This window comes from Anopheles stephensi, chromosome 3 (genome assembly GCF_013141755.1).
Source record: "Anopheles stephensi strain Indian chromosome 3, UCI_ANSTEP_V1.0, whole genome shotgun sequence".
Taxonomy (NCBI): Eukaryota; Metazoa; Arthropoda; class Insecta; order Diptera; family Culicidae; genus Anopheles; species Anopheles stephensi.
The window spans coordinates 14,616,502-14,686,932 of NC_050203.1; the positions used below are offsets into that span (position 1 = coordinate 14,616,502).

Consider the following 70,431-nt stretch of genomic DNA (forward strand, 5'->3'; position numbering starts at 1 on the left):
AGAGAGCTTTGCGAAGGGTCGAACGAACCTAAAAAAAAAGCCATTCAAACATCCAGTGAGGAAGGTAAAGTTTTCCCATTGACACCCGAGCTTTTGTGGTGGGTTTTTTTTCTCTATCCTTATCGTTCACCTGTCCCAAGGTAAGAATAATATTTTTTCGAAACGCTGCCAAAGAAAATAGGATTGTCATTCGATTTGTTTCCCGTCTGCATGGCATCAGCAACATGCATGTCTCGAGTAAGTCGTGTTGTTTTACACTTGCAGCTAAATATTTCATTCTTCTACGGGAAATTGCCCTACTTCGTGGTTGAGAGACGAGCGCTCGAACAAGGGCAGGGGAAAAAACTGGAGATGAAAAATGAATGGTGAATCGATCACTGGCAATGGATATTCGATCCGATCGGATGGAAAATTTTCTCACAGCAGCAAAATTACGGGAAGGGTATGTAATTTTGCATGCATGTGGCATGCAGCAAGCTTGGAAGCTGCTAGCTAGCTTTTCTCTATTCATATTTTCATACAGTACAGTAGCTCCATGCTCGTTGATCGATATCCAATCTTGTGAATTCTTCGAGGGAAATGTATTGTTCGATTTTTCGGTTCGTTTTTTTACGTGGAAAATGGAAGAATGTGTCTTGGTTTTATTTCACATCTTGTAGAATAATAGCTCTGGGCGAGTATTGAGCCGAGTGTTTACTCAGATGGGAATTTACATCTCGCACCTGACTTATCATTTATGGAGCTAATGCTGCACACGGTATTAAACAGTTGTGGTGAACTGGTGCAAAGTGTGACTGAGTAATGTTGGTTCGACGGAGGATTTTTTGATAAAGAATAAACCCTTCGTTAACTACCAAGGTGTTCAAAATATTCAATAAAAAATCTTCATACATAATATGTGTTCAAAATTTTAACTAAAAACTTAAGATAATCAATAGACTTTGGATTAAGTTACACAAACGTCTGTGAGTCTTCAAAAAACCTAATGAAAGACGTATTGTCTGTAAAAAAAAGTCGTTTAAAAGCCATTAGGTACGCCATCGTATACGCCTAAATATAGGCAATCTGCACGACGAACAATAAATGACTCAAATTCAAAATAAAAAGGCCTGAAATAAGCAATAAAAATTAAAAATAAATACTTATTTGTGATTTCAACTAAAAGATAAAGTAAATAAACTTTTCAAATAGGTATATTATATAAGAACTAACAAAATAATCGCCACCAAGCCCTATTCTGATGTTGTTTCTTCGGCATTAACTTTTAACCTACATTAGCTAATTATGCCCAAACAAGACCTATCGGTTGAGAAGAACCATTCACTTTGTGGTAATAATCAACCTCAGCCAAGCAAAGCTATGGGAGAATCAAAAGCACCATCATGATATCATCCGTATTGCCCCACCCATTGCCACCAATGAGCCGGATTAGAAAGTTTTCTCCCTCAGAAATTGCAACGCATTAATACCACCCGCTGCATTATCCAGGTACGCAGGTAGGTAGCGAGTAGATAGGGAGCAAAAGATAAAGTGTGCACAGTGAGTATGGTTTGCAATTTGAATGCAACGAATCGTTCAACGGAATCGTGATGTCTGCTGCCGTCCCAACGATCACGACGGTACGCGTGGCTTTCGATTGCCACAACCGTTTCTCGTTCCCGCCAAGCCGACTGGATCGGTACGATAGTTCGAGATAAAATAACTATAATTTGCATTTTTAATCGTTTATGCAAATACCATCAATGATTCAGTGCAGTTGCTGCACTTCACTTGTAAGAAGAGGAAAACAAAAACGGACGGTGGATGGTTGATAGCGAACTGTACAGCAAACCACAAACTGTGGAGTGGAAATGGAAACTTTCCCGACCTTCGAGGCGGCCAGTCACGGAACCCGCACCTTTCAATGGAACAGATAAATGTATTTTATTCATGATTAGTTGCGAACGCCCTGCCGTGCACCGTTTGGCTCATTATTTTACCGACCGACCACCGGCGTGTTCGATGGTCGGGTGAAATCTTTCCATGAAGCTCCTGCTCGATTTATCGTCTATCGTTCGGGAGAGATCGCAGGAGATAGAGAGAGAGAGATTGGACGAGCGTGCTAATCCTTAGAAAATCCTTGTGGTGGAAGAGCGTAGTAAAGAGGGACTCATCTGGAGGTGGAGGAGGATAAGGAAGTTTTCCTGAGTACGCCAAACTTTTATATTGCTTTCTTTGGTAAAGTGGAGATTTTTCGATTCCATTTCAATCTTGGTTTGAGTACAGTGAGTGTCATAGCATTTTGCCTATGCTTTGTTACTTGGTCGAGTAACCGCCTGAAAGTATGCAAAATTTTAGTTTTATTCTTCACCAGAGCTTCTTGGTGGAAAAAATTGAGGAAAAGAGACTGTAATATATTATTTTTAAACGTAAATTTTCAAATCACTAGTCAAACTTAATCTAAGAAAAATATTATAAAAGCAATAAAACATTATCCTCGCTTAAGCCGCCTATATGACAATCACTGTAAATGCATTATCAAGTACAAGAAAACTTACAGGCAAAAAGAAACCAATTCTCGTTTCGCTATCCTCTCCCATTCCTCCACCATCCTCCCGATAATGATTCCATTAAAGTACAAGCAGCGATACCTCCATGAGCTGTGAGCCCTGAGCCTTCGTAACTGTAGCAGCAAAAATCGACAGGCGAAGAAACAAGAAAAAACGGAAAATCTACAACTTTTCCTTGCCACCAGCACCACGGAAAGTTGCGTCCACCATCACATCCCACCGCACCAAATGCTGCGGTAGCCCGAAACGAAATGTAAAATGAAATCTTTTCCATCACGGCGCTGGCTAACACGCAGCACCGGCAAGATCCTTCCGTCCAGACGTTCGCATTGAACGGATTCCGTTTGTTTAATCAATATTTCATCGTAAATACTTTTATCCTGTTTGCCAATTGCGGGTTTTGCGGGTGAACGCTGTTGCCGATGATGATGATGATGATGAAGTTTTTCACCTCCCTGCGGACCACTTGAACCGGTCTCGAGTGGGCCTATATTTGACTGCGGGACGAAGCAATGTCGAGTCGGTAGAGGGAATACGAAATTTACTGAGCCAGCAAATTTTGTGGCCCAAAGTTCGACAACTATTGCAGATAGATTAGGGCTGAAACAATCGCATCGCAATGATTGATTCTCAATCCCCCCCCCCCCCCCCCCCCCCCGATTTGAAATCGATTTGAATTGTGTTTGTCTTACTAATCGATCGATTTGAAGTGATTGATTTTATGAAGGTGCAGCTCGATTGGGGTTTGAGTGGAAGCAGTATAGCTGAAACAATTTAACCACATTACGGTTGGTGCTGGAATTGGAATGCTAACGTCTTGTCCGAAAGTCACGAAAGACCCTCCTGATGGCTGACCAATTTAGCTTAGATCTTTACCAAAAATACCACCGGTAGATTACAACTTAAGCTAAACTGCAACTCGTGTTAACCTGCAGCAACTGCAACATGCTCACCGTGGGATGACGCTAGGAACCCGGAACTGGTACGGCTCGGGAAGTGTGTCTTATTTGCCCTGCAAACATAGCCTCAAACGCACTGACCCTACGTGTTTCGCTTCGCTTCTCACAGAACCTCCCTTAACTCGTCATATCGCTCGCCGGTACTGCCAGCATCACTAAGCCCTCGCCAGCAATTGGGTTGTACTTTCTGTTCTTGTTTTGCAGCTCGGTTTGAACAAAACCGCACAAAACTTCACCTCCCTCCCCCCCCTCCCTCTCCGAACCCCTTTAATTGCCCGTAAAGATTAACCCTAAACATTTTAATGCTAGAAAACCTGTACAAAATATTTATACGTATGTCTGCTGCTGACCGATACCCGGCGCCGGCCCTCTGTTCGGATGCGCCCGACCGGGAGACCGTTTTTAAACTACATCGAACAATTTAATACTTTTGCTGAAGATAGTCTTAACGAAGTGTAGAAGAACGGTTAGTATACAGTGCGGTGCGGACCGGCCGGGACGTGTGGCGACGTGGTAAGGCTCGTGCCGTCGTCGTTTGTGGCCCGTCGCCGGTCGGGATGGGCTGCTCGGTGACGCTACCGACCAACATGTCAGGCTCGTGATGAGACTGATCGTGGCAGGAAGCAAACTCGCCAGCAGCAGACCGTACGTGCTGGCCCCCGGACCGTGCACCGTTGGCCGTAACCAACCGCACCGATATGCGGTCAGTGACGTTGCGCTGGCACCGGACGTTGCCGTCGGGCTCTTGTTTGGATGTTGCATTGCGGCTGGCTTTTCACCTGCAAAACACACAAAACAAACAGAGAGAGAGAGAGAGAAAGGGAAAAGCGATTAGCAAGAAACCAAAATGGAAAATATTTGGAATAAAACAATGCAGATGGATTAGGGTGAAAAAAAAAATCTGAGCACAGTAGCATGTCGAGAGTTACTCGCGGTCACTTGAAATAGTTTTGTTACCCCAACACACACATACATAAACGTGGACAGCAGCAAAACCCTAAACTGCTGACGTTTGATGGAGCGTGCTCTAGTCGGACACACAAACTCAACCCCGAACGCTGTTGATGACGATGATGATGGTTGGTAGAAATCGTCAAAAAATTTGACAACACAGTTACCGGCACCCTGTGACAGACGGTCATTTCCGGTGTGATTTATTGTTCCTGGGGAATGGCGTTCATTCACTCTACCCGCGCAGGCACGACCCGCACGGTAGAATGGAGAATGAACCGGAATGCAACAATGAAAATGTTTGGTTTCCGATGAAAACCACAAACTAGAATGGATGTGGAGCGGTGGGATAAGAAAAAAGTGCCCAGTGCTTTGGCCATAGCCAGAAATCCAGCCAGGCAAGGCACCTTTGGGGGCGTGAGTTAAAACGAGTTTTGGGATTTGTGATGAACCGATGACAGGCAGGGCTTATTGCGTTTCGTTGCGTTTAAGCGCATAGAATACGTTTAGTTTGGGGTGCTTTAGGTGAAGTGATGCATCAAGTGTGCAGCCAGTGGGCCGGTTCAGATCGGACGATGATGACATTCGATTTGCAGTAAACAAGAATTGGATGGTTGGTGGTTTGATGCCGTGTTGTGGTATCTGGTAATTCTGATGACTTATCGACATACCGAACAGGTGGTGTAGGTATGAGTGTTTTAAAGTTTTCTATACATTTTACAGCTTTTCAATGAATTTATATAATTCACTCTTAACGCATGTGCTTCGACTTTGTTGGGAGCTTCCCAATTGTTACCTGTAATGAGTATACATTTAGGCGTAACATAAACAGTAAATAGATATATGTTCTATAATGCAGTATAATTAAAAATATTATTTTTAAAGAAAAAATAATGTTTCAGCATTTAATGCAAGGAAAAACACAGGTCCACCCTACAATTGAATTACGATATGATGTGACGGATAACGCCCTTGATATCGAAATAGCATACATTTAGGCATCATTGCTGCATCACATAAGTTATTGATATGAATTAATTCAATTTTTGTTATTGTTTTGATAAATTCCATGTAGCATTAATAAAAATCGAAATACACATGACTCCAGCCACAGAAAAGGATAGTTATCTAGCGCATGGTGGTCAAAGTTTTCCAAATTGCATACTTTTAGGCGTCAAACATGCAATAGGCATTTTTTTGTTAAATTCGATGCAGCATTGAATATATATTTTGTTATACATTTTTCAAGTCTTACAGACTTTAACTATCCAATCATAACTTACACATAAAAGCTTCAAATTTCAAAAGCAATTTTTTTCTTCTGATTTTATTTTAACAATCTTTTTCAATAAATTAGAATCTTTTCCAACAGTCTCTCAGTTTCAATAAGTCACTTGAGGCAATATGTATCGAAAACGATTTGTCTCGTCACCATCAGCACCGTCAGCGCACACAGCGTCCCCGCCCGTGTTCCGTAGCTTGTTGGATAAGTTCAACAAACCGTGAACCCTTTTCCATCATTCATCATCATCCCCTCTCTCCCCAAAAAAAAACATCCTAAAACCCACAAACCCACAACAGGGACAGGGTGTTAAATCGTTCAGGTCACGGCACACTCTGTTCACCTGTCAATAACAACGGCGACCGTAAGATATGGCCGGCAAGATGTGAAAAAGTTCGAAACATTCATCAATTTTAAATCAGGCGCGCTAGTTATTCTTGTCGCTCGGATCTTGTTGACCAAACAAAAAAAAAACAAGAGGCGACTTTTTGCACAAACAAAACCAAGGCCACCAAATGTCCCCACGCTGGTTCGAAAAGGCGTGAAAATGTATCCGTCGACTGCTAAACGACTTTGATGAAGATTGATTTCATTGCTTTTGTTTTGTGTGTGTATTTTTCCTTTCGCTTTCATTACTAAGTGAGCTGATGTTTCTTAGCTTATTTTCGGTACGAACCACACAACACGACTGTGGCACGCTTGACCATAACGTGTAGCAGCTTTCCCGTCCCTTTAGATTTAGCCACACAAAGCACAACTCAATCGTGTGTAAAGATATGATGCAAGCAATCAACGACTCGAGCTTTGCTTCCCTCGAGACGGATAAAGTGTCAAAGGTGTTTGGGTGTTGTTGCGGCGTTCACCAAACGGCGGCGACCGGTGCCAAGAAAATTGATTGAATTTTAAGGTGTAAGTTCCCCGAAGGGTGCGTGTAGTAAACATGTCAACGTCCGATGGCCCGCCCGGCGTATCGGGGACAAACTTTTGCACTTGTTTTGTTGCTCACAGGTGACTCACGTGCTCTAAGGGTGTGGCTTCTTGCTACATGGCACAACGTCTTCGTTGGACGACAATGCGTGTGTGTGTGTTCGTTACAGGGAATGTTTATGTGTAGCACACAAAGGAGAATCGATGGTGAGTGAAAGTGGTAAAAGTGGCGAAAAAATAGAATCCTTCCTTGGGGAATTTGATTTTTCATCCGAGGTTAGCTTTTTTTCTCACATACATACATATAATTTAGAAAAATTTTACCCACAAGCGCCCCAGGTCGAGAAAATACGCTTTGATGCGGGTTTTCCGGAGGGTACATTCAACACTCACGCAGCATGAGCATAACTTGACCAGAATGATAAGCAGGACAACAAAAAACGGGGGTTTTGCGTACAGCCCCCAAAGGAACCCTAGAGAGAGAGCGAGAGAGAGAAGGAAAAGCTATCCATATATTCTTTAACTTTCCTACCCCACAGCAAGTAATACAAGTCGCAACCGTAGGTAGAGGAAAAATTTACATAAAAGGGTTAACCTTTCCATGGGCACCCACCTCACCGTAACTGGGGGAATGTGGGAGATTTAAACCTTTCACTTTAGCACGTTTACACGTTTCGTCCAGGTTCGTCCTGGGTGGGTGGGATGGAACGCGTGCAGGAACTTTTCCGCGACCAGCAAGGCGGGGGTTTCGGTTATACTTTCACCAAGGTGTAAGATAAAAGGCGTAGAAAGGCAATAGAAAGCAGGTGAAACTTTCTTCCTCGTGCAGAAAGTGATGCTTTTTTTTCAATTCGGAAAGTTTAGGGTGCAAGTGAGTGGAGGAGGAAAGTGAGTGGAGGTGATTATGGTCGAGCTTGACTGCATCGGGACAAAAGTATGTCAATGTTACGGATCGCAACGACGTTTGGGTGAAGGAAGAAGGCTGTTGGAGCATAAAAATGCAACTTTTGCTAGGAAAAACAGGCTAGAAGGACATGATTTGATAAAGCAGAACGATGAAATTGCATAGCTTATGGCGTTTTAATGTTTCACGCCGAAAAGTATGCAATTTGCATTACGGTGTGTAGAAGTTCATTTTCAAGCAGTTGCCTGCGAATAAATTTGGTAGTAAATTTATATTTAACAAATCAAAATGATGCTTCAGAGTATAGGAAGCTTCCAGAAGTTTAAGATGGTAATTGTGAATGAATCCTATAAAAACCACAATAGAAGTGTGTATGAAGTGAGCCATAACCTATTATTAGCCCATAACATGAAGTTTGTTTCTTCGGAGGTTTTCTAAATTATAAAAGGAAAGGAATCTTCCAAGAAGAGTTTCAAGCGTTTTATACACAATCGTTTCCGATTTTCAGAGAATCGGAAGCTTCCCATAACAAAAAGTTTACTTCTTTGGAGGTCTTCTAAATCATAAACGGAATGGAATCACCCAAGAAGAGTTTCAAGCGTTTTATGCTATTTTTAGACTATTTTTATCGATCATTTCATGCCTGTTAAGAAGCAACAATTTTCACTCAATATTTTTTTCTGCCCATTCGCTGATTTTTTTTTGTTCATGCCACCCTGAAACAATACGTTATGGAGCGGTGAAAGTTTTTCCCTAAAAATCCGATCTCAATTTTTAAACATTTGTTCTTATTTTCATCGAGCATGCAACTCATGCACCCTTCTTATGTTCACTTCTACTCTTGTAGATCGCCCCTTTTTTCTCTTGATTTCCATGAAGTGTGTAAATGTTTGAAAACCATGCGTGTTGATGAAGTTTTATTCCTCCATATGAACGCGTCCTGAGTGCTGCTGCTTCCATTGCTGCAGGCTGCAACAAAATTTTATGCAACTCAATCTACTACCATCAAGTGCAGCGGTCTAAACAAAGCAAAATGAGAAGAATGATTGGAGGCAACAGCAAAAATAAAAAAAAGCATTCCGTGTGAAATGTTTTATTCACATAAAGTGTTTGTTGCTTTATTTTCTTTCTCTCACACACGCACGCACTTATGCACTATCGTCTACTGCATACACATCTAGCGCGCCCGTGTAACAACCGGTGGATATGGTTTTAAAAGTAATTAAATAAACTTTTACCAGCATCGGAATCCTCCTCCGGAAGGGAAAGTAAATCAATTACAGCAAACTATGCGCATACAGACAGAGCGGGAGTCATGTTTGTTTCCACACACACACACACATGCACTCACGCATATTGGCCCAAATACACGGAACCATCCCTCGGAATGAACTGGGTAATCTACTTTACAAAACCGGATCGTACGCGAAAGTCGGCGGAGGGAAAACCAGCGTCAGCACAAATTAAACCGTAAAGCGGAAACTTTTTCTCTCCTGCACACTTTGACACACGGTGAACGAAAAAAAACACACACACACACACACCTCAGAACTCGAAGACGTTAAACTTTTGGTAAAATATGAGATCCCTCTTCCCGCTGGTTCTTCTCGGCTAGTGGAAACGTCGCACCACCACGAACTGTCGGCGGTAGTGTCTGCCGGGAATGTTACACAATAGTTTCCCGGAGCACGTTTCGCAAAATTTTTGGACAAGACACTACCGAGAGATAATTCCAAATGCGCTCCGGAAGTGTGTGTGTGTGTGTCGTTACCGGTTCTTTCGCGGTTGAAAGACGTGTACGTGGTCACACTCATTGTATTCCGGGAACGTCCCCAACAGTTCCCAACGGTACAGGTTCCAAAGCTGGCTCTGGTGACCGCTAGTGATTCGTGCACGTTTCATCGACGTGACTTTTTACTCGCCCGTTACTGGAATGGGTTACACTGCATTACATGCCCTCAAAGGTTAGCAATCGTTGTAACGGCTACGGGAAGCATCCGTGCTGGACGCCCGATTTTCCTCACGAGCGCACAATTTATGGTGGCTAGAGCGTTACGAGCGTTTAGCTTCCGCTGATAAAAGTTCTGACCACTGGCCCTTTGCTGGGCTCTGCATACATGCGCGATGGCTATTAAAACTTATTACTAATTGGTATTGTGAATATAATTAAATGTGCACGTGAACCTCTCGTGATGCTGATTAGATTTAAATTAAAAAAATAATAAACAAAATTATTCCCTAGAACTGTTCCATAAATGAGCACTGGTTGCAATAAGAAAGGCTGAAATTATTGTAAAAAATGCTCTTAATTGTTTACAACCTCACAGAGTGTTCGTTTGGGTAGAAAAAGTAATCAGATTCGATTAATTCAGTAAATAGCCCATATCAAAGGCGTGAAACTTCTACTCGTTTGTTAAGCGCCTAAAGTATGCAATAAATTGTTTTTTTTTAACGATTCTTTTAAATTGACTTTCAAAAATGCTTAAAACTTTTTAATGATTCTCAATCAGGAATAAAATAAAAAAAATTATTATTTATGCACAATTCGGCATAACTTCGTATTTTTCAAACATTTCTAGCATTTGTTTACGTGTTTACGTGTCCTCTTATTTCTTAATTGATATAACATTAAAAACAATCTCTGATCCCTTGTCGGCTGTCGAATAAATCGACATTAAAAACATTTATTCAAAAACTTTTGCCACTAGAAAATAATTGAACCAATTTTAATCTCTTGATAAAGAGAAAATAGTTCCGGAGCAAGGCTTCCGTTCAACCTGTAAACGCCTAAAGGTATGCAATACTGTGAAACATGTTTTTAAGTTTCTTCATATTGCTTACTTCAAGGCAGCCTCGCTCATTTTCCTATATCGTACTTTATTTAAATTTACAATCGCCAAAGTATAATGTATTTTTTACGAACTACTCCAACTTTACACCAGTTAAAGAAAGTAAATGGTCTCCATATATTTGTCATTAGTATTTTCTTGCCAGTTTTTACCAACTTCCAAAAGTCGTAACAAACAAAGACGTGTTAAATGGCGAGCAATATTATCCCGCATCATAAACACACTTTAAATACGGTTTGTGGGAAACGCAGTAAAAAGTAAGCATTCGGCCTCATATATTTACTGGCCCAACAAAAAAAAAAACAGAAAAGAATCTGGCCCTCGAAAAAGCGCAGCGTTTATACGCTGTCAAACGCTGAATCGTAGAAAAAGCTCGTTCGCTTGTAAAGCATAAAGGAAAAAAAAAACATCTCCCATCCGCAAAACTATCCCATTGTCAATGAACGAAAAGCCAAGTGGCAGTGAGGAATAAAATGGCCAAAACCCATTCCATTCACTCCACCCAGTGGCCGGGTGCCTTTTGCACGGCATTGGAAAATTGCTTGAACTTAACTAAAATATCATAAACATCAAATGAAACGGGGTAGGAAAACATCATTCCCTTTCCCCGCCCCATCCGTTCCACCTACCACACCGCATCAAGGCCACATTCGACAGTGCTCTTGGGCTGTACATCGTACGGTCTTAATTTTACATAATTCAACAAATGAAAATTTATTGCATACGCACCCCAACATCCCCCCGACTCGCTCCAAGGATTGGCCTCGGAGTTGTGGTTTTGCCTATTGGTCGTGTTTGGTACGCTGTTGTGGCGCACGGTTCCGCCCGCACAAACCGTTTGCCGCGTTTGTTCTTCACATTTGCGAAGGAAGCATTCGGAAGCAACAAACTGTTCGACCGAAGGGGAAAGATGGAAAAGTGAAAAGATAATACAGAGTGAATGGAAATCGGAAACTCAGCCAAAGCGTGCTGGAAGGAGCAAAGGACTCGTTTCATTCCCAGCCTTAGGAAAAACCATCCATTCAATCTGTACGGAGTGTGTATTGTACCAGGCGAGCTTACATTGCTTCCACTGCAGATGTTGCATGCCCTTAACAGTCCTGTTTTTCATTCCCTTTTTTTTGCTAGCAAGGAGTTTTTCTTGCTCGGAGGTCGTGTAATATGATTACGACGTTCATCGAACTTATGGTTTTGCCGATCATGAAACGGAATGGATTGGTCGATATGAAGGTTATCGCAGTGCAGATTGACGAATTACGCTAACAGCAGGCAGATGGTTTCGGGGGCTTCAAACAGATTTTCCGGATAGAATGAATGTTGTTTTTTTTAATGTGATTATAAATTCCAAATAAAACAAATTGTTAGAGGTTAAAAAAATTGTTAAATGCCAATGTAACTGAAGGTCCATCATCAACCGAAAGTTTACGCTTTAAGGTGACAAGCTTTTCCATCCGGTCGGTATTAAAAGTGGCTCATTTTCCCCGAACTTCCCAACAACCCAACTTCCACTTAAAATGATATAAATGATGTAAAAGTGGATAAAACGAAACAACGAACACGAGAAGCTGTTACCGCTTTTTTCCAGCAATACATTATTAAACAACCATAAGCATAAGCAGCAGACAAAAAGAATATGGTCACGACTGTTCGACGTCCAGTCAATGGCCGTTTAATGGTTCGTCCATTTTCCCACGGGTTCGAACTGTCAGGGCAAACGCGATTGATGGAAGAAACAAAATTGTACCCCAAAAAAAATAAAGGACAATAAATGCAACCCGCTTTACCGCATTCAGCTGGAAGAGATTAATTTTCTCTCGCTGCATAAAAATATGCGAATGGCAAATGAATGCTTAATGCATTTCCACCGTTCGGTCCGGCACCGGGCGTTGACGTGGTTGGAAATAAAGTGCACACACTGAAGATGACACCCGTGCAACGAACCGATACGGGTGGACCGGGACACACACACACACACTTATCACTTTGGTGGGGAATTCGTTTCGCAGGTTGTTCAACGCTTTCCCTCGTTCAGTTTTTACGTACAGCTCTTCAAATGAGGTTAAATCACTCACGGGTCCTGTGCACGGTTCGGTGCTTCCGTTCCGGAGGCGGCCAGGTTGTGGTTTACTCTTCGTCAGAGAGGAGCGGGACAAGTGGAGAAGGGAGAGGGGGGGGGGGGGTGATGATTGGCAATGGAAAAGGTCCTTGAGCTTAATTTATGCCACGTGGTGTGAAAATAGTTTTTGCTTTGATGTGTGCAAGTGTTGCGTTTTCTTTTTTGTTCTCTCTCTCTCTTGTTAGCATCCGTTCTTATCTCTTGCAGTTCATGGTCATGGTGAGAATGGAACACACACACACACACACACACACATTCGTCATCTCATGTGATGCAAAATGTCAATGAAACGTGTCAAGATGGGATAGTTCTTGTGTCTTTGAACCTTATCTATTTGTGGGAAAAAAGGTTACTTGAGAGTAGCTAGTGATGGTGTTCGATGAGGGATAAGTAATGTATGCGGAACTTATGTTTAGAGAGATGAGAAATAGTATCCCACACTTAAAAAGACAATTTTTTAAAATAAAAAAATATTAAAAATTGAATACGGATAACAAATTTACGCAAATTCGTGATAATTTAGATCAAAATTTAAGGAATTGAAAGTTTTAGAAACATTTTCTAACTTCTTTTTCTATTCTTCAAATTTCTCGCCATTCTTTGTTTAGACTCGCCAGGCTCCGGTGAGCTGGTCACGTCCTGGCCGTAAAGTCCTTTTAGGGCGTCCACACGGTCAGAGGAGGCGTGGTAGGCCTCATTTGAGATGGAGTGTTGGCGTTGATGCGTCCGTCAGACCGGTCGGGATAACGGATTGGCAGACGATGGCGCTAAACCGTGGGCGGTATCGAGGATTGTTCCAGCAAAACGTTAAGACTGCAAAGTGGTTGTAGAGCCTCATAAGTAAGAAGGTAAAACGGAAAATGATAACAAATAAATTAATTTAGCCGTTTTGTAAACGTTTCCAAAACATTAAACCAACGTCAACAGCTTCCCAACAAAGCTCAAATGTCGTTTTCGAGTCATTCCGTGACATCAATCTTAAGCAACTTAATTTTTACTAAATTGTCTCGGGTTTGATATTTGAGCAAATACTTTGAGCGTTTTCAAAAGTCCAAAAAAGTGTCTCAATTTGCTTGCCTAACGTTTGAAGCCATTCCAAAACTTTTTTAGAAGCTTTTTTTTTCCTTAGATTTTTTTCCATGAGTCCTTGCTTGTATTACGACACTATCAATATTGTGAGAGCCTGTGAGAATTCTATCGGATTTCCTTTCAATAAGACATCCCATGATTTTCTCCTAGCGCAAATATTTATCTAAATTTCCCGAAAATTCTAGATTGTATAAATCCACTCAACAATCTTTCTCAGAACGCACAGTAAATTTGCGTCCATTATGAAGCTATGTTATTCAAGTTACTTTGCACAATTCAAACAACCCGTTTAGAATGCAGTGTGAGAGTGGTAAAAAATTTAAACCAGACAAAAATGCTAGAAATATTTTATTTCATCCACCTTAACTACACACTGAACTTCCATTGCTGGCCATTTTCGGTGAAGCGGCACCATTAAAAAAACTCCGTTCGTGCAGTACACCAACGTTCTACACATCGCTTCGCCAGCAGAGCAAAATACAAAAACGATCAAACATTTATATCAATTTCTAGTGCACTCTTTGCAACCCCTTCTTCTCGCCAAACTGCAAGTGCTTGCAGTTTACTCTCAATCAGGCAAACCGCCCCAAACGGAAGCGGTGCATCGATCTCCATCACCCTTTTCACGCCAGCGATGCTCTGCCTCATTGCACCGCCATAAATGCATTAATGAAATTCATTTTCTCACATCCTGCTGGAACGAGTAGCAGCAGTCGGTTGGTGTGTAACAATTTCCTGAGCCTTTCAGTTGGGCCAACAAAAAATAAACCACTCCTTCTCGCCGGAATTCATCCCGGCCAAACGGGTGAACTTTTGACAGTGTTGGCCCACAGGAACCCATCGTTCCTTTTTTCTATCCGGAGTTTCCAATCATTCCCCGCTGGAAGCTGTACCGACAGGGGTGTGCAGGGGTGTTGGGCTTGTTACTGAAAATGGAGCCCATCCGTTTGCCATGATTCAACACCAACACACCCGAGCCGGAAAAAAGGACGTATCGAGCGCAGCCACCACGGTCGAAGGAAATAACAAACGAATCATAAAATAAAACCGAGCCCGAAACCGAACCAGGAAGTAATGTGCCGGAAAAAGCGGCATCGGCCGAAACGTGGGATGGGACGGTGTAAAATAACTTTGGCAACAATTTCATTCTCGCTGGTGGCCTTTTGTATCCTGTTCGCCACACACACACACAGATAGACGCACAAAAATCGGTGGAAAAAAGAGGGGCAAGCACAGATCGGGAGTTGTATTAAAAAGTTTTACCACTCCCGAAAACAGCAAACGGATCCGAATGGGGACAGACTTTGGCTACTCTCTCGCAACGTCCTCTTTTGGCGGCCCAATTTACAGTCGGAAGTCGGAATATTAAAGTTATCGTTTTCGCTTCACACGCACGAGCACGAACCACGGCCTTCTCTCTGTGGTGGGTGTCATTTTCTGTTCCCTTCTTCCCGATTGCTGTAAGCCAAGTTCAAGTGCGACGAACGAGATTCCGGGGAAACAAAGTTTAATGCACGGACAGCACCCATTAGGGAGTGGAAGAATTAAGTTTGGCGTGCGGTTTCGCTGGCAAGTAGGTTGATCGGTATCGAAGAAGAAGGCCTACGCCTTGTGTGAATGTGTTTATCCATTTCCCTCCCAGCCCAGGACAAATTTCCATTACTGAATGGTGAAAAGTTTTTGTCGCTCCCTCGCACATTTCAAGTGAATACAGATTCGGTCGGGAATGGTCGGGAGCAGAAGGGCAGACTGAGCAGGAAAGTTAAATCAAACGCACTTATTTGTAGCAGTGTCAAGTTTGCTACTTAGCTGGGCTCGATTCAAAAACCGATCTTGGTCGGTTGGTACGAGTGTCGAAACAGACAGTTCATAAATAAAAGTTTTGTCCCGGCTTTTGCTGCTTTGCGCTTTTCCCCGGCGCCGGAAATCAAAAGCGTACCAGCGTTCGGATGAAATCCAATGCAAAAAGTGAGGAGCTGTCTGTGTGTGTGAGAGAGGGAGAGAAAGAGAGGGGAGAGAATGTAATGAAAAATCGAATTGCTTTTACAGCATTAATCTGGTTCGATTATGGTAGAATGAAATGATCCCGTAAGTAACGGTGGCACAGTGGGCAGGTTGGTGGTCAAAATAATAATCGCGTAGTGTTAATTATGATAATTTATTTTTTTAAAGAATGGATTTTTAGGGTCAAATTAAGAGGTTTTTGGTTTAAAAGTTGCTAACAAAAACAACTTTCAGAAAATCAATTTTAAATACAATATTCTCGATTTATTATTGGCAACTGCATGACAGAAAGTTGTAAAAAATTTGACCTTTTACTCATACTGTTAAGTTCATTTGTGTTCTTTCTTATGGCATATTGGTCTTTATCTTCCCTGGTACTTCATCTTCGAAAGGTGCGTACGGGGAGACGTTCTGGATTTGAATCTCCTCCTGGCAGGTGAAGACCGGTGCCACTGTCGCACAAGGCCTGATGGTTTTTTTAATTCTTTTTGTAGCTTGATTAAAAACAGCAAGATTCTCATAAATTCATTATTTAAGTCATTTATTAAAATTTTCTAAATTATAGCCGAATGTCTTATGCGAAGCACATGTCTTAAAAAAATTATGGAAATTACTGAAAATCTATTATTAAGTGCCTTTTTTGAAATGCGCTTGTCTACATCAAAACAGGCTTATTTTAGTTTAACCTAAGGTCATACTTTATTCGCGTAAAATTTTGAGCATTGGTTCTACTAGCAAGACATCAGTTAAACCAATAAACAACACTGATAACACTGATCGATAAAATGTTAATGTTTATCGATGTTAATGTTTATCGATCTAGTATGTTACCGGAATGTCATGTTGCGATTTTATCAGTTTTCGGTATGACATTTTAAAATAAACAGTATTGAACACAACCGGTTGTTTTTTTATTGTATCTATTAAAATTTGGATAAACAAACAGCCTAACTTTTTTGCCATAAATTGATAATCGTTCCCTTGTCAACACGAAATTATGACCACCATCGCAGCCACAGCATGGGTGTTATTTCAACCAAAAACCACCGAAAAAAGAGATTGGGAAATTTGCACCATGTCACGGTGAAATATAAAATCACCCCGTACACAAACAAACAAACAAGAAACATTGTTCGGTTGCCAACAGTTTCGCACAACGGTACCAGCTAACCAGCTCGGCACAAATGCTGCCATCCCATGCTGCGAAACCAAACACGCCGATTCCAGATTCCATACGTGTGTGTGTCTTGTTTTTATTTCTGCCCAATGCCTATCCTGTTCACCTTTTTTCCATTTTCGATGGCCTCTTTCTTTTGCTTCTTCTTCTTCTTCTACTACCACTTTCTGGTCGCTTTAGGGTGACGGAAGTGGAAGGAAATTAAATTTCTTCCGCATGACCGACTTTTCTCGCCATCCTTACCGCCCTTGACATGCGACTGTACATTCCCCCCACACCCAATTTAATGCAATCCATTATACACTGCTGTGTCGTTGCAAGGAGCGAAAACAAGGAGTCGCACACACACACACACACATGACTCGGCGGAGCACATGTGAACAGGAAAATTGTATATTTATTTCCACCTTCCCGTTACTCGTGCCCGATGTGAATTTTTTCTTCAAGTTTGTTTGGGTGGTGCCCTTTTCGCCAACCGTTCGTTTTCGGTGAGCTTTCCGAAGGCTGTGGAAAACATTGCTTCACGATATAAAACAACCTTAAACAAACTCCTTTTCTAACACACACATACTTCGGCGAGTGCCTCAACGTGCCAGGTTTTTCGGAGTAGAGCCCGTACGTTTTTATTCGCTCGACTTTCACCATGCAAGCGCTCGGCATGCTCCTTGGCTTCCTTTCATGCGCCCGCCCCCCTCTCCTATTCTCCTCCCCCTCTTTTACGTCATCAATCTTTTGCCCTGTTTCGCCCTCCGGCTCTCACGGACCAAAGCGAACATATGTTATTGCACTGCTCATATTTCACAAAGTGTCCGATAATGATGCATTGCAGTAGTCCCAAGGCAATTTCTTCGAGCGAGCGTTTCGAAGAAATTCACACGGAAACACGGTGGGTAGCACCGTGCCAGCACGATACAGCCGGTGCCGAACGCTAGCGTACTAAGGCAAGGCTTGGTGTTTGCTCCAAGCACACGGGCAAACCTTCGCTGAGTCTGTGCCTTTAGCTGTCGGACAGTTTTTGGCACAGTGGTGGAATTTGGAGAAAAATTAGCGTATTGGTTTATTTTAAATTATCATAAGACTTTACTCAAAGTTATTGATTGAAAATGGCAGTTTAAAGGGCAGAATAGATTAATTAAAATGATGGAAGATAGGCTTTGTGCAAAACAGAGCACGTAATTGCATACTTTTAGGCGTAGCTTTTTCCCTTTTACGCATACAGAGCTTTGGAGTGTTTAGCTTAAATCGCAGTTTATCAACTTATTCTTTAACACAAAATCTTTTACTTTTATTCTCCTCAGTTTAAGAAAAACTATAAATATTTCACATAAAACCTAAAATTTTAATATTTATACTTAATCCCTCAAAATTTCCCACAGTGCGCACGCCTTATCCGTACGCTGTCGGTAGTTAGTCTGGATGGTGGAATTTATGAATTTGCTTTTTCCAATTCTGTAGCTCCCCATTTCCCCATCGAACAAGTGGAGGCAAGTGGAAAGCACTCCAGTACAATTTCTATTTTCCTAATCGACCAAAGCATTGAAGCAGCTATTCCCAGCCCCACGTCGCTCCACTTCCACGACAACGAAGACAGCGTTATGGAACTGTAGCAAAGCATGCATTTGGTCTGTTCGGTCTATTCCTGTTTTCCACTGGATGTTGCATTCCGCGGTTGACCGAGCGCGACCCGCTTTCTGCACTGACGTCCCGAAGCAAGATCGATGCCCTATGCAAACACCCGTTTTTCTTATGCAAAAGCCCACCGAACAAAAAAGAAAACATTTTCCCAACCCAGGGAAAGCGAAATATTTCCACTTACCTTTCAGCACGTGCACATAAACACTCGATTGGCGCGCGTTCGCCGGAGCGCAGGTGTAGTTACCACCGTGCCGGGCCGTCGCATTCCGCACCGTGAGGATGCTGGAGGTGAGCTTATTGTTCGACACGGACACACCGTCCTCCTGATCGTAGTTCACCATCCGATCCTCGTGATACCTGTGGGAGGGATAGCAAGGAACGAAGAATAGCTCTATCAGTAGGGTGAAAAAGAGAGTGTAAGAAGAAGAAGGGAAGAAAGTACACCAAACAGCAAGCAGGCAAAATGTCACGGCATCCCGCTGTGTCCTCAGCACAGTAACCACCGTCATCGCCGTCACCATCGTAGGACTTGTCGACGTTGTCAGCGCTTGCGAGGTATTTGTTTATTTCCAGCATTCTTTTTGTTTTTGTTTCTGCACCTGCTTTAGACTTCCAGCCTTTTTTTTTCTACCCACCGCTACCCTTCGTTCAGCTACGCTCAGCATAATAAATGAAGTGGAAGAGATTGAAATTTGATACGCGCTCATAAATCGTCCCGCCAGCACATGCTGCTGGTGCTGACAAAACACCGGCACATATCGCACCAGGTATGGGGTACTTGCTGGGGTAAGACGGAGGTGGCAAGACGGTCGATTTAGGCCCGGAGTCAAGCCCGGAGGATTGTGAAGAAAGTAAACCCAACCAGCGTATCCTGCTTTTGATTTTTTGCTCTTCGTTTCTCTTGGGCGTGTTTTTGCTTTTCAAGCTTTAAAGGGACGCTTAAATGGTGAAAATTACTTCATCAGCAGTGTAGGGGGCCGCCTTTAATCCAAGCGTGAGGGAACGAAAACAAAAAAAAAAGCGAACGAGCGATAAAATGTGTTAAATTCCGGTTCATAAAACCCGGTGCTTACTGGCAGCAGGTGAGCGGGATAAAGAGTTTTTGGTTGCTATTAAATCTTTTCTTTTTTGGCTTAATAAGGAGCGGTCCTTGTGACACTATTCGCTGAGGTGAGGGTTGTTGTGTGTTATAATTTATCTCAATATGAGGATTTTTATGGGAATCATTAAATAAACTTTTCACATGCTTTAATTTGCAGCAGTTTGTTTCCCGTTTGAACCTTTACGGATATTTTATGGCAATAAATATGGGCAATGAATTTTCAATAACCAGGGATGGAAATAGTGCTTATTTAGGATTTCCAGTTTCTGAAACGTGAAATCCTAGCCGACGTGAAAATGGGGTTTAAAAACGAAAACCTCTGCCTCAGTCGATTACATACTTCCAGACATGGCATATGAGAAAAAGGACCTTCACAGACTGGGTAGTCAGGTATCATTCTCATGACGTATATAGCTAGTCTGGAGGGCAACTTTTAAGACATCCGCTAATTGAAGTGCGAAGGAAATATAGCCAATGGACTTCATTTTCACCTTATTTTGTTCAATAAATCTTGTAGAGTCTCTCTTTTTAAGCCAAGACTACTGGATTTCATCTCATTTTAGACATAAAGATCTCATTTAAGAAACATCATTCTTGATAAACAAAGCTCCTGGATTTGTTCCAGCTTCTCTCCAGAAAATTATAATGATCGCATAAGAACGCTTCTGCAACGTAGTCTTCTCAGACCCATGTCCTAGTCAGATTAGAACAGGTCTGCATACATAAACATATCAGTAAAGTAGTAATACTTATTAAGCACAAAAAGTTTATAGAGAGTATTGCTTCTCGTTTAACTTTATATTGCTTTTAATACCAATGCCTGCCAAATACATTATTTGTCCTTGCACGGCTAGAATCCTTCTTTCACAACCTTGTCGCCCTACCACACCAGAGCCAGGATATTTTTTCAATGTTGCCATCTCGTTCACAACACGAATCAATCGATCCACCAGGAACGCTCTCAATGAAATCGCTTCCTCCTCTCGCCATCCCTTGCAACACTCCCCCACGCAAGCAGATTCAAATTCTTTCCCTGTGCCCAGCTTGAATCAAACCCGTGAGTCGGCACGTGATCGAAGGATTGCTGTTTGCATTCCACGTCGCTTACAATAACTCTGACCAACGTGCCCTCCCAAACGGTTCCCAATAAAAAAGCAAACAACGCAAAAGAATCTGCTTCGGAGCACCCAAGACGACAGACAACTTTGGCACGGCAACCACAGCAAAGAGCGCGCTCCGAGTACGCCGGGCGGAATGAAACAGGGCGGAACGGGATGGTTCTCAATTTTACGATTACGACGCATTCCATCACGCCAATGTGTCCCGGAGTGAAAGGTGATTCTGCCCGATGAAAAGAAAACATCGCTGCACTCCTCCACCCACCCCCCCCCCCCCCCCCCCCCCCACAAACACCTTACCCATTTCTGATCTCGCGGGAATCGTAGACCCGGCACCAAATTGGAAGCCGTTTCATCTTTGCTCTGCCCACATCAAAAACCCGAACTCGGGGACTCGATTTCGCCATAAATCGTACCAACCGAGTTCTTCCGCTTTGTGTTGTGGATCGAAACCCGCGAGACACGGAGCGGACAACGCAGCCGGCGACGACGACGACGACGACGATGGGTATGGCTGCCACTTGACGGATATTTATTTATTTCATTTCATCGCCCTCATCTCCCGATCTCCCTCTCTTGAGGGGTCTTGATCGTGGAGGTTGTCTATACACCTCTGCACCGGGGCACACCGATGTGCACCGATATATTTTCCGTCATAAATCTTTCATAACCGATCAACCGAAACTCCGGACCGCACCAAATACTTACCAAAAGACGTAAAGCGGACTTTCGGTGGCACGTTTCAGTTTGCATTCCAGTCGCAGCGTCGATCCTTCGTCTATATGCAAATCGGGCGCCTCGAGAATTTCTGCGACCGCCTCTGTTTTTTTGTGGAGCGATGGGAAAAAGAGACGGAAAAAGATGCAGTTAATGCTGTGCTTGGGAAAAATGCGGTTCCTTTTGCTATATGCGGCAATGACTCGCGTTGTATTAGAAAAACAGATAAAAGTCCCAACCATGTTTGATGTGTGCCTTGTAGCCCAAAATAAAAATTATGAATCGTCATTTGACAGGGTGGATAGAAACGAAAAATAAATCTTGAGAACTCAGAAAATGCCCCAAAAATAGTCTCAGCTTTCTTCTATCTCTTGAACTCAACTGACCAACTCAGAAGGATGCTCTCCAATTTCTCTCTGTTGCGCGACCGAAAAAATCGCCCAGAACCGGTTCCCAGGTGACTAATAATTCATCAGGCAAATTTCCATATAAATTACATTTTCTTCTGCACACCGAATCAGGTACGCAACCGAATCGATTAAGAAATTTCTGGGCACATCCACACACAAAAAAAACAACCCTTGGAAAAATAATGGGCAGAAAAATCGAAGCTCCAAACATCGTCATCATCGTCTTTCCCCGGCAGCACTTACCGACGATCCTAAGCTCGATGAATATCGACTGGGGTGGATGGGTGGAAATTTGGCACTCGTACAGTCCTTCGTCCTCCTTGCGGGCGTTCTTTATCCGCAGCGCCCAGTTGCCGAGGTGGCGCGTATGCTCGACCAGGAACCGATCGTCGCTGCTGTACGTCGAAAGGCCGACCGTCAGCAGCTGGTAGTCTTTCCGCCGGAACCAGGACACCTGTGCGGGGAAAAAGGGGTGGGAGAAAGAGGGGAAAAAATGCCGCATGGATGGAACTAAGATCAAGTATATGGTGGGGCGGGAGTGGGGGCATTTGTCGTGTATCTGCTCCGCCATAATGTCCGCATGCAGCAGAAGCAACTAAGGCACACACAAAAAAACGACTAATGAAAGCACTTTTGACCATTTGGCAACGACGCAACCGGCATGGAAGTGAGTGAAAATTTAATTTGAAACAATATTCCCGTACCAACTGAAGCGACCTGCCCGTTTCAGAAAGACAAAACACGGCACCAAAAGGGTGTCTGTCTGTTTGTCGTTGAAACCGATGGCTCTTGACCGTACTTGTCGAACTTTACAAGCCTTGTCGACCCGCTTTTCCCGCACATTACCGTACACGGTACGGCGGGTTGCACTTTGACCAGCAGCACCCAGAAAGGGGATGCCTGTCGAATGTGTGGCTGCTGTGCAATAAGACCGGGCAGCGAGACTGCGGAGAATATTCAACCCCGGGTTTACCATCCACTCAAGCAGGCTGGCACCAGGCAGGGTCGGATAAAATTTCAATTAGCAATAAATTCCTAAATTTTCACTTGTTGTAATTGCTCGGCAGATGGTTTTCGGTGCGCTTCGCCACCGATCGTGAGACATGGCCACTGCAATGGGTACGCCGCTTGCACTGGTACCTGCTTAGTGGCAGAAGGTGGAAAACTTTGAACGGTAAAATTCATCTGCTATCGATTTAACCTTGCCGCATTACGTGTTGGAGGCATTTGGGAAGCCCAAGGACCGGGAGCGCGGTTGGTGGAACGTAGGCTGACATGCTGTAGCAATTTCAATTTACAACGAGCTTCTTGGCACACAGGAAAAGTTTCACTCGGCGTAGGCAGTTTTTTGGCTGTAGATTCGTGTTTTTTCCTTTATTTCGTTTTCCTTTGCTTGGGATGCCTCGAAGAAAAGCATTGGAAAGTTAAAAAATAGGTTGAAGTCAACTTTTCTTGTACGATACTTTTTTTTTACTTTGCTTTTGAAACTGATAGCAACACTGTTGTGTTGCTTCATCGGTGACTTTTTCTTGTGACTGGTTCGTGATATTGATTGGAATACAATATTGATTGGAAAAAATAAAATTGATGCTGTTCAATACATGATTTTTCTTTCATTCTTAAGTGAAATAAAGCATAAAAAATCGCCTTCTATTACAAAACCAATTTAAATCTTACTGGTAATTTGGTTCGATTACCATCAGATGGCGTTGTGGCGATTTGATAGTACTTTTAAATTAGCAGTCACTTTAAATTTGATTTTAATTGCTACAGTTGGCGTTGAAATAAAGAAGGAGAATTTTCAACCTTTTCCCTTTTTATCTTCGATGATCTAAGCATTTCCTATTGGTACAAGTACAGTGGAATTTAACATCATTTGAACATGGCTTATTCATGAAAAAAAAAAAAACAGTTGATTTATATCAAATATAATGTCCCTTTTGTTATTGACTGTCTTTTATTTGTTAGTTCATCACCTCTCTTTCAGATGGCGCTTCGATATCAAGGGAGAATTTTTTGACAACTCTTTCCTACTTGATCAAAACTTCATACTTCATTCACTTTGCTCCTGCTATTTTAAAATTGAAATAGTTCAACTTAAACCCAGTCAAAAAATGACCACGATTAAAATGCAGCACAGCGGAAAAATCGTCGTTGACCTATAAAATCACTCGGACAACAACAAAAAAAAACCTCAACAAGGAACACCGGATGTCTTCGATGTCGCAAAACCCGGTACCCATTCACCATTCAATGGGCAAAAGCTATTTTGCTGCACAAGCCGGAAGCAGGTTGTTTTTGACTTGCTCGATCTCCCCTCGCCAGGAGGATTTCTTTGCTGTTCGATACTTTTTAAACATTTTTCTTCCATTTTTTTTCTTCTCCTGTGTCCATTCGGCAGACAACTGTATTGAATGGGAAAATCAATCTGTTCGATGGCTATCATTCTGAGCACGAGCACAGGCAGCCTGGGTAAGCAGTATACGAGGGCCAATAATGTCCAGGAACTTTACGTCCTATCATTCTGTCCTGTATTTCTTCCTGTTTTATTGGTGCGCGATACTAACTGGCACTAACACGGTGTTACGAGAGTTTTGTGCAGAGCAGAAGTCACAAATAGCATCGTCATTTCTGCAACACATTACCTGGACCCGGTGCACATTTCTGGTGGTTCCGATTTTTTCTTTCTTTGGCTCTTGAAGCGATTGTAGCCTCTTTACGGGAAGCTTCAAAAATAGATGCTTCGTTGCAAGATGAGAGTTAGAAGAAGTGGGAAGCGATTGCAATCGTTGACATGTGCCAGTCATTCTATTTTCCCTCGTCGTGCACAATTACTTTTCTGTCCAAGTGGGGATGGTTGAGAACAAAATCGCTTTGATAGGTGATGCTTGTTGTGTCTTGTTCTGCTCACTTTAATTTGACGTTTTTAATGGAATTTTGCTCATCGGTTGTATTGAACAATGATTGTGATTATTCAAAGAGGGTTTTGTCCAGTTTCCAAGAATTCTTTGAATGAGTGTTTTTCCTTTCATACATTTCAATTTAAACAACACAATCAATTATACCTAATTAAACCACAAAGGCATGAAAAATGCGTCAAAAATGCTTTCAAACTCACGCTCAAAGTAAAACAAAGCATAAAATATGAAAGATAAACCAAACGGAGATAAGCAACCTCGAAACAGAAACTGAAGAGTTCATTACGAAAGTATAAAACAGAAGCAAACCAAAGCGTTCGACTAACAAAATACTTACTTACAGTGGCTGGTGTTGTCATGGTGACGCTGCAGGGCAGCACCGCTAGGCCTCCTCGTTGACTAATTACTCTAGTGTTATTCTTAGTAATAAATTGACTTTGTAATGGACCTAATGAGTTTCTGTGCGCTGCCTTCGCCTCGTTGGAGTCTGTAAAGAGGGGAGAACAAAAACCACTTAGATAAGCAGCAACAAAAAAACCACGACGCATTCTGCTTAACCACACAATGTGACAAGCGGGAACATGGAGTGGGAAAGCTGACAGGGAAGCAGATAGGGGGATGAAAAAAGACCCACTACAAAGAAGAAAGGTACGTAAGAATCGCATCCTCCGTGCGATATGAGGTGACATTAGCATTATCGGTTAGAACCATCCTCCAAAAGCCCACCCACCAACCCATCCGGCACCCGTCCGCGAAGATTAATGAGTCTTGGCGACAGATCGTTTTCGGAATTGGATTAAAGCCTGGGCTGATTATTATCATCCAGGGCAATAAAACACCTCCCCAGCTCAACCGCCTGTCCTGTCCACCCTGCTGTCGGCTTGGGAAAGAAAATGCAAATATCATGTCGTAATGAAGTTTAAATTTGCCTCTTTGCCTAATCTCACATCCCAGCACAGCCTGTGTTGTTTCATACCGGTAGGACCGAACACGAGCGGTGGAAACGAGCAGTGAAGGTTAAGGTGGGTAAATAACTTTCCTACACCAATTTCCAGCCGAAACACCACACACACACACACATAACAAGCTTGTTTTCGCCGTGCGCATTATGATGTCGGAAAATGAGAGTCCGTGAGGGAGTGTGGTCTTATTTTTTGTTGTTATTAAAATGACTTCGAGAATTGGCACATTTCCGATGGTGGATGGTGAAACGCTCGTCATGGTTGTCAGGGCCGTTGCGATGCATAAGCATAATTAGAGTGCACGGACACGACTTTTCGTTTTCCGTCCGATCGTCCGTGGCGGGCGCTTGGTGAGGGAGAACTTTTCCCCGTTTTCCCCGGCAAGAGTTGCTATTTTAATTAACGTTCTGGTTGGTTTGTATGCATAAATAAGTTTCGGGGGAGTGCTTTCTTAAAGAATATGCTGAACGACGGTGGCGGTGTGGCGGTGGATTTCGTTGTACGGATAATGGGCTTAGAGCAATATAATGGTGCTTAATCGAATGAGTTATGTGCGGAATTTGAAACATTTTGTGTTGTGTGAATATTGAAGTATGACATTAGGTTGGGTTTATTAGGTTGATTTAAATACTTCATTTATTAATATCCTGTCAATCCGGCCGGACAAGATATTTTCCTTACAAATTATTAACCATTTTTATTACTACTTGCAGACTGTGGACATTTTGTCTTTATTCCATGCTTGACAACATCTTCCTAATGATCAGAAAGTTAAAACATGTTGAAAGCCTTAAGTACTTAAGTTTTCTGTTAGAGGGCGTTGATAAAGCGAAGAAGAAGTTTAAATATCATTTTAAAGGTTATTACAGAGGTACAGTTAGAAGTGTGTACAAATTCTTCCATCTACAATTTCTGCAGTTATTTTATTACAGTTTCTTTCAATTGATTTTTTTTATTTGAACCTCAAATTTTAAAAAAAGTAGGCTGCCAGTATCGGCTTCCATGACCTAGCTTATCCTTAGCGGAATAGTCTGTCGTGCCAAGATTTTTTCTCTGGACGTATTCTAGAATATTTTTCTGAAGCTTGAACTGCTCTTATCGCATTATTGTAAAGTTACATTTATTATTTAAATAATGAATCAAATGATAGCTTTAATATTTTTTACTATTAAAATCTGCTCGAAAAAATTGGTTTTCCGTGAGGTGGCTCTGTCATATGATGTAGTTAACAACAGTTTTAGTTCTGTAAAATTTATCTGAATGTTGACTTTATTACGCTCAAACATGTGCACTCATTTTAGAAAAGAACTCACCCAGCTTAAAAGCAAACGTCACGCATCGGCAGTTGAAGCTAATTCCGCTCTTCACTCGCAACTACAAATTAAGCACGCATCACCGATAAGCAGTGTAAGCATTTTGTTCCTCCCCACAAAAACAATACCCACTGTACCGAAAGGAAACATTAGGTGCAAAAAAAAACAATAGCAAATGTTCATGCAATCAGTGGCAGGTCCTCATCGCCGCAACGGCATCATCAGCATCAGCAGCGAATCATCGTTCACCGCTCGCTCGCTCGTCGTGTGATTGCATTAACATTTATTACAGCTTTCTGGGTGGTATCGCCTGCAAAATTTCCGTCCCATTAGGAACGCATCAATGGCAAACTGGGACCGTCCGTGGCGATGGTGGCCGGAAGTAAACTGACTAATGACAGACCACCGAATGGTAATGTTGTTACCATCGGAGGCCTTCTTCGGGTGGGTCTGGGTCGGGTAATCAAACCTCACAAGACACAGCTAATTACATAGCTTATTATTGCTTGCTTTCTGCCCTACCGGTAGCTACTACTGCCGAGGGTGTGATAGCAGGAAGACACTGCTTCTTGAAGCTCTCACACCGTACTTCACCAAGGAGCTTCCGCTTTAGGGTCGCTCCGGCTTGTCATGCTCCGGGAGAGAGGGAGACAAAGAGAGAGATGGCCATAATTAGGGCTGGAGTGGTTGTGGTAATTTCGTATTTTGTGTTTATTTAATTCAATTCCCGTTCGGTGCTTTTGATGAGCGGTGCTAGGTTAGGCAGTGAGGAAGGAAGGAAGGAAACTGCAAAGACAGGCACGTTCCTTTTCCGTGTCAGTACAATCCGAATGTAACTGCGAATGTACGTTTATCTTTCTACGAGTGTGCCATTGATGTGCCGTTGATTGAGTGCTGCCAGGCTCAACCAAGAGCGGATTCCGTTGAATTGATTTCTATTTCCCCACACTATGGTTGGTTCCGTGGATGGAGGGCGCAGTGCCGGGGCAGGCCGAAGTAAGCCAATCAATCTGTCGAAATCTCTCTACTCCACGCGCCAATCGAGGATGCTGGATGGTTGAATGGAGCAGCTTAATTGCACAGACCTTACGAAAGGCCACGACGGACGGACGGAGCTCTGCGGCAAACGGTAGGACGGAATGCATCGTTACATGCATCAGTGAAAGCGAATGGAAATGCACATCAAAACCATCGTCACCGGTTGGAAGATGTGCTTCTTTTGAGCACGAAGAAGCACACGTTCGTGAACGAGCTGAGCAATCACTTGTTTCAACAAAGATCGAGCACCGGAGTGGTATTCTAGTGGAAAATGAGCAAATGCACGGTGGCAAATATTAACGCTGGAATAGGGGGCTCATTGTGGCTCTAGAATAGGGTCGACCGACCGAGCTTTTCTTCTGGTGCAGCTGTCTTATGCAACGGTTCCCTTTCACCGTGATTTGGAGTGTGCTCTCCACTTTAACTGAAGCACTGATTGAAACTAAATGAATATGTGTAAGTCAAACACATCTGTTATGAAGAATTTACCCACTTGAATAGACAGTACGGATGATTTCGTTCGAATGCGGGGTGGGTAATATTTAATTAAATTCCATTACCACATCTTTTGCGCGGCTAAGATTGCTATGAACTCGCAATGCGCTTGCCTCTAGATTGGGTTGAGTTGCGTTGAAAAGGCTTATTAATTCTTGATTCAATATACTTATGCCCGGCAAGTGAGAACGCCTTAAAGTATGCAACGACTTCTTCCAAGATCGAACTGGTTATCACATTATGTTTCTGCAGTCAAATTTATTCCTTGAAAAATCTTGAACATGACTGTTCAGTGCATTATAATTTTTCCACATTTTTCTCTGTTTGATTGTGCTCGCAAAATTTTCAACAAGAACGCCACAACAGCGTCACGAACCATCTGATTCTCCGTTGCGGGTCGTATCAGTGAGTCAGGCTGAAAACTCTGGGTTTGTGCCTGTAAATTGCCTACATTTAGGCTTCTTAAATCGAATGTTTGAAGTCTAAGCACAAAAGATCGCCAATTGAGTCAAACAGTTTGCAGACTTGAATACAGAAACATAAAAACTCAATCTATTAGCTAAGATTCGATTGATCATGTTGGCACACTAGTCGTCTGGTTTGTTTTACAATGAAAAAACACAACATAATGGATCTTCTAATTATTCAGTCAATCAAACGTAAATCGAACTGACAAATTGAACAAACACCTACCCAGACGTCCCAGACCCATACATATCGCATCGATCATACTGTACACCCATCTGTTTCCCAACAACTGCGACCGGATACACTTATTACTTCCTCTACCTTCTAACTGTCACGTCAATCTATTTGTCATCCCTCTTTTCGGGGCACCATTAACTTTTACCCGGCTCCACCTGCGCCGCTACATCAACGATCCCACATCATAACGATCGAACGGGCGAAAGCACATTTTCACCCGCACTCGGAACCTATTTGTCATGTCGTAAGGGCGGCTCACACGTTCATGTAATGTATGCAACAATGGTAATTGATTCATTGTTTTCCTGTCACCATAAATTATACCACACGGGTGTCAAACCGACTTTCAGACGCTGTTCTCCGGTAGGGTAGGGTGACCGAGTTATGCGTTGGGTGCTGAAGCAACTTCTTCTCAGCTACCTCATTACCTGGCAAACCTGGCGAAGGTGAAGAATGTGAAAATCGTTCGTTGGCAAGGCTTAAAGCAGCGGAGCACATATAAATTTGCCAGTTACACACAGGACGATTGTTTCTCCGACCCGGTCGTATGATTGATACGAAACATGGTTCCATTTTATTACTCATTCAAACGCACACACCCGGTAAGAGGTGTTCGCTCGGAACACCTTCTCTCAATGAAGCAACTGCTGGCCCAGTTTCGTGCCAACTTCTCGGCGCCATTGCCTTTAAAAGTGAGGGTAATAAATTATGCAGAGCTTGATGTCATCTGAGTCGTGCAGAGCATTGCTTTCTATGCTCGCCCGCTCAAAGTGAATCTGAGTGAAACCTTGAGAATGAAAGTTCCTGTTCTCTGCAACGGTGGAATGGCTTAACTTTAACATTTGCTCCCGAAAAACCCTCCAAGCTACACTTAAGTGAGCAGCAAACACCTCCATTCCCGGCTGTGTATCTTATCATCCCCAACGGTTCCTTACCATCCTGGCTCCCTCCCCAACTCCTGGAAGGTTTCTGATGGTGGTGCCATTTTTTTTCATCTTGTCGCTCGCGCCATCATACGCAAACGGCAGTGACCACACACACCCACCCACAGACACCTGCGGAACATCACCGTGGCAAGTACTGGAGGCTACACGGTTACTCTAAATTGTTGATTTGGGAGCCATTCTGGAGTGAAATTAAGAAATTCGCTTTTAATGAAGCACTCTCCGGAGGATGACTGGTGGTGTTGATGGTTCCTGGCGTGTGAGAGTGGACGAGAGGGTTGGCGTCTTGACCGTTGGGCTGCAGCGAAGCGCACCATTTTACAAGCCCGTCCTTGTACTTAAAATAACATCCAAGAACACGAGCACGAGATAGCAACAAAACCAGCAACCGAACGGGGCAAAAGAAAACGATACTTTGGGTAAGGGTTTTTTTACATCTTCTTCTTCTCGCCCAAGGCCCAGCCCTTCCAAGTGCTACCGGAACGGGCGACATTTCGTTTCTGCATAATGCAGTGCCGTAAGGAGCCGTCGCCGAATCAAGCAGCAGTGTAAAAGTTTTTAATTAATGGTACGCGAGTTGTAAGAAAAATCACAAATTTTAATTAGATGATAAGGTTAGACGCTGCGTTTCAAAGCTGCGAATGCAAAGAGGGCTGCCGAGCGAGCTCGTTACGCTCGTTCCGGATTTCGGACAATTCTATTTTCGGTGAAGCGGGAATTTGGTTTGAATGGATTTTTTGTGTCTTTTTTCTTTTGCAACAGTTGACACTCGTGCTTATTAACTGGTTCACTGGAAAGCTGGTGGGATTTCGGGAGCTTGGAAGAGGAAGGCGCCTTTTTCTTTGGAGATGAAATTCAGGCGAAGAGTTTTGAAATAAATTAACGTTGCATAAAAAACAATTATAAATGAAATTTGGCAGAGTGGCTTTCCGATTTTTTAATTGAAAAAGAAAAGAAATGAAGTAGCATGAATCAAATAATATTAACGAATTCACGCAACACGCATGGTCGACGCCTAAATGTAGGCAATTCAATGCAACATTGACGAGAGGGGCCTAAAGTGATTATTGCTAGAGTTGAATAAGTACAATGAACTAGAGTTCTATTTATTCTAATAGAGTTATGAAGTTTCACTGAATGTATAAAACAGTTATTTTAAGTCAAGCTGACCATTTACTACTTTTTTTTTTTATTCATAAAGAACGGCCTGGATCCATTTACTCCTTCAAGCTGTAAAATATGTACGAAAACGTTATAAAACAAGATTTATGAAGATAATTGAAAACAAAAAAAGGATATCAATAAAAATCCCTCGAATACCCTCGCACAAAACACACATCGACATATTTGTCAAATGTGGGCAGTTTGTTTTATTATGATTAGCTTTCGTAACATATTACGAACCATATTTCCGTCCCATCTTGAACTGAACTTTCTAGTAGATAAATTTTAAACAGCTCCACTCGGCTAGCATACGCTTCGGGAGTGCATGGCATATTGTATTTACGCTTTCCTCTCGAGACGGTAAGATGAAAAGCTTTAAAACTCATTCGTTTTTCTCAACCCCACGGTTTTGCCCCGAGGTTGTCCCGCTATTCATCATTTTATGTCCTTCTTTTTATCCCTTGAACCCGGGCTGGACATCGTTGAAACGTTGTGGAACGGTAAGAACGAGGGCCCATGTTTTATTCTTCCCCTTAAATCTACGGGAATAACTTTTCCTGTACAGCTTTCTTCTTTCATGTTTATTGCCATCTCGCTGTTTTGCACTATCCCATCTTCTTTTCTTGAAAGCGAGAAGGCGAAAAAAAAGAAAGCAATCCCGCGACCTACCGACCTCCTTTCATAACACTGAATATGCGTGCGTGCGGTCACACGAACGGGGAAAATCTTTTCACCAGAAGGTTTCCAGCTGCCCCGGTTGTCTAAAGGATAATCCTTCCAGGTCCATCGTGACCCCCAAAAACGTGGGTCGTGAGAGTGGTTGACTAAAGATTTATCATGCCCCACGAACGTGAAAGTCACTTTCACTTGTCCCAAATGCACACACACACACGCACAGGGCCAGATACTACGAAAATAAAGAAGAAAAAAAAGGATGAACACATAAATCTTATCGTCTGTGGCACGAGGAAGCCAAAAGCCGACGGATAAAAGCGAGTGAAAGTGAACACACAATGACAATATTTTTTACGTGTTTTACCCCTCACGGAAGGAAGAAATCCGATGATCTAGCCTGATGAGTGAACGAAAGTTAATCATCTCGAATGATGATTGGGTCAAACGAGCGGGAAAATTGATCTTGCATTCATTCATCGTACCGAACTGGCGTACTGGGCACCTCCATCATATTTTTCATAATGTGGCTGACTGGGCGTCTCCATCGCCTTTCGGGGTTTTTTTTTCTCCATAACGACGCTTTCAGCAAGGTTGGTAACCTCATCATCGTTCGTCATAATTGTAATCGAAGGAAGGATGTGGGGCGGTGGTTGCGAGCGGAAGCTGGCCGGTGATCAATTTCCCTACCGAAAACTACCACGACCGGTGAACCGCTGGCAGGGACATTGGGGCTGGTGAAAAATATGTTTCCGGAAGTGGTTCATTGTTGACAATGGGGATTTTTTTAGCCTCTTCTTTTTACGCCCAAACTTCTGGCCAGAAGGAATATGCCTTTTACCGGTTTCTTATTCTTTTCATACCCTTTCATGCCCGTTCGTGTCTGTATCTGCGTATGTACTTATAAAGAAGCTAAAATTGAATTTGTGGTTTTATGTACCGTGCTCGTTTTATGAGGCCATCCCATCGTTTTGCATCATCCCTGGTTCATCCATCTGGCCGCTTTTTGTTGTTGTTGTGCAAAAGGATATTATCATCCTCTCCCGACCACCCCTCTTCCTTCTCCGTGACACTCCCATCCACCAGATAAAGCCACAAACCACACAGATTCCGTTTGCGCATCGTCAGATTTTCTTACAAATATTCACCACAACAGAGCCACCATCGTCACACCACACCACCAGGACACAAAAAATAATGCCCCGGCCCCGGGTTGTGATGTGATTGGAATAAATTTTCATACAAATGTTACTTAATTATTAACGCCACACAGAAGCCACCACCGAAACACCGCCCTTTAGCTCCACTACACACAGGGGCACACAGTACACGGGTCGCGTACGGTATCGATTGCGATTTTCTCTGGCCCAAAGTGACACGTTTGTGCGCGGAAGAAAATGCTGTCCGCTGCCCGCTCTATTCCAAGCAACTACCCGAATGTGAATGTTTCATGAGCCACATACATTCGCTTTGTTTTTGCTTTTCTGCTGCAGGAAAGAAAGGAAGCCGCTACCGGTAGAGTTCTACCCATGCTATCAAACGTTAGAAGAAAAAGAGGCTCCGGAAAGGAAACTTTATGGCCGAACGTTTTGTGTACGACCGCCGTACACAAACAGAACCCATCCGCAGTACACAGAAGCGAACGAAACGGTGGGCAATAAATAGTAAACTACATTATCCTTCTCGATTTTGTGCTGCCGACGGGATTCACGGGATGGTGTGAAGTCATTTCGGTACGGTGAGTTACTGGCCACGGACGTTCAGTTTTGCTGCCGTTTTTGTGGGTGGGTTAGGGTAATGAAGAGTACGACCGGAAAATACGGTCAATGTGTTCGATAAGTGCCGTTGGTCGAGGGTTGATGAACAGATGCTTTTGAGGATGGACAGGGTGTAGTGTTCTGTAGTGGTTGCATCTGCAGAGTTACTGACTTGTTCAGTGGTAATTAAAAGCATGACACTTTGAGACAACACCACCAACAGATTCAACACGAATTATTTGAGTAAATATTGAATAGTTTCAAGCCATCACCATCAAAGAAACGTTTTTCTAAAATATTTTTCTCCAAAGAAAAATACAAAGCCAGATGAAGCTCCAAGCTCTCTTAAGATGATGGCAAGGCGTGCTTCCTTCCTCAAATTTGTCTTCAAAATTCCCAACTATGATTCTCCCAAAAATCCCCGGCACTCAACGAAATGCTACTGTCAGAATTAGCATATCTTCTTCGGCGTCCAGTTGATTTGCATTTAATACACTATTTTGCTTCATTCACAAGAATAAGTCACCATGCTTCAAACCCCCATTTCCATCCATTAAGAATAAGTGCATGGAATCGTTCGTGTGTGTGTGTATGTATTTTCCTCATCGCTTCCACCGAAACCCGTCGGCTCCCTGGAGCCAGCTGTGTACGACCATGCAAACGATGGTCATAAAAGTTGTGAATGGGATTCCATTTATTTATTCCATACGGGCCACCCTGAAACCAGAAAAATATGCTGATCTTTGCTGCTGGGGCTATTGCTACAATATCATCATCATCTGCTGCTGCTGCTGCTCATCGCTCCATGCAAAAGCGCAACCCGACCGGGCCGTGGCGTAATGAATTCTAATCTTGCACCAGCGTTCCGTGTTGCAAGAATGGCAACCCGTTTTCGGAGGGGGTAGAGCGTTTCGAGCGCTCTTCTTCTTGCGTTGCTTTCTCACGGGCTTTGGGCAGCCCTGCCTGGCCTGCCGAAACTGTATGCTGATCTCATAAATTGAATCTGCCAAAACACCGAGTGAGTCAGCGGTATGTGTATGCTAAACCGGGTGGATATGAATTTCAACAACAAGGGAATGCTTTATTTCAAACTCATTTAACTTCAAACTACCTACTCATGCTCGTGGTGGTTAGTACGGGAGATGATCTTCTGAAGCAGCTGAAATGGTCAGTCGGTTAGGGTGAATTCTTGTCTAATGGCATAAAAATATACTAATTTAAAGCTCTCGCCTCAGGAAACTATTTAAAATAGTTTTGGAGTTTGAAATGAATGAAAACCTGGTCAAATATACCTCTAAAGGACCTGAAAAACCTCTTACAGTCAGACAATTTCCGAAAACAAATACCCATAAATTAAAAGAGATCAAAACAACTCTATTTACCATCGATTATCTTCAACACCCAAATCAAAAACACATAACTTACCGGGTAAGATTAAAATACGACCTAATTTTTTCTCCCTCCCTTCGGAAAATCCATCTTTAAAAGCTTATTCCTCTACCCACGGAAGTCATAAAGCTTTATCTGGGAGGAAGAAGCCAAACAAAAAGGATTCCCAAAATTTGTCACCTCGTTTAGCCGTCCCGGAATCCAGGACTCAGAAATGGGGCAACCTTTGACAGGCAAATCTTACAATTCATTAGCATACAAATGTCGTTGATAATGTTACTTTCCGTTGTTGGAAGCCGAAAGTCAGAAGAATGGGCCATTTCCTATCCGTTTCGACCAGCGAACTGAATAATAACACAAAAAGTGGAACACGGTGTCACTATCGCCTGTCTTGCTCTGGTGAAAAAGCAAAGGCAAGCCGAAAGACCCTTCCCGTTTTACAGGAAGCGAGTTCACTGACATACCTTTCGCTGCAATAAATATCGGAACTTTTCTTCGAACCCAATGAAATAGCTCTGTTTCTGGATAAAAAAAACCGAGAAGCTAAAAGCACCATTTCCCCAAGCATCGCGAAACGAAATTTAAAAAGGGTAAAGAGCCTTGGCAAATGGTTTTTGTGTCGAAACGTTCGCCCTGTTCAGTGCAGATCTGGTCTACGGAGTTGGGCGACGGATGTAAATGTTTCGGAAAGTTTTCTACGCACCTTGTTCCATTTTCTTGAACAGAGCACCGACACACAAAAATCTCTCTCCATCTTTAAACGGGCTGACCAAAGATGGGCACTGAATGGCACGAGGGAGGGAGGCTTGTCCATCTTATCACTTACTCGGGCGTCTACCACGTTCCCAAACTTTGGAATTTCGAATCGGATGAAAATCCCAGATCGAAAGTGGAAGATTAGCTATCCACCTAACCTTAGCAAGTGGTTGGGCACAGCGGAAAACTTTTGCAACAAGGGATGGTGAGTTTGATTCGCGCCCGTTTTCTGAACATCTTCCCGGAAAGGCTTGATGGTTGGCTGGATCATTGGCACCTGCAGGCCCCGCTAGTGATCCGGGATTTGCGTTCAACACCAGATCCCAAAGTTCTTACATCGATCCGAGCCCGTGTTGGTCGTGTCAGCGGGCAAAGTTAGGTATTAGGGGGTTATAATTGATGGATTTTAAACTTCGCTTTCGCTACGGATTTCGGAAATGGTTGTAAAGGAAACGTATCTTCCAATCAGAAGAGTTCGTTTTTTTTCATCACTTCACAAAATTACGTGAGAAGATTCCCCAAGAGCGGCTTTCAAATAGGTGAAGAGAAAGTTCCCGAAAAGCCGTCGTGAATGAATTATTCCGCATTCGCAAAACCCTCATTTTATAAACCTTAATCTTACCACCTGATCTGGGTGATCTTGCTGGGCTGTCCAGAAAGTTGGGATGCATCCAGCATTTCCTTGAAGAGGCCTCCGGGAGGGTCAGACATTTCTAAGATCTGGGCTATTTTAAAATTCTCCCCTTTGAAGACGATTACTTTACATCGCTTTATACTCTCGCATCACCTAATGTAACATGCTCCAGGCTAGAGGTTTCCCACCCAGTTGTTAATCGTTGCAGTGAATAAGCTTTATTCAGCTGTGTTTTCTTTATTTAGCGGATAATCGGACACTCCACCAACCCAGGTTGAGAAAATATAAATTGTTTGGTAACTTGGTTAAAGCTCAAAGCTAGGCGGATCGAAATCCCCACTTCCTGATAAATGTGGGCACCACTTGCTTGCACAATAGCCACCAAGGGTAAACATCCTATGCCCACAACACACACACACACCCATCAGAGGACATCAGCGTTGTGGGGTGACGCCTTCTCGGAAGGAGCACGCAAGCAAGGGAGAGGATTTGCTTTCTCCAGCTGCAATAATATTGAGACGCAAAACAACAGCTTACGGTAAGAAGTCCAGCCCCAAAAAAGAGGACGATGCTGATGAGCATCACGAGCGGCCCCTTTAACTGCCCTGGTACACAGTCAACAAATCGATAAAGCTTGGAGGATCTTCACCACAGTCCGTCTACATGTGCACCATCGAAGGCCACATCTTCACTGTGTGCGTGTACCGTCAACCTTCAACCTTTAGTGTCCCGGGCGACGTCTTCGGTCGTTTCTTCACTATTATCTCAATTTCCCCATCGATTCTAGGCGAGAAAGGCGGGCGTGACTGATGGGCAGCAATCCATTCCCGAAAACCAAAACCCATGCCTTCGGAAACCTTTTGATGACTTCCGTACACTCTGGGGGGGGTGCCGAGGACTGTGCGCCGACCTCAAAATCAACATTGTTGATCCAGTCGGCTGGAAAAGATAAATTGGGAACGCACCAGCAGCAGTTCCAACAACGACACAAAGGCCAATAAACTAGTCCGCTTACCCTGTCCTGTTCCGGAGTCGCGTTGCGCATTCCCACCGGTGAAGTGTTTTGTGTACACAGCCTCTCGCACAGCCTTCTGCCTCGGTTTTTGCGTTGACAACATTTCTTGAGTGACTTGATTGTCTTTTCGATTTCTTCGGAAGAAAACGGCTGACCAGACACCAGACTACGGTTAGGGGGCAAGTGATTAGATGTCGTGTGCAATTAATACGGAAGAATCTCATTCTCTGCCTGCGTCTCCCTCGGGAGACGACTTGTGTGTCAAAAAGGGGAGGTCAGATGGATGCGTACGCCCCATCCGTAAAAGGCTATCCGATAAGGATACTATATGCGACACGGTGTGACAAAGTGGAGCAAAGTACGTCCGGACATTGGATACATGGGAGGTCTTTCGGTTGACTTTCGGTTTCTGGGAAGATTTATTGTACGCGTGGCGGATACACGCGAAAGCTCAGAGCTTTCGAGGGGGAGATAAATGTTTATTTACTGTGGCGAAAAAGAAGATTCATGCTGAGCAAAGCGTTTCTGTTTATGGGGGAACAGTGTAAGTTATTAATTGTTGAGCTAATTCTTCGTTTACTATGCACAATCTGTCATGCTATTACTGAGCATTTTGTGGTGGAAATGAACAATTTGATTTGGAAGAGTTTATGCTTAAAACTTGACATGCTAAATCCACGCCTTGTTTTTAAACTCCTGAAAGTATGTAATAAACATAGTGTTTTATTCCATTCAACCCATTTTATAATCGATGTTGTCAATATCAACGATTGTCTAATGATTGTCTCTCTTTCGAGGGTAGTTAACATTTAAATTCTATTTAATATTATACCAAGCTTTTCGCAGACTTAAGAACCGTTATCAAATTTATTATTTTTCTTAATTTTTTTCTGTTGATTGACGACAACAAAGTCACCATTTATCTACTTAAGCTCTTATTTCATCGATCAGTTTAAAATCTTACTTTTTGACGCCTAAAGATATGCAATTCGAGTAACATTATTTAAAAGCCTCAGCTTCTTTGAATGGCTCTTACTAATTTGACTTCAAACCAATTGTTTTACGCGCTACTGGCTCGAGCAAATTATTTACATTAATTTTCAAGTCATCTGCTCGTCTGAAACTGAATTTGAAGGCTTATTATAATACTCCTCACAATAGGATACATACAACAAGTTGGCAATAATAATATCCTTTCAGCTACACACTCACACACAGACAAAAGCTTAACTGACACCCACTGTACGGAATATTCGCGCGCCCCCCCCAAAACAGGTAGCAGCTGCCAGACCAAACCAACCAACAAGACGATATCAGAGCAGCTCATTAAAACTTATTTCATACCATATCCCTCGGAAAATGCCTTCGGGCAGGTAGCATCACACCCGTAACATGGTGCACAGCTAATACATGATTTATCTATCACACATGTTGAACGAGCAAAAACACACATCCACACTCTCGAAGGAAGACGGCTCACACGACCGTAAGCCTTCACCACTTGCCCCACAAGAAAGGACACATGTTCTCGCGTAGCCCCGAAAGGGAAAGGGTGCACTCACAACTATCCGAAAACCATTTAATTATTCCAATTATAAAAACTCGCTACGCTGGTGCTACGTTTCGTTTCGCAAGGATCGCACCGACGGTCGTGCCTCAAGGGTTTTTGGGAGCGGGAGTGGGGGGGGGGGGGGAGCGGTTGCTTGATGGAGTCGAAGCAAAGAGAGCAGCCCGACAACTTCTGGGAGCTTCCAAGAGCTGAAAACAAAACGACGAATCGACCGGAACGACCTCACTTTTGAAAAGAGTACGAAGAATACCCGGATCGGGAACTTTCGAGCGTAAGAGATGTGGTTGTTTTTCTTTTTCTTCTTTCGGGCCAAAAGCGGGTTGTTCTTGATGGGGCTAGGTAAGGATGGGTGTTGCAGAAACACCGGTTCATAACTGGGTACGTTTTTCAATCCAGCACACCTTAACACTCGTGGGTAAGCAAGTGTGCCAAGCAGCAGAAGCACAATTACATTTGATCCAATTAACATCTAATCTAAACGTCTTGCCAAGTATCGCAACGAGCTGGCAGTGCACGATGGCACGAAACTCGGCTCCGGTCTGATGTGCGCCAAGTGTTGCGCCCTGGGAAAGGAGCAGTGTTATTAATTAATCAGCTGTTAGACTGTAATCTAAACGCGCTGCTATTACATTACCCCATCATCACGCTCGCTTTCCTCACAGCCCGGTTTGTCAGTCAGATCACTCAAAATAGAACGCTCGCTGTCTTGGGTGTCGATTCGGATGCGCGAGCGCACACGCGGAATAGGAGATGTAACTCGAGCCCATCATTTACAAACTAGCACCATCAACTAGCAAGAGCTGCTTGCAAGAGCTGTTGATTGGGAAATCATTACACTACGCCCGTCAGTTCATCACGGGTACGTCCGTAATGGGATGCGGTGAGCCGTGCAGCCTCGGAACTTGGCTGCAAGCAAAAATATCGACTGTGCCGGCTTAGACGCGCTTGGCAGCTTTCTTTCCTGTGGCTCCCAACGCGTAAAGGTTCACCCGGAAAGTGATTCTTCATTCGTAAGCTTTTCCTTTCCTTCCGTGTGCTTTCGGGTGGAAAACGATGAATAGGTTTCTCGGTGCTTTTGACACCAACTGCTTCACGCTACGGACAGACGCGATTCGTTTACGCCCGAACGAAAATGACACAACTGCCGGCAAGGATGCTAATAGGAGTTTTGCGGGGTTCGCCTTCGGAGCGGTTCCAACATCGGTCGGCCCAAAAATCGCGATACTCGTTACTTTGCGGCAAACTCGACCGTCAAGTAGATGGCGCAAATATTGATCGCATTTAGAATTTTGAGCAGCAAAATTCGTACACAATTTCTTGTGAAAAATGTGAGTATATGAGTGTTGGCATAAATTATGGATCATATTTTTGGAGAAGCTGTTTGTTTCTTGGAAATATTGATTCACTTCGTCTTGTTTAGCATTTTAAGAGGAATTCAAGTAAATGCTTCACATAAATTATTTGATAATGTTCCACACCAAATTCAACAAAATTACTAAGCCGTATTTATTTTTGAAATTGCTTTGAATCTGCTACTTCCAAACAGTTGGCTAAGTATCGATTGCTCAAGTTGGAAAACTCAGGAAATTGATCTGTCATTTTGAATGCCCTCTTAAATCAGTTATTGAGCTTTATTAAATGACCTTGGCCATAATAAATTGCGAATTATGGAATGGAATTAACACGTCACACTTCGTTTGACCAGTTTAATCACTGCCGCAATGAAATGGTCTAGCTCAAAGCACTTACTGTCAACAAGAATCAAGAATTCAGCTACCGACGCCCGACACCGAAGCTAACTCTTTACTAAGTTGTAGATATACATCCTTGCATGAAATAGTTAAACTCCGTTGTTCTGAGATATTTCAAGTTCGTTGTGGGCGAGTGCGTGAAATCAAATTTCGTTTCCTATCCTTGTCCTTGTTATCCATGAATAAAATGCTAAACGATAAATTAGACTGTTTACTGTACTAACATCGTTTGTGGCTTTTGTTTGCGCCTAACGGTAGGCAACCAGCAGAACACGATCTAGAATTAAGATTTAGATCGAGTACAGCACCAGAATAACGTAAAATAAACGCTCTGAACGACTGTAAGAAATAAATCAGCAGGTTCCTCGAACTCATTATGTTTAAATTGTACTCTATAAATCGGTATGTGCTTAAACATGGCTATTTCTTTGCAGTCTTTGCATTCTAAAACAAACGGCAAGAAATGTATTAAGCCCCAAATTTCACTCCGGCAATTTCTAGAGTCGAGGAAATAAACTTCCAAGAAGTTGACGACTCACACATTAGGTCTCCATAATCTCAGCTAACAGTAAGAAACGTCTCTACAATGGAGGTATATATAATTTAATCCTCAAATTCCTTGCTACGACATAATTCGTCCGAACAGTACCTCAGAATATAAAGAAACTATATAATTCCCACTGCCAGCTTATATACTAAGACCTATTAGAGAACTAAAAGCAAAACACAGCATTATGCTTTGTGCACGGATTTTCAATGGAAAACTTTTCAAGCTTCTGCTCCGTTCAGCACAAATGCGATCGGAAATCATATTTTTCAGACAATTGATCAAACAATGCAGCGCACATCCGGATCCCGGTAGAGGTAGATCCAAGAAATGCATTATTGCAATTCCGTGTATTTTGTTGGCACGGTTTCCAACATCCCGGTACTGCAAAGCGTAGCGAAAAGGGAGAGAAAAATGTAGCATCGCTTCCCAGCATAGCCGTGCATTCTTGAGAGTCCTTAGAAAACTATTAATAACCTTCTCTCCCTTAGCTTCAGTCGCGGTCAAAAATTAAAAGCAGCTTGTAGCTTCCATTAAAAGCTGTTGAGCAAGACGAGGGACAAAGCGCAATGAGACTCGGGCGACTAGACAACTTCCATCCGGACATTATGTGCTTCATTTTCGCGTGCCGGCAAAAAAACAGGAACCCTGGGAAACATACGTCTCAATCTGTTTTGTCTGCAGTGACGCGCAATCAATTTCACCGTACATCGATTATGTTGCTACCACGTTGTGGGTAGCCCCCATTTTCGTTACTCGCGCTCGTAAAAGAATGTCTTCCCTATACTTTCGCTCGCTTTCGCTCGACTGTCTCTGGCTGGCAGATCCGCTGAGTCGGTTGAGCTTTGTAGCTGGGCAGGCAAGCGTACGGAACGGAAACACTGATCGAGCAATCATTCGCCGTTCTGCATTTTCATTGCGCGCGTTTCCTTCACCAAACGGTGATGGCGATGAATGAATAGTAGCCCGGCACCAGAGATCGGTAATGCAAGCGTTCGAGCATGAAATGAATGCCGGAGCAAATCGATTTAGTTACGTGTGAAGGCGCACACACCGATCCATTCCAGCAATGGTCGCTTCGCTGGCGGCGAACAGTTCGAAACGACGATTGCGATTAGCTTCGTCAGAGAGGGATTGATATAGTGTGAAGCCCGAATGAATGTAACATGTTCTTGGTTAAAATGAAACAAAAATAAGGCCCCTCACTCACAGCGTAAATCTACGTTAAATTATATAGAAATAAGCGAAGCGAAATTCAAGCGTCAGAAATTGATTAGAACTTCTTCCCTACATTACATTTCAAACCGAACGAAATTGGCGCCCAAAGTGTTGGGGGGAAAGAAATTCCAACCCTTGACGAATGGGAACGAAATTGAGCGATGTAGAAGGTTTGCTTGGGCTAATACACGGCGGCACATGCAAACATGCTCCGCGACAGCACCATTACGTTAATGGAGTTCTGGGGCCAGAATTTTTAGAAACAATTTGCAGCCACACATTCTCGCACCTATCGTGTCGCTCTTTGTTTCACCGTCCCGGAATAAGGCAACTGGGGGTTGGGAAAATATTGCAATTCCAACCCTTTCCCCTTAAAACACACGCCTCCGTGAGGTTATCGTGTCAATTACTGACGTTGGTTTGGTAGAATGAGCCGTTTTCGTGTACCGGGAAGTGGGATTTTTTGCTTCCATTCTTTCTAGATCCCTTCCGAATGGAAAATCCATCCATGGCGCGGCAGGCACAGGACAAGTTTTACATTCCGTAAGGGATATTTTCCAACCTCACTCTCTCTCTCTCGCGGGTGAGTTCCTTGCTGCAAAATTCATGCCTCGGTAGAAGAAGAAGTGTCGCACCAGTAGAACCATTTGGTGGAATGTCATCTGCATAAGATAATGTGCGGACGCTCGGTGTACCCTCTTCAAGTGACACGTAAAATTGAAGGTGTGCAGGTGAGAAAGCCGTGTGCAGGGAGTGTAGGGGTACCATTTTCGGGAACCGTTTCCCATTCCCGTTGGACAGGAAAAGCTGTCCGCTTAATGGGATTTTGTCGCACACATTCGGGAGCAGAAGCGGGGAGGAAAAAAGGCGAGCCGAGAAAATTGTGAAGCTGACCGGAAAAGGCTGACGGAAGAGTTTTTTTTTGTTGCCCCATATCTACATCCTCGTGTGTGTGTGTGTGTGTGTGTGTGTGTGTGTGTAATTTGAGCCGTGAAGGAAAAACTTTCTCAGCACAATTTTAAAATCACTTCTCCATAAAGCGTTCGCCACCATATTTCGCCATCAAACCTACCGGGCACAGACACACAGCTGGAGGAAAAGTTGGAAACCTTCTCACCGATGACACCATCAAATATCAACTGTCTCTTTCTCTCTCTTTCTCTCACTCGCTCGACCAACCTACTGGGTCCGGGACACCATTAAAAAAGCCAAGAGAAGCCCATAGCTTCTGCCGACTAACTGGAACCGTTCCCCATTGCCTAACGCGCCTAAAGTTAGGCAAAACGCGCAAAACGACGCAAACCTGACCCATTTTACACATGTTCATTACATACTATCAAAATTCCACAATCTGCATCTTTCCATCGGGCCGGGTCTTTCGCCGTACTACCCGGTCGCTTCCGTGTGGCATTTTTCCAGTGTAAGGTACAGCATTGAGAAAGTTTTGCCCTCCACTCCCCCCGGTTACACTCTCCTTACAACTACCTTTTCCGGTGCAACGGCAGCCCGGTTATGGTAGGTTTTTCTATGGCAGGACCTACTACCACTACATTATGATGCCTCGTCGCGCACGTAATCCGGAATCGGAAATGTTTCCAATGGAAGTGCCACACAGTGCCCTTTCGGCGGAGAAGGTTGGGAACCATGGGGGAGAGGACGAAGCACGAAACAATAACGGGCCAAGGTTTGAGCGTCAACTTTTCCAACTGTTTGTGCACACTTTGCCTACGAGTAGCAGCATGGGAAAATGGGAAAGAAAAACAGTACCCAGTCCCACCAAAACCTACTCGAATGATGGTTGTACGATGTGTAATAGAGTTCTTCATGGTCTATAGGTGTGTGTGAGTGCATGTCTATCTGAGTACCATTCCGAGGCGTTTCCTTTTGTAGACTTTTGTTCGATCGACACGGTTGATGTTAATTTTTCCATCCGATCTCACCAAGTACTGTGCACGAGAGGTGAAGAACTCGTAAGCCCAACAAAAGCTAGTTTGGATTTGAAGTTTTTCACATTTTCTTTGCCACCTGCACCCGCCGCCTTGCGTTGCTACCCATTCCGGTGCTGGGATGGACGAGCAGCCGTGCCTTTCAGAACTACCAAGCGTGTGACAAGAGTAAGCAAACAGGACAAGAACCAGGGGAGCCCGGGGAGCGTGTTGGGCGTGAAACTGGGCAGGTTGTTTCTGTTTGTGTTTTTGCTCCAACGCCAACCATCCCCCACAACAAACTCGTATGTGCGTGTGCGTGTTACCAAGAGGCGTTTGAGTTTTGTTGTCAGTTGTTAGTCCAGCAATCGAGCCTGATTGCCCACAAAAACGCGTCTGTGGTTTTGGGGGGGGTGAAGGACGACGGTGCACAGAACTTTATCTTTCACAGCTGGTGCATGTGGAAAGGAAAGGGAGATGAAGAGAAGGATCGAAGGAGAGTTGCCAAACGGGGAGGCATTCTTCCGAGTCATGTTTCCGTATTGTGAGGCTACGTAACAATACCATTACCGGGGTGGTCCTTGTCTCGTTAGCCAGAAAGCAGACGTGCGGCAGCATGGGCCCAACTAATCTTAAATTGTGGTTTACTGTATTTGTGAAGGCAATTTTGTTTTGATGGGTGTCATTGTGAAATTGGGTAAGGTTTGGCAGCATGGCAAAGAGAAAAGCTTCCATGAAAGGATTGCTTGAATAAGATAACAAAATGGTTCAAAATACAATGTGAGTAGTTTGTATGCAGCAAAAGATTTGACTACAAATTTCATGCTAAAATAAAAGTGGCTAGTGATTGATTGCTTAATTTTGTTATCCTAACATATATTAGTTCACACGGAAGGACTGAGAGCAATATCCCATCCAGACCGTCACTTCTGTTGTAGCATCATTCAGCCAGAAATGGCAGGCTTTACCTTAGAGGTCGTTAGGTCAATCAGTGGCCATATTGACACATTATGGAATTTAACAAAATGGAGTTTAATAACTAATGAGAATATTTTAGAGAGATATTGAAATATTGCTAGCCCATTTCAGTACTTAGTGGTAATATGGCATACACTTAAGAGAGTTTTGAAATATGATGATAAAGTTGGTTAAAGCGCTAGAGACTTCTAGTGGCGCTAAGACATTACCAATGGAGACAATGGAAACAGTATGACACTTAGAACGCTCTTAAAGCAAATTACCACATATTATGGAAATTCAAAAGTCGTATAGAACCCACACAAACAAAAGCTCGTTAAGCAAATAGGAAAAAAGCTGCCTTAAATCCACATAAACCGCTTAACGGTTTTAGACGATCAAACGATAAAGGATAAAACTTCCCATAAGCAGTGAGGCTATCTGCATAAGCTGCAGAGCTTGAGCTGCAAGTTTGCACAGCTAAGCCCATAATGCCCACAATTAAGTGTGCTTAGCTGCTAATCCTGCTTTTGTTCATATTTTAAACGCATGGCATTGAAAATCGACCACTGAGTGCTGGTAAGACGATTAGTGTGAGCCGCATTCCGGCTATTTTTGTGTGTCTAATACGATTATTTTATTAAACATGTAGTTTGAATTTATTTGAAAAAATCAATAAATATAAATAGGTTATCCAATAGCTCAAATAAGTATATAGTATTCTGCTCTACATGGAACTAACTCTGAACTCTTAAAATTGTAGTAAAATATTATCTCTAAAAAACGACCCTGTTTAACTAAAATAGTATTAATTAAACAAAAATATATTTTCACGTCATTTCCTAAAAAAGCCCTTCAACTAAGGGCATTACACCTGCATTACGACTGCGTTACACCAGCTCAGCGTGCTAGCGCAAATTATTTTCCAAATTTCTAATTTAGCGCCTACATGTATGCAATTCAACGTTCATCGTATCCCGTCCAGTAGATAATCCCGGATTAAAAAATATCCACTGCCCACTTGTACGAACAGTTTATTTGCGTTCTCAATTACAAAGTTACCCATCCCACAGCAATAATCCATCGAAAGCAATAATACGCTCTGCTTTTAATTGTACTTAAATGGCCACAAAATGAAAATCAATCCCAACAGGCACACGTACAAACACACACAGTTTAATAAACCATTCCGATAAATGCGCTTTCAATCAACACAATTCATCAATCCACTCGAGGCGCCCTTCAAGCTCCCGCTAATCAAATTCCACTACAAAACGTACCGAATTTAACGTAAGAGCGACCATTCGTTCGACGCTGGTAGCTCTGAAGAGGTAGCAACCAAACAAACAGAAAAAAACAACAGCGGCAACAACAAAAAACCTCCAACGGGAAAAACAATAAAAGTATCGAAAATCCGACCGGCTTTATTAAACGGAAACTTTTACTTTTCAATCAAACTCCCACCTCGGGGGAGTTTGTGTCTTCTCTCCGTGCATTTATTAAACACCTTTTTACTCCCGCCCCCAGAGCTTTCCTGGAAGCGAGCAGGCTCGTCGAAAAGTTGCCACCAATTTGGCAATGGAAATCGTGAACCCGCGGTAACAAGTTGTGCTTCACAGGAAAAGCGAGCGAGAATTGAAAAAAAAAACCCCCGAACCAAGGCAAGCACGCGTTCACGCACAGGCAAGCTCCAAAGAAATGTGCCCGGTAGGCAAGCGGCCCGAAGCGGGGAAAAAAAATCACTTGGTCCTTTTCTGAACTTCTCGCGAGCGCGCTTTCCCTCCATGGTGTGGCAGGGCAGAAAACCGAAATGTAATTAATTTATCCAATAAGTCTTCCGCAGCTCAATGAAAGTCAACCTAGCGCGAGCGGACGACAACCGAAACCGTAATGCCGGGTGCAAGGGGGAGCAAACGCTTTTGGGCCTACTGATGATTGGAGGCGGGAAAGGAGCTGGAGGGCTGGAGGGAAAATTTTAATGAGCTGGAACTGCTTCTCCGTCCAACCGTGCAGGCAGCGTCCACCCTAATCACACCAAACGTGAAGCGCGGTGAAGAATGCTTACCGGGAGCTGAGGGCCAAAAGCCCGTTCTTGTCACATTTACCGGTGAACGGAACACAACTTGTCACTTTCGTGTGGCCCGCACACCCCGCCAAATTCCCACTGCCGAACCGGAATGCAAAACGGAAAAACGGAAAATAATGAACCCCGGTGACGTTTAAATTGTTTATCCTAAACTAATTAAGCTCGGACCCTGGGACCGGAAAGCTTCTCGGCTCGCTTAAAGATTCTTCAGGTTTGATGGTTGATAAAAGGATAACGCGGGACAGTGGTGAGATGGGCGAGGAAAATCGATAAAAGCTCACCAGGGAGGTGCTTCTTAACGGGGGTTTTCCCCCCTAAAGTTAACCACCACAACCGGCTACCCAGTGATGAGCGTGAGCTTCGCGGCCCCAAACTTTGCTTCACTTCAAACTGTCCGAAAAGGGGCGAAATTAGTTTGATCAAGATCAATTGAAATCGGGTTTTGTTTAAGAGGGGCGGGAAAGAGAATTTCGAAACGGTTCGATGATAACATTTCCACGAATACAGCCCGAAAACCATCTTCATCAGCCGATCAAGTCTGGAGCTGACGTTCTTCTGCTTACCTTTCCTCCGGTGGCGCCCATTGCTCTGCAGGTGATGATTATCCAGAAAGTATCCGTCCAGCGAGTTAAACAGTGTGAGCAAGTACACCAGCACCAGCTTTTCGAGCCACATTTTCCCACCACATTCAGCACCACGGCACCGGCGGCGGTTGTGCGGTGGTTCAAATCGTTACGGTAGCAGCCGCACTGGTCGGGGTTCCGGCTGCAGTAAACCCCACCGAATCAATCGTAACCAATTCACCGATACTCCACACTTCGACACACCTCACATCCGGGTTTTGGCTTTAATTGCTGCTTTGATAACTGATTTTCCACGGCTTTTATTCACCTTCATTCACGGGTGCGAACGTGCGCGTCCGCCTTTCCGCTGTTGTCACTTGGCGCAGAACGCTCGTACACACAAGTATGGTTTCTTCGCAGGAGCAAAGGCTTCCGGTTAGAAGCACAATTTCACTGAGTCACCTGCCATTTTGGGGCTTTCGCACGAGCTGCTTCATTTTTGAACACTGAACACGATCCTGATTTTGTCTGAGAAACTGCTTATTTCAGCTATCGATTGAAATATTTTGGAGTTGAAATGGAATTCTTAAACTTTAATTACTTAGCCTATATTGAATAGAAAGTAAAGATTTTCTCTGAAATTCAATCACAACTCGTTTGACCAGACCTTCAGGAAGAGGTTCGTTACGTAAAACATTGGATGAAGACACTTTCTATAGCAACGAACCGTGGAACCAATCATCCTGACGATGTACGCCAGAAAGTATGCAATTCATTTTTCGAAACGGGCAGTTTTCAATTGCTAAATTTCTTTTTTAAAGTACATATTTGTGGAACATAATTTTTAAAGAATTAATTTATAAAAATAAATAACCTTAATTCAATTATAGCTTTCGAAAAAGGGATGAAAATAAATTATTGAATAGAACTTCGTCTGATGGAAGACGTCTGTGTGGATCCTTTTACTAAGATGCTCGAAGCATTCATTTGAATTCAAGGCAGTTTCTATGGTAATTTAATTTATCGTAATTCCACCTTATTAGCTTTTCTGTTCCTCTTTTTGCTTTCCCTTGTGCTCCGTCTAAGCCCGCCTGAAAATATGCAATATATTTTTCAAAAATAGCCGACCGCCCGTTGAGTGACTTTTAGATCTCCCGGACTGAGCCGCGATGAGCTTTCCGATGGAAAGCGTGATTAAAAAGTGAATATTTCCTACTCCAAAACCAAGCGACGTGTGTTTTTCACAATTTTCAATTGAAGTTTAAAGCACAAGCCAGACACGTCCATAAGCCTTTTTCTACGAACAAATTAACACATAATTATTTCCCATGTATGGTAATGAACATGAATTCCGCAATCAATTCCCAGGAGCCGGGCACAGCTTTACAAAATCATTTTCAACACCTTGCTGCTGGATTTACAAACGCCGCCCTCATTTAAACAACCCACACAGAAAACCAAACATCTGAACGTCTGCGTGAGTTTTTCGGCAGACTTTACCGATAACTCAAAGCTTCGTCCTAGCATCAGCAATACACCTTCCGTCCGTCATTCCTCCCTCCGGACCAACAATTGACCCCCGAACGTTGGAATTCAATTTCTTTCCAAACAATCAACTCACCCGGGAACCAGAAGTGCGAAGTTTCGCCACCATACCTCCGCTAATGGTTTTCGTCTGTAGCGCCGCGAAAAAAAAGGCAAAACAGAAATCGAACTCTTCCTTCCCAACCCGCAAAAACGGTAGACATTTTGGGCAGGGTTTCTTTGGGAAACGAAGCATGCGCCCCCAGTTTCAAACCCGACACTCGAGCTTCAAACAATTCCAGTCCCGGAGTTTTACGATTATTGTAACTGAAGCCAACGCTGGGACCGGTTTCTGCGTAGGTTTCCCCAGCCGTAGCGCGCCAACAAATTCCTTTCATTCGGTGCCTTATTCCGGCTTCGCTTTGTGCCAGCCCATCTGGCCACCCCGGCACGTGTAGAAAACCGGAAGGGAATTATTATTATTCCCACCGAGCGGAAGATCCCGGTGGCTGCCATGGGTCGGTGCAAAATCCGACATTAAACGTGTTGCCTCCATCGATCGAGATCGAATGAAGGTAAACAAGACGCGGGCCAGAAACGGGCCAAAAAGGTGGCTCCGGCCAGCAACCTTTCTACTCCTCACTAACGATAATCCTGTTTCCAACGTGAAGATGGAAGATGACGACGGCGACGACGATGATGATGATGATGATGACGCCCTGATGGTGATTGTGAAGCGAAAAGCTGATTTTCGAGCGCTCGAAACGATGACATTAAGCTGAAAAGCATTCCGGCTTGGTTCGATCGACCAGCTGGAGAGCTGGAGGAAGAAGAAGAAGAAATCTTCCAAATCGGAGAAGGGGGATGGTTCTCCTTCAAGCGCTACACCTTGCCACGCCACGCACACACAAACTCACTCACTCGAGCCAGGTCGCACAATCGTAGGACGCCATTCGTACTGAGGGCATGTGGACAAAAGTATTTAGCATATAAATGTGACGACTAATTTATGATTATTTCACATTCACTCGTCCTCGTCAGTTTCAAGTTGCCATTTCGTGGAGGGTTGCGTTGGTTTGATTTGTTTTCCTGCTCTACGGGGCGCACTCACACACACACACACACACCTTAGTAAACCAAGAAACCGTCTCAACCAAAATCAGCCTTTTGATTGTGGGAGAACAGCACTCTTAAGCCGGATTACAAACTTTCCCATTTGCCACCAGCATTTCCTGTGACCAGCGTGCCAAACACTGATTCGTGCCTAACGAGAGGCCCTAAGAACTTCGCGACTAGACGACGAAGCGTAGGGAGCCACATTTCTTGAACTTCGAGAACATCACGTGAGGTGTCCTGCGGATAATATGCCTCCGTGTACAAGCTCACTGACCATTCGGGACGCATGAACCATTGCCCATATTGTGGCGGCTGTGGAAGTTTTAATCCTTTGCCACAACGTTCGGAGTGCAAGCTGTCAAAAAACTCCACCGTGTTGCTGCCACTCTGTGAAGACCACAAACAACCGATAGCTTAGCGTCCATGACCCGCCCGGACCTCTCGGTGAAGCATCACCGAAATAGATTTTAATCGGATTTCGATTCCCTGCAGATCTCGGTTGCGGATACTTCCGTTTTGTTGAGCGGTCTGTACGAACTTCACGAGCGAGTCCTGAGATCCGTGCGTCACACGCAGCAATTTAAACAGCTGTGCTGATTCTCCTTTCGCGGGCAAGCTGATGAACCCTGATGCTCGAAGTTTCTCACATAGGCTAATGGATTGAACCCCAACCGAGCAACTCTCTTCACGGCGGTCTTACGTAAATATTTAAAATCAGGTGGTCTGTTTTGTTCCGGTTCCTGTCGCGCAATTCGCCACGGTACGACATCACAACAAGCGCCCCTTACTATCAGCGCTGCGTTCTGTCTGTCGCGCTTCATTTCGACTGACTTTCGAGGGCACATCACTGTCAGCGGCAGGCAATAGCGAACACCGCTGTGACCTCGTTAGCCGCCCGCCACACACTCACTCACTCACTCACTCGCCCAACTACACTCGATGGCTGCTGCGGCATCGATTTATCTTCGTTTTCACCTTAATTTATCATAATTTATGTGGTGCTGCACTACACCCCTTCTGCGGGGACCTGCTGTCACTTGATGGTCGCGATTCTCGGGGTGTTGTTGTTTTTTTGACCGATTCGGGCGCACACCTTTTCAAATACAAAACCCCACCCACACGCGGGAGGGACACTACCACCCGCGAAGCCGTTATTAGATCATCATCAGCATCCTGTGGAGCTTGGAGCTTGGCTCCAATATATTTGCCACTGTAAAACTTTGCGAACTTTCCAGCCGGAACAGCACCAAATGCCGAGGTTGTAATCACACATGGTGTCACCCTTCCATACCTTGACACACGTACACTCGCACACTCGCACACACACACCTTCTCCTTCAGCCCCACAAACTAGCCCAAAAGCGTTTCGGGAAAAAAAACTCGACACCGACCACACGCCTATCACCCGACACACACACTCTCGGGAACACCGACCACAACAGAGCGACGCCTGCTTTGCTTCGACCGGTTGCCACGAGGTATCGCAGTTAACTGAAAAAAGGGAGCCTGATGAACCTGATCTCCCTCGTCGGAACGGCTGCCGTTGTTTCGGTTCGGTCACTCGGTGCGGCGGATTTTAGCGAAAGGAACTTCTTCACCCTCCCAAGCAATGCCCGAACGGCGTCTTCGTTCCGGCGTTCGGCTGCTGGGAAAGCTCCCCGGTTTGGGCACTGCTCGAAAACAGCTGCTCGAATTCGCACACGTCGAAGGACAACGATTGGTGTGACGCATGCGCCCGGTTCGAGTCGATGTGTACTGCGGACGGTGCATAGCTGAAATTGAGCTACTGCTGGCCGGCTGCCAAAAAAAATATCGGCCCCGTGTCACCGGCGGGGCGCTCAGTCAAACCTAGCGAGAAAAGCACACAAACATCGGCCAGCGTTCGGTGCGATAGGGTGGCTTTGGCCGTACGTGAGATGCACGCTTAAGAGCGGGTTGGGTTTGCCTCCCATTTCTGTTTTTTGTTATTGGGACTTTTGCTGTCGTCTTCTACACTCCGTGAGCGTTTTCTTCAAGAGTCCATCCGTCAACGAGCGACGCGAGATGCAACGCTTTTGGGCTAGGAAAAAAATGCAACTTTGTGAAAGTAGAGAAGGCGTGGATGCAATTGATAGTTTCGATTGCAGGGTGGGATATAATTACGGTTCATTATAAATCGTACGTTGAGCCAAACAATCATTTATCGATATATGAGGCAGAAGCTTTATAAAGAAACAAACGTTCCCAGTAAAAAGTGGGACACTTTGTATGATAACGAGCTAAGAAAGCAGCTTCAACGCGCACACCGAGCTACGTTGAAATGCAAACCGGTACAGTGGTTGGTTCTCCATAATCATTAAAGCAGTTGGGTATTTATGGAATTCGCCCCCGATGCATCCGATACCGGCCAAGAAGCTACAGGCTGTTATTACAGCCGCTGGTTTATTATTAAGTCACTCCGGTTTTGGTGGGGCCAAGCGAATGCAATGGCTCCTAATATTTGTATTCCACAAGTGCAAAATTCAGGGAATCTGATATTGATTCTGCAATGACTAACGAGCCTTTGGGTACTGTAATTATAGCTCCCGAGTTCGGTACCGAGTCTCGTGTGATGTGGGTTGTAATGTTAAACCCTGCCATTTACTCGAAGGTTGCAAAGCTGGGATGCTACTGCTGTTCAAGATCCATTCAAACTACTTTGGTTGATAACTAGGTCATAACTAACGAGTACCTTACTGCTAGATGAGAATTAAGATCTGGAATTGTACCGAAAAATCTTTTATTTTACACATTTAAAAGCGAATACGAATCCACAATCCAAACACGCACGATTAGCTCACCTAAATGCCTAATCAAATTGAAACTTGTTTCGATGGGTAAGACACAGATCTACCATCCCCGGTTCACCATCTCCCAAGAGCTCCCGGATAGCACTCCCGTTTTATTAACCTGATCCTAATAAAAGGCAACAGTTTCTACTAGCAGCTGGCCTCTAACTCCTTCCCCTCCCCCATACCACGGCTCGATTCACTTTAACGAGTACGATGCTGACGACGATAGTTTGCTGTTTTCCTTTGCCCACTAGCAAGCAAGCAATAAAACGCATCGTGACAGCAAAAGCAAATGGTCGAGCAATTTGGCAAAGGGGGACGATTTTTTTTTTTGTTGCAGTTGTGGAAGCCAATAGTTCCGTACGGGATTGTAATGGTTATCGAGTGGATTTTGATGAGTTTTGTAAAGTGTCAAACAATAGGACGGAGGTTCACACTATTCGTGTGACGGTTTTATTGGTTTAGTTTGAGCCTATGTGTTTGATATTAGCTTAGACGGTACACAGCTGGTGATGAACGCAATATTCTTTTAACTGGTTTGAGGTTGATTGAATCCAATTTTTCGATTCCTATGAGAGAGAGATATTAAATGAAAGTGATAAAGTTCAATCAAAGAATGCTCAGTTCCGTATGAAGCTGGCCAGCCCTATGAACTGTTAGTTAATGAACATACCAGTGGACTTAATAGTACTTAAAGCTAGCGTAGCTACCAATTTTAATATTATTTTATACATTTATCGTTTCACACCGTCAATAGCTCCCAAATATACCAATAGAAAGTGCTGCTCACAAGCAAGCCATTAAGAGATCATCGTAGTAACCGTATAGCACAAGATTGCCTATATTTAGGCGTACGATTTACATCGTATGTTCGAGTGTTTTTATTTTTATGCAAACATCTAAGCAAACTAAACTTTGGTAATTTTTGTGTAAACTCTATTTTCTTAAGAATTTTATCACAAAAAAGTCATGAAGCTCGTTCAAGGACTTCTGCACGCTAAACATTTTGGCCACATGCTCAAATAAAACTGTTTTCTTTTCTTCCTCAAAAGTTTGCGATGTCTTTGCAATTTTCTTAGTATTATAAACATAGAACAAGTGCTCACATCAGCATTTCGCTTTAAACGGGAGTGCGATTGCAGTGAGCTAAATTGAGACGTTAAAGCAAATCCCCATCGGCTATCATTAATAGCAACGTACTAATGAACCGTATCAAGATTGACGTGTTTTACAGCATTGAACGGGGAAGGAAAGCTACACGAAAACTAAACACTTTTATGACCATTTACCGCCACATGCAGGAGGGCAGTAATTAAAATTCTCACCAAACCGGCACAAAATCAGAAACCCAAAAAAAACCAGCACCCTAAACCGAATCAAGCTTTATTGCACTCAATCTCAATCGGTCGTTGCTCGTCGTGGTTCCGTACCCCGTGTTCCCCGGTCCGATCTCGGATTCATACCGGAAAAACCTACCATTTCCGTTCGCTTTCCGGTTAAACATCATGTTCGTGATTTTCATCGAAAATGCTCACCTTCACTTTACCGGTTGGCCCGCTTTGCTGCCTAGCGTCAAGTTCAATTATTACGTACGTGTGAAATTGAACGGTGCCGTTCCACACAAAACGGTATTTATTAAAATCAACGCAAACGAAATGTTAGAAAAGGATAGAGAAGAGAATGGGGGAAAAGGCTTGGAGGTAACGTCACTTAACCGTCACGGAACATCGAACGAACATGAGTTTAAAACTGAAGGGAACGAGTGTCCTATGGCTAGATGTGTTTTTTGTTTAGCCTGAGTTGCCACCCAACACGCCATTTTGCATGTTGAAAGGCATTTAGTTGCGTACTGAAAACAAAATCTAATGTCCTTGGGTTTTTTTTTTCGTTACTGCTTATCTTCTTTTGTGCTAAATCATCACCTAAGGAAGGAAACAGATGGATGAAGCATCACTCTAGCCGGTACTGTCACATCGAATCGTTAATAGCTTTAGCGAAGGTCATGCTAAATTCAAAAATTTATATTTTGAAGGGCAATTAAAATGAACAGATGGCTTCTTAGCTGGAATATATGATAGAGATGAGAAAAAGGAATTTTTATTATTAATTAAACCTTAAAAAAGCCCTCCTAAAAGTTCCACCTCAGTCATGAGATCGCCTGAAAGTATGCAATCTTGTTTCGAAATAGTATTTTTATTGCAATAATAGTATAAAGCAAGGACAATATTTGACCGTTATTCGCCTTCAACTATAACAGACCTCAAAAGTCTTTATTATAACAATTTGTCATCAGTTTAAGGTCAATCAAGACCCACTATTGCATACTTTCAGGCGTGCAAAATCATTAGGCCGCAATGTACAGTTTACAGCATGAACTCACTGACTCCTATTTCGACTTTAAATTTTATTTACTAACAACCGTCTCACTCAGTAGAATGGCCTTTGTATCTGATCCGATCACAATCGAATTAATGATAATTTAATTAAAAGAGCACCATGAAGACACACAGCCAATCGCACTCAATCCTTTCCAGCGGACAAATGAGGAGCTTAAATCATTCGTAATCCTTTTCCAAATCTTGTCCAGCTTCAGCTCCGACCAAACAGAGTTTCCAGGGTTCAAAAATATACACAGCAACATTCCCATCTCTCCACTCGTCCATTCCACGTTCGTCGTCATCGTCAAGCAATTTCCCAGCGTTGTAAAAGCCACACAAACCAATTATCATACGGGTATGTCCCAACCGGTCCCAACACACTCCGATCTGGCGTCCGATTGTGGCGTAACGAAAGTTTCGAGAATTGAAAAACAGAAAACAACAACCCACACGCACACTGCTCGAGGCACACAAAACGTCCGACCTGTATAAATCAGCGCTAATGTGACATTTTAATGTTGCTACACGCAGGTACTGCTGGTACCTGCATTCCCGACACCATTTCCGTGGACGTGGATGCGTGGGAAACACCAACGATCGTTCCGTCCGCAAGGTGCAAGGTGATCTGCAACGTCGACGTGGGAACGGACCGCGATTCCCGGAGAAATTACACAAACAAACGCAAGCAGCGCAGGTGACCGGGTTGTGCTGATTTTCCTGTCCTGCTGGCAAAACAATGCACACAACCACACACTCACCGGCCGAACCCGATCCGATAGAAGAACCCGCCACCCATCACCGGTTTGGGCCCTTTCGGTAAGGGCAATAATAATTAAATAAATATTTTATTGTGCTACATAAATAAATTTGCCCACCAAACAAGACTGGCCGGAGCCATCGACGGTGACGACGGGTTGGACGGGTTTAGGTATGCTCGAGTTGCCTCCGAGTTAACGGCCACCGGAAATGTCGCAGCAAAGGGCGAACCATCACCACCTTGCATCACCACCCGTCAGGGTCCCACTCACATACACACGTTAAAAGGGACTCGTAGCAAAGGAACTGCGCAATATAGCAGGTTCAGAACTACCAGTTCGAAACAGGGCCATCGACGAGAAACGCTGCCAACCTGGACCAATAGGCAACACACATCCACATCCACAAACCATCGTGAAGGTTTAACGTTTGCTTTACGGCGCACCGTGGCTGTGACCCGCGCTTTGAAACCCCGGCATGATGTAACAGGCAGCGTGAGCCACTGCTCCTAGCGCCCAGAGCTCTTCGGAGTAATGTTTGAACTGTGAGGCATTAGTGTTGCGCCGCGGGTTCGTCGGAACAGTCGTGAACGGATCGGGGCAATTGTTTATGCTTGTCGAAAACATTATTTATAGGACGTTCGGTGAAACCCGGAATGATGATGCTATCATAAAATGGGTATTGAAATTTGTAATGAGACATGTAGCGTCGAGCGATGAGGCTTTTGCTGGATTGAAACTATAAATCGAAAAAAGCGGTACTGTCATTGTGGTCCTCGTGGTGCTTTTTGTAATAAAAGTTGGTTTATTAGTAATGAAAATTGATTTAAGCCAGGAATGGAGCGCCGTTCTAGGAACTAGTGCCTATTAAGATATTTGTGGCACAAGTTATGGAGAGCATATTAGATGCGTTAGTATTTAGTGAGCGCCTAAATGTATGCACCGATGTATAAAATTGCCTGCAATCAACCTGATGCTTAAAATAGTTGCAGTTGATTAAAATCATGATTGTCTTTCTCACGAAAGATGTTAAAATTACAAAAATATATGCAATCTATTTCATAAAATGATCATTAGCTTAATCCATAGCATGAATTATAATAATTTTCATAGCAATACTCTAATGAGGATCCAGATCGCCAACCAAGGCCAGATCCAGACCAGATCCTGATCGGAAACCGGGAACCGCTCTCCAGTGAGCGAGTCGAGAAGCGAGATTCAAGCTCCAATATCCGAGATTCGAGATTCAGGATCAGATATCGATGATCGATGGAGCAAAGATTCAGGATCTGAGATTTATAATCTGATGTCCATGGCTTCAAGCTCAATTTGCGAGATCCAAGACCCTCGACCCGATCTGATGAGATTTGAGATCCAAGATCCAAGTTCCAGGAACAAGACGCTGACTTAAATGCGATAGAAATTTCACAAAATTGATTTTAGTTTTGGAAGATCATCTAAAATACCATGTGGTGTGGAAAACATTCCCTCAATGGTCTAACCCATGAGCTTTACCTTTCTCCACAGTGCTTTAATTATCTTCATCTAAATTTCGTACAGTTTTAAAATATCACCCACAAGGAAGGATTCTGTTGATGATGAATAATTCACCTCGTTTGACGTGAATGTAAAACAAACTGTAACTGTGCTGCTGATCACTTTCATCCATCCGACCAAACCACCCACCGACTGGCACCGAGTTTTACAAGCCAAATCTATAAAGCCATATCTGGCAGCAACTAGGACGACGACGACGACACAAATAACGACCACTTCAAACAGGCGTTGCTCTTTAATCTTAAGACCCATTACCGGGACGGAACGGACTGGAAATGGACCCGAGCGCCTGTGCCACCAGCAAAACCCAGCCCAGCCGTACTTTCTTACGCTGGCCGAAGCGGCGAGTGGCATTCGGTCGTAAATCATGCCTTTCAACTAATTTTGAATTTTATCACACCTCGTAAATAAACTTCAACTACATTTTATCTGATCATAAACTTGGAGAAGATGTGTTGCACCCTTTGCGTTGCTCCACCAGCTCCCGGTCCATCGATCGTGGTCCGAATGCTGGAACTGGATGCTGGAAGTTGGCGCTGGTGAAGTATCCGCCCATGAGCAGTGTCCCGGACTTTCCCTCAACCCGGGTGTTGTTGCTTTGTGAGGAAGAGTTTTTCCTGTGCTTGTGTGTGTGTGCTTTGTCACTGTGAAGTTCATGTGAGAATGTGGAGTAGTTTCATCCTACTGCTTTCTTTCCTTCGCTCTGCTACTCTACCCACTTTTCAACAAAAGCAACCAACTGACACTTAATTAAGCTTCGGCTACGGACCACAAGGATTTCATTCTGGCGCGGTTTTGCACCCTGTGCAACCTAACGACCGCTGGCTGTATAAAGCACGCACACACACACACACACACACACGTGACGGAGCTTCTTATCGCACAATTGCTTTCGTTCGTTCACTTTTCAAAACTTCCCATCCCTCTCGCCTGGACAATTTGTGATGTTTTTCCTCTTTTTTTTCAGCTACACTGCTGCATTTTATATCCTTTGCAAGAGTAGTTTACAGTAGTAGAGAGTAGTGTTTCTTTGGTGGAAACTTTGTACGCGTAGCTTAGCAGGCGAGTCAGTGTGGAAGCCGACCTGATGAAAAGCAAAGGCTTACTTAGATTGAAAGAACCAACCCGCTCGCTCTTGCGCTCTGTCTCTGTCTCTGTCTAGAGCGAGCTGCAAGAATGTAGCGGCTCAAAAGAATGTTCTAATGATTTATGCTGCAAGATAGCTGGCTCCTTCTTTTAATTACTCACATCTCTCCACACACACACACACACACTTACTCACGCACGAGATCCATCAGCTGCAACAGAGGTTGGGATTTTTTCCCTCCCTAATTTCCTTCTAAAGATCATCCTCCGGGTGAAAGGAAAATCGCCTAAATACCATTTTGTGCTAGCCGAATTAGTACACACCACACACACACATACATTCTCGAGAGGGAAACAAAATGGATGATTGAAGACATGATGCTCCACACGGCTTTGTCATTGGGGAAATCTCAGCCTATACGAGAATCTCCACCCATGGGTACGCTAGCAGCCAAGAATGATTTGTTGCCCTCCCCCGGTACGCGAACGTTCCTTCTAACCACGCACAAATTAACACTCGCCTCCCGGCCGCGCGGAAAAGCGTGGAAGCGTGTCGTAGCCACGCGCTTGGTGAAAATTTGTAATTTTCAAAACACCGGGTTTACATGCTTCGATGAGTATTTGGCGCTGTTTTTAAGGGAACATCATTTCCGCTTCTTCGTTAGATCAGCTTAAGCCTGCCGCTGCTGCTGCTGCTGCTGACTCGTGGAACGAAGACTCCCGTGTGACACACCACCACACTGAGCGAAGCTCATGATGACGTTAAGGATGATGATGGTGACGGCGATGGTAGCGATACGCCACGCACCAGAACGTATCCGACTAGTCTTAAGGTTTTCGGCGGCACAGCGAAGGGACAAGATAGATTACACATGTTCCACACACCACCACCGTGGCAGGGGGTATACGATTCACCTCCAGCTGCACACGTTCCGAACGGGAATGGGAACGTTTGCTGCCTGTTTGGTGGCGTTTTCCGAGCCACGCTGCAAGACTGCAGCAGCGACGGTGAACTTAGAACGAAGCGTATATATTGAATTTAATTACAAAATTAATCTGCATAACAGTTTGTGTTTCATTTAACCACCGCTTGGTGGATGGATGGATATTTTGGCCTCGAAGTTGATGTGGATGATTTTATGATGAGACTTTTTTTTCAAAGATTGTTTAAGTTAGAAAATTACCAAAAAAAAACCAAAACTTGAAAAAATTTCACCTTAAAAACAAACAATCCGACGGGCAGCAATATCTGCCTTTCTACCCAACTAAAAACCAATTTTTGGCATCGAAAAGCCATTAATCGGTGAGTAAACTCCCAGTAATTAACTTCAATCAAATTAATTTTCCAATAACTCAAACAGCTAATTGAATACGTGCTGGTACATAGATTTCAGGGATTTTTTTGTGTCTCCTCTGATTTCCTCCCATCTTCAGGCTATTTTAAACTCAAAGAAAAAGCTTTCTTTATAAAAGTAGCCTTAACAACAAAAAACTAGCCAGACGGTTCGGACAAATCGAGCAAATAGAAGGAGCTTAATTAATTTTCCTTCACCGATTAAATATCGATCATAGTGCAAAAAAATGGTGAGTGAAAATATTAATGGGTTTCTAGAAATTGTGCAATTAGAAACACACACACACACACAAAATAAATAAACTCCAATAAAAAACACTAAGAAAACAGTTCCTTACAACAACAGTTTTAAAAATTAAACCATTTAGCCCCACGATTAAGTACCGAAAAATTGTCGAGAAAAACGCCCGTAGCGATAAGCAAAAACTAAACACACGAGCAAGGTAATTAATTAAAAAGCCCTCATCCACCTTCTGGGAAATGTGAAAATGTGTCCAAAACAACAACGAACGAGCAAACAGCAAGAAAAAGGCCTATTAATGGAACATAAAACACAGCATGAAATATTATCCAATCTGCTGTGCCCGAAATGAGCCACCGGTCGCAAATGATGTAAAAAATTGCCTTTATCGCTATCATCGGTATCCGATAATGAAGCAACGGTGGACGGAGGAAAAAAAACACCTGATCTGAAAGTTAATTATCAATCCAATAAAACCTTAGAAGTGTCGATAATGGAACCGGCAAGGTCAAGCGGTATGATTTATCGACACATAAAATGGGATCCGCCGTTCGAAACAAAACAAAAAATTCAATCATTTACCTTCGGAGCGCGGAATTGCTGTTGCGGTGAGCTATTTTCCTTTTTTTCCACGGCCAATGTTGCTGATTTTGTAGAGCACATTTATGTGGCAAATAAATTATGCTAGGGCAAACGCAATAAATATCCTCCGAAGCTGGTGCGGTGTAAACAAATCTAGAGCGTGCGTAATTCTTCTACATTAGTGTCATGCAATTAGGCACGTTCAGTGGCAAAAAAATCCTTAATCCTGAACGACTCTCATGTGTAATCTAATGACGTGAGGTGGTTTTAATGAAGGTTTTTTAATCACTGTCAAACAGATAATAAAAACACATTAGAGGGAAACTGCTCACAGTTACTACAAAACGGTTTGGGAAAAGCGGTTTCCCAAGCTGAAGTTTTCCTTCTTCAAGCTTGACTCCAAAACACAATCCGTGTCCTAGGTTTCTGAGATTAGCCTTCGTGATTCAACACGACTAAAAGCGGATAAAAGCTTTGCGAGAAATAGGAAACATCGCAACAACAATGGCAGCAAAGGCTACCAGTTCGCTTAAAAGATGTCCCCCCCCCCCACACACACACACACACTCATAAACAATTCCAACAGGCGGTCGTGTGTTTGCATGCTTTCAACCACTTCACCGCTACGCAAAATCATCAAAAGTGAAGTGCTTTAAGGGTGGCTTGCCTTTTCATGCCTTCGGCCCAACAGTCGGCCGGTAGGTGCCTAATGCTTCGGTTTTAACCCATTTCGATCCTTTAATGCGATCCACAACCACCACCACCATCACCACAACCTATAACCGAAAAACCCGACCCAAAAAGTCACTCTGCCGCCGCCCGGTTTTGAACAGTAGTGGCAGAAAGCGCTTCACCGGTGTAAGCGTGCTGTTTTCTTGCAAAACACGATTGTAGTAAATGTACCGCGCTGGTTAAAAGCATCTTTAACAGTGCGAAGCGGCTGTTCTTTCCTTTTGCTCGCGCGTGCAATCCATTACTCGAAACCAGCAATCCAGCGAGTTGACTTTAAACTGACTTCAATGGAATGTATAACCGCTAGCCAGATGAAATCTGATGCATTAACATGAGTTGCAGCGGCAGGCCAAAGTGGAAGTGGAGAAGGAAACGCTTTTCCCGAGTTCCTGGGCACTTGAACAATCGCTGTTGTTGCTATGATGATCGCGCTTGGTACTCTTAAGAACTTGCTCGAACATGTAACATTATTCTATAGGGAAGCATCGAGGACATGTTTAGAAAGGGCGTTGAGAGGGTGTACATTTCATTTCACATCTTATAATGATGTACTTATGTGAAGGTAGTGGTTCTTTAATTGATTACAGGCTTAAAACTAGCATTAAAAGGTATAGATACGTAGCGAATAGCTTTGGGGTGGGGTTTTGCTTTATGAAGCGCCTAAAGGTATGCAATGTAGTGTTTTTTCAACTGTCAAAGGAAAACAGTCACAACCAGTCAAACCAGTAATTATTTTATACTGAAAATAACTAGATTAAACAAAACCATATTAATTTATTTTCGTGCAATGATGGATAATACATTAAGATCACTTTTATCATTCATATGAATTTGAAGCATTATTTTTAAACCCCATTTATGAAACGAACATTAGCTGAACAGTTAATGGGAAAGCTACTTCCCAGTCACGAGCCCATTGCACCTCACCAAGTTAACCTACTGAAGCCACACTTTGCAACAAAGTACTACATGTAGCGAACTTGTCCAGCACAACTTTCGCCGTACTACACTTACCCATTCGGCAAGTTCTAGTTCTAAGCCGGTGTCAAGCATAATGGGGTCATTCTGGTGCACCGACACTTGTCCGCCCATTTGGCATTGGTTTGCCGAGTCTGGGGCTGCCACTGCCAGCCCCCGCGGAACGATTCTCATTAGCTATGCAAGTAATAAACGTGATCCTTTTCCTAATGACATCGTTATCAAATTCATAACAATACTTGACACGGCGTGTCAGTACGTCCGTCCAGAGTACGGGGTGGCTCGGTCCTCCGGTGGCAGGAGTTGATGAAGCAAAGTTAAGTACGCTTGGACATCATCGTCACAAAATCCGGTACGACGCAACACACTCGCTGCCGACCGGGGCAAGATAGCGTTGGCACGTGAATTGGAAAATTCATGAACTTGTTATCCACTCTACCTCCAGCGCTTGCTGCTATCCCTTTCTCGCTCTCGCTCTGTGACGCTCTGCTGGCAACTATCTTGTGCCAGGTGGTAGTGAACAAAATACACTTCCCGGTAGCCATCTAGGCCAAGATGTTGACGATGCTCAATCATAATTGGAACGTTACAGCAGGCGTCGGTAAGACGATTGCAGGTAAATTTGCGTCCCAAACCTACCCCAGCCACCCACTCTCTCGCTACCCTGTGCTCAAGAGTGTCAATTTGTTGCACATTATGCTGTGCTGCATCCACCAGCCCTATGCACGTTCGTGTAACGAGCCTTGCAGCGTAAGTAGTTGTGCTGCTGTTGTTAATGGCAAAAAATAATGCAAATGATTATTATTGTCTCCCGAACGGCTTTTCTTTTATTACCTTACCTTTTTACTCGCTGGTTTGCTTTTGGACGTAGAGACCAGCTTTTGGACCGTGTGAGCTACCAGGCGTCTCCATCAAAATGATAAAATCGTAAAAAAGTTTGCAAAATGGATTTAAAAATTCTTAAACTAATTATTATTTATGTAACATAAACAAAACAAAGGTGAGAATGAAAATAAAATAAACACAAACAAAATTTTGCTTAAGCTTTACCTTCCGATTACATGAGCCACCAGGCGTCTCCACTAAAAAGGTGAAGGTAAATCAGATAACTATTATTTTCCGTGATTTCAGATTTCAAACCAATCAATCAAGATTTAAAATATAAAAATTAATCAATCAAATATAAAATAGCGTATTGTGCAGTGAAAGACTAGAACAAATATAAAACAAAGTAAAACACCAGGCGGCTCCACTGCGCAAAGGATGTTGTGTGAAGTAAAATAACAGCTTTGTTAGGCAGCTAACAACATACTTGTCCTCTTTAAAAAAAATCTCTTCATAAAAATTTCACAGGTTTGTTATTGATTAGAAAAAATATTGCTTGGAATTCGGAATTTATTATGAACTTTGAACAGGAATCTCGTTACCAGTAGCACAATATCTTCAAATTTTGGTCGTCCATCTTTGGGATAAAATTTTACCCATTTCCTTCAAAAAACCACTTCTTTCTCCAGCCACCTCCTTCCCCTTCGTCCTTATTTGCCTTACCTTATTTGTGCAGTCAAGTGTGATTAAATCCAAATCTATCATTTTCCCAACCCTCGAAACGTACAAGTTTTTAAGTGTAAGAGGCATCCCTTTACAGCGCAACCCATTGCACCACTCCATCACTCTGCTCGGTCCACACATGAGACTGGCCGTCATAAACAGCCCTTTCTAGGATTCGCATCCTGCTGAACCGACCCATCCCATCGCCGTTGACCCTTGCGAGAGTGCTAAAAACTTGAGCTACTGTTACCGGATTTTACCGACCGACCGGCCAGCCAGCTGGCCACAAAAAGGGTTCCCTCGAGTGCACACAACCGTCCATCAGGCGCTGCACACACGAACATGAAATGGATGAGCGGTTCCTAAAGCTTCCTGCCGTTGGGTGTGTTTCGGTTTCGGTTCTCGGTTTCACCCAGCAGCCGAAGACGAACGACGGGAGCGACTTTCCCAAGAATCGGCGAATACGGCGATGAAGATTTATGTTTGACTAACGATTTCCCTGGCAAACAACGCACCACCAGAACCACTGCTACGGTCCCGCCATAGACCGACGGATCATCCGAACTGTCGAAGCGTTGACGAGTGTCGACGAGCGGTGCCACGGCGAAAAGGCTGATTTACAGCCCGGTCATAAATCATGGAAATTATTTCAGCAAAACTCAAAATCTAACCCTGCCGCGCGTCGAAAAGAACCTTCCTTTCGTGCTCGAGGTTCCGCCGAACGAACGAGCGGTGAAATGGAGAGTATTCGATGAGCAATGGAAAAGGGTTTTATGTTCGTCTGTTTTTTCTTCACCGAATGGGTCCACAATTTGGCAAGCTGAAAAAGTCAGGGGAAAACTTCTCTGGGAGTGTAAATGGTGTGCCAGGATCTAGATTGCAACGGCACGAGGAAGTAGCTTAACGGTTGGCCAGTATGTTGCAATGTAATGCGAGCAGCTGCTCTAGTTCGGGAAGATTACGGATGAAAAGAGCATAATGAGTGTGGAGCTTTCTTGTCGCTCGCTAGAAAAAGGAGTTGTCCTAGTGAAAGATAAATAAAGCTCAAACATTATTAAACTAGCTAATGATTTCATTCAAAATGGTAACTCACACAGTTTAATGCACATGAAAATATTCATATTGCCTACATTTAGACGCAATCAAGGGCGCCTAATAGCAATTTGATAAACTGTCCTGTCCATAGCAGATTAAATAAACATTCCAACGCTCATCATCGAAACCTCATAAACAGCTACATAAATTGCCACCACTCAAATACTCCCCTTTCCATACTCCATTTACGTGCTCCGACCGTATGCCCATAACCGCTGCACACTCGTCATAAAAGGATGAACTAATATTTATTAGCGTCACTCGCATGATTTACGGATTTCCACGCACGGAGGGAGAGTGGATCAAAATGTTACAAAAATAGCAAATGATTTGTTTGGTTTCGTATTCAACCTTCCTTTACCCCTGTTACCTGGTATCTTTTTTTTTCCTTTGCTACCTTTTGTACCCTACGCTGTTGCATTCTCCTTGCTCCCTCTGTCCGTCACCGAAACGTACAACAATAGTTAAATCGAAACCAAAACCACAACGAAATATTGAGCGAATTGTGGTGGAAAAACAAAAAATAAACCGAGTTGGCAGCGGCACAGAAATAGAAAACCACGAAACCACCCGAGAGTAAGTACTAAAACATTTGACCACCAAATTCAATGGTTGATTATGGGATTGGGTTACTCATGAATTGTGCTAGAACGAACGCTTCAATTCAAGCAATTGCATTAATGCTCAATCTAAAATAGTTTTTGAGTGCATTTTCTCTACGAACAAAACCTAATTCATACAACTGTTTCCGGTATAGAAATGTTTTAAAAGCAAGCTTGTTACGAAAACAGATGGTGGCAAGAAACAGGATGGTCCAGAATAAGTTGTAACCATAGCAACACCCGTGCCATCTGTGATTTTACAGAAAACAGAAATTTATTGAAAAAGTCAATCTTAGTCGACTACCAAAGTCGTTTTACAAAACGGTTTTAAGAGAGTTCTCAAAATCGTTCTTCATGGTTTATATGAACCATGATGGAAGGAAAAATTTAAAAAAAATCAGGAACTGTCCAAATGATCTTTAAACTTGAAATCTAAGCTAAGTAGAATATCCGATACAACGTCTAATTCCACATGATGGCTTCAAAATTAAAGTTGATTTAACATGCTTTGGTTGGTTCGTTAAAAAAGGTTCGTATAATATTCCGATAAATGGTTTTGGAAATTATTGAATTGTATACAGAAAATTCCTCATGACAGACACAGATTCGAAGCCCTTCAAATAGAAACATAATCATAAAACTATCACAATAACTCACTCGAAATCGCCACACCACGTTTCCCCAACACTACGCTAACGGCCAGGATTTTAAAAATGTACCCCGTTTTTCCTACCAAAAAGCCCCATCACGTTAAATCAAATAAAGTTTGATTGATTTATTATAACAATCACGATTTACACTGTCCGCTGCCCACTCTCACTAGCCCAGCCCGCCATCGTTCATCAGTCGATGGGAATTTAATTGATTGAACGGACATGTGAAGCAAACAACAGCAGCAACAAAAAACCCGACAGGCATCACGACACCTGGCATGCACCAGCAGTGCACTATTGATGGAATCGTGATTGTGTGCTTACGTGTGTGCGAGCGTGATTTTGTGGGAATGTGCGAAATAATTTCAATCAGCACCTCACTCAACCATGATTTGTTTGCGAGTGTCGGTTCGTTCATAAATTTTTGGCCATCTCTCCATTTGCCCATCCCTCTTTGTGTAACATATTGTGGGGAAAATATGCTATCATTTGCTGGATGATTAAATTTCAATCCATTTCCACCTCATAAAAGCTGCCGCAAACGGATGCTGAAAAATTGTTAAAGAGAAGAAAATCGCCGAAATATACCGAAATATTAATTAACAAACCTCCCCAACCATAAACTATTCCCATCCGTCCATGTCCCCATTCCCATTCGCAAGCGATAAAAATATGACCTACATTAAACGTTTGCAAGTTGTTGGCCCGACACACAAGCGACACATTGCACAAGGCGAAGAAGGTTCTTCGCCCTTTCTTTTTTCTAGCAGCAGCAGAAGCAGCAGCAGCTTTCTTCGGACACTAGTTTTCCGCTCAAAATGCAGAAGGCAACATTTGACAACTCACTTTTTACGACTTTGTTGCGCCGTTATAGTTTTGCAGCTAGATCCAAGTTGGCACGGAAAGATTTTTTTATCGTGTGTGTGTGTGTGTGCAATTTGCAATTTCACGACAAGGTCCGTCAAGAGTTTGCCGAAAGTTTTTCCCTGCTGCTTTTTTGAGCCTTTTTTTTACTTTGGGTTGAAACTCACCACCAAACCTCCATAGAAAGAAGGAAAATCACAAAGCCAAATGTTGAACGGTGTGATGTCCGCAAGCATGGAAGGAGACTGAAGAATGTAGGGATGCAAATATAAAAGATGGCCTTGGTAACATTTGTGCTAGTTCGATACGGTGATGTCGTGTGGACGGGTGAACAAGCACCGAAAGAAAAGCAACCACTGCTGCTTTATCACCATCCACAGAATGCGCTCTTCAACTAACAATCGTAGTAGTCCGGGGAAACGCAAGCTACGAACGGTGTTGTTTCTTTGCATTTCTTCAGACTTTGGACTTTGTTTTTAAACTTTTTCCAACACTGTGTGGAGTGAAAATTTGCCATTCACCCACGATGCACAAAACACACACACACACACACACACACGCAAACACACTTAGAAACATACGCCTCCCCCAAAAACAGGAAACGCGTACAAGACCGACTGTGTGTTGGAGTTTGGTGGTGCTCATGTTTCTTTCACCGTAACGGTTTGAAGAAACGAAAAATGTTCGTCGACGATGACAACAAGCCTGTCGCTTTACACAAACGCTTGCGCTCTCACCCCCCCCCCCCCCCCAAAACATGTATTTAGAGATAAACATTGTGGGTGGTGTGTGGTTAGTTTCGCGCACGCCAAATGTGCAACCAACGCAACGACGCAAACGTTGGTTTCCTGTACACGGGCACGGGACCGAAAGTTGTATCACGCAGACCGATAGCTGGCGTTTCTTAGTGGGAGGTTGTGTTTGGTAAGCAAAGGATGAAATGGAAAAATGCTAAAAATAAAATCGTAGATCGTTGAGGTTTTGGGGCATGTCTTTTTTTTTTGAGTTGCAATATTTTTGGTGGTTCAAAATGTGAAGCACCACGTGCTTATCTGATTCCTTTCAGCTTAAGCTAGTTTATAAGCAATAGAAGAATGGTTTTGGAGTTGGTAAATTTGAATTTAACTTCAAAACCTCACTACACATGCATGTTGCATGAAAAGTTTTAGAACTTTAAAACAGAAATAGAAACAGATTACTTTGTCTTCGGATTGCATACCTTCAGGCCAAAATTGTGCATGAAGCTGCCAACGGCCCAGATTTACGTGATAATGGCCAATATCATCCAAACACTTAGATCTACTCCCAGAGCTTATACATAACTTTACTAAAAGATTGTTTTTTCCAGATTGCATACTTTCAGGCTCATACTACTTATTTAATTTCACAGTTCTTAAATTTTAATGCTAAAAAATCATGCTTTAAATCAAGAAAAAAAAAACATCTCTCTCCAGTTAGCCTAACGAACTCCTTGGTCATCCCTGCCATTTCTGGATCACTAGGCTCAATGATACCCCACGTAGTTGGATAGTCAGACCTCACTATGGGGGAGCTATGGGATTTGGAATAAGTTTTTCTATTCTTAGAACACATTAAAACACAACTTAAAATTTAATAGCCTATTCGAAAAATTATTTAAATTATTTAAGATTTAAATCACTTAAGCGCTCTTATCTAAAGCAAATTGGCGATCCCCATACTCCATACTCAACCAATACCCTTTAATAGATGTTCCATTCAACGAGCGTTTAAATTTCTATCGAATCGATAAACGAACCAACGAAGCAAACTTAGCTACAAACACCAAAGACCTCCGTAACATTTCTAACAAAGAGCCTTTAATCTGATATGAAAATTGTTTTCTAGAATCAATTATTGCTCGGACGGAAGAACAAAAGAAATCCCTCTCGTAGGTCGGAAAGTAAGACAAGCCTACACATCCCAATCAGCAACATGTGCAGGAAGGCGTGCTACTACCTTGCAAAGCATACCTTATGATTCTCCTCCTGCCAATCTCAACTAAACCAATCATAAAAACTAATATCCGGAAACAATGCAGTGGAAGACAACAACAAAAAAATAACAAACCCCAAGACAAACCAACAGACAAAAAAATGCTCACTATTATTTCCATCTAAACAATCAGCAACGTTTTGTGATACTGTCACCGTAAGTCCGGGCTATGGTCCCACCGTACCGTCCTTCCCGTGCATCGTATAAATAATGAAATGAAATGATTGCCAATTGCTGCAAAGTATGGCGAAAGCGGACTGTCAACGACGAACAAGCTTAAGCCTTTTTACTTTGCATTGTTTGCCTGATACTTTGCATTGTTTGCCTGATTGATTGCAAACCATTGCCAGTCGTGATGGAGCAATCAATCGTTGC

The 70,431-nt window shown here is 43.3% G+C and overlaps 1 protein-coding gene across 5 annotated transcripts; it reads right to left on the minus strand.

Annotated features, from left to right (window-relative positions):
* Positions 1–3,748: 3,748 nt before the first annotated feature.
* LOC118514415 (Fc receptor-like protein 5) lies at positions 3,749–52,930 on the minus strand. 5 transcript variants are annotated; one of them, XM_036061297.1, is made up of 7 exons: positions 52,114–52,930; positions 48,169–48,717; positions 25,049–25,194; positions 22,033–22,243; positions 21,371–21,482; positions 18,624–18,799; positions 3,749–4,287 (listed from the first exon to the last, which is right to left on the minus strand). In XM_036061297.1, exons 2-7 carry the CDS (start codon positions 48,278–48,280, stop codon positions 3,911–3,913), a joined length of 1,134 nt encoding a protein of 377 aa, XP_035917190.1. In that variant the 5' UTR covers positions 48,281–48,717; positions 52,114–52,930; the 3' UTR covers positions 3,749–3,910. The 5 variants fall into 5 exon arrangements, with proteins under 5 accessions (XP_035917190.1, XP_035917191.1, XP_035917188.1 ...); XM_036061298.1 differs by having other exon boundaries at positions 48,169–48,696; positions 52,100–52,930; XM_036061295.1 differs by having other exon boundaries at positions 52,100–52,930.
* Positions 52,931–70,431: the final 17,501 nt, after the last annotated feature.

Excerpts from the sequence above, each read along its gene's own strand:
- LOC118514415 (XM_036061297.1), bottom strand. The coding sequence starts at position 48,280 with ATGTGGCTCGAAAAGCTGGTGCTGGTGTACTTGCTCACACTGTTTAAC. Across the intron at positions 21,483-22,032 it reads CATCGAGCTTAGGATCGTCG|AGGCGGTCGCAGAAATTCTC; the intron begins GTAAGTGCTGCC and ends ACAAAAAAACAG. Across the intron at positions 18,800-21,370 it reads AGTCCGCTTTACGTCTTTTG|GTATCACGAGGATCGGATGG; the intron begins GTAAGTATTTGG and ends TCCCTCCCACAG.